The sequence below is a fragment of the Micrasema longulum genome, unplaced genomic scaffold (genome assembly GCF_059751315.1).
Source record: "Micrasema longulum isolate JH-2025_06_02 unplaced genomic scaffold, ASM5975131v1 h1tg001216l, whole genome shotgun sequence".
NCBI lineage: Eukaryota > Metazoa > Arthropoda > Insecta > Trichoptera > Brachycentridae > Micrasema > Micrasema longulum.
Genome location: NW_028278403.1, coordinates 1 through 72089, shown reverse-complemented (window position 1 = coordinate 72089; position 72089 = coordinate 1). Strand labels below are relative to the sequence as shown.

The window sequence follows — 72089 nt, the reverse complement described above, 5'->3', positions numbered from 1 at the left end:
TCGTCATAACAATCAAGGCCAAACATGTCGCGTTCTTCTAGTGACGTATTAAAAAAATAAACATAAAAAAAAATTATGCATTAAAACATTTTTCCACAATATCCAAATTGATTTTGAAAATACAATTAATTATTCTAAATCCATTTCAAATACTTTTATCGGTATTCGTAGTATGTGATATTTCCATGGGGAAATAACAATAACGACAATAGTGTCGACAAGTTTTGTTAATTACAAACGGCAGGTAACGTTTTGTAATTTAGGGATTCATATTGATAGTAAATTTAACGTCTGTATTTTTCCTACGGTTTTGTTAACGTCTAGTTTAAAACATTTTAAATCAAAATTTTCCTTCACAATAAAATGTTTTCTATTGATAATTTCACATTTAAAAACAAAAAAACAATTTTACTTTCGTTCACGTACTTTTTTTTTCGAAGCAGCATTGTTTAAATTTTTTTCATTATTGTCATTACACAGTTTTATGTTTTCTGTAAAAATGTGTTATCCCACCTTTTTTGTAAAAACTTTCTAAAAAAAAAATACACTTAAAAATTTTATCACACTTTTTGTTCTATTAAGTGCTTTTTATATATTAAACTTCACAGCCAAGCTAAATTATTAATCATATTTCTCAAAAATGCACCTGATGTTATCAATTCAAATATCTAAGTTAAAAAATGTTTTTGAATAACATTTTATTTGTGTATGTCTACTTACAGAAGAATATCATTTCTTTACCTTGAGTTTTATCTCTGAATACGAGCACTAACCACGAAGCATCATATTTAAGTTAATGAAACTACAATGTTTATAATTTATCTATATATTATGATTCAAATGTATATTTGGCTTAGAGCCATTTTAAACGCAAAATCACGCCAACATGTAGTAAACATGAAAACGTGAGCTTTAGAATAAGATTTTTAATTTTCTTTTGAATTGGGACCACAGCACTTAAAACCCCTATTCAAACATGAAAACTTTCCTTAGGTGCTCGAGAATAGTTTTTGCGCTTGTTTGAAAATCGTGTTTTTCTATAATCTGTCTTAACATTTAATAGAGAAATATTTTTGACATATTCACTGACATCAAACTCACACACATTCACCGTCACCCTAACTAAACCTTACTCCCATACCCACGCACCCTCACACACATACACTCCCACTCATAATTATGTTTAGTATTTTTTTTTTGCTTCCTTTTTATAATTTTACCGGATTTTTTTTATCGTGGTTTCGTGGAACACTTAATTGGCTTTATTTTTTATTTCTAATACAAGAGTTTTTGAAAAAAATTTAAACCGTTTTGAAGCAAAACAACGCAAGCGAGCGGCAGAATATGTAGTATGAAATTTTGTCTTTCTGAAAACTTTCCGGTAACCACTTTAAGCTCATTCTGCCGCTAGGGGCTTTGTCAGTGCCCAGGCCTTGGTAGAGGGGTTGCTCTGGGCTAATCTGATCTGGACGCCCTACTAGTTAAAGAACTCTGTAATGCTAGAGATGGTTCAGAAGAAAATTCTGAGGTATCTTTACTTAAAAGACTACGGATACTATCCGTGTTAAACCCGTCAGACTTCACACTCAGAATACTTGGCTACAGTAGTTTGTAGAAAAAAAGAAGTGCTTATTTGCTTATGTATTTTTTCTGATTGATCCATGGTATTACAATCAATTTAGGTGCAATGGAGAGTGCTTTCCTTTATGTGATTTTTCTCAATGACTACCTTGGACATAGGTGGCTTAAGCTGAATTAGTTTCCTGCTTGCAGAACCAGCTTGCCAATGGTAATGCCAGTAGGAAGAGTAAATGTTTTTACTCAACCATATTTCTTTGGATATTGTAACGATCACATTATGACCGCCATAGACAATATAATCAGACGACCAATCTTCGGATTTTTTTTTCTATCCCGAATGCCTATCTACGAATCGGCGAATCTAAGGTTTTCTGTCATTGACAGGATATAGACCAAATTTATCCGCTTGCTGGTAGAATTTTCAAAACAAGGACTGCCTTTTGGCGAAAGTGATTTTTATTTATTTTATGTAGCAAGATCTACTGTCTTTAAACTTCCCATCAATCTTTGATTGAAATTTACTGAGCCTTTTTTATTGTATTTTTGTATTTTATATATATATTTTATTTATATATTTTAATTAATACACATTTTCGAACTCGAATATATATTTCGATCATCATTTCAATGTAAAATTGTAACACGAACCGCGTTGGTGTGATAGTCCGATTGATTCATTTTGAAGAGATCATGATTGGAAATCTTTATCAAAATCTTAAATCAAATGGAACCGTTTTAATCTTCTGATGTCATCAGAGAAGCTGCTGACGTTGAGGTTATGGCTTGGTGCTGGAGTATCCGTTGAAGGACCTTATACAGACTCCACCAGATGACCCAGTACTTCAACGAGGAAACTCAAAATCATTGAAAAAGCTGGCCCAGATAACATTTTTTAAGATTTCATCTTCGACGCGTCGCCGTGTTGTTTTAATTGTCACCTGTTTTCGTTAAATTTGCAATTTCTAAAATTCTAAACATGTATACTGCCGTCATAAGAAAGAAGGACGTTTCTACATAAAACGAAAAACGGAGAAAATAAATATTTTGTAATTTGGAGATTGAAAATTCGCTGTGTGAAAAATACTACAAAAATTAAGTATATAATAGGGTATTTTCATAAACTGGGGATATGATTTTTAATGTATTCAGTATTTAAAGAATATTTTTACGATTGGAACCATATTACTATCAAAATCTGAAACGAATGTTTTCATTTATAATTTCCTATTTAAAGTTTGATAGAAATAAAACGGCCCGTAACTGGCTAAAAGGGTTGATGACGTCACGCGTGACTTATATATCCTACGTTCACTCAAATCCTATACTGAGATACTCCGACGCGGGCGGCTTGTGGCTTTTTACTTATTAAAGTTAAATTTCGTCTTTTCCTTTGTTTTTTTTTGTTTTCATTTATAAACATCCATGGCATTATGACTGAAATTGGTTTTTTACAAGAGAAATCCGATAACTTGCCCAAAATAGATATAATCATGATGGGTATTTTTTTCTCATCCTATACAAACTTTTAAAGTTCTGAGTATAGAAATGTAAAGGCCGTAAGATAAGCAAATATATAATGTTTGCTTCCAGAATGTATTCATTTAAATATTCGTATTATTTGCATGTACTATAAATATATTGTTTCGCGTACATTTAATGCAAAAGGGAAGTAACGTGACTTTGACACAACATAATCCATAAAATACCAATGCTTGTAAACATCTCTGTTGCTCGAGTGCGTGTTAATCCCTTTTTTTATTAAATGTGATTTACTTATCAATATATCAGCTAGGGTAAATTACGGAGACAATGCCATAGGTTAATATATAAATAAAAAACATAAATAATAATACATTCATACTAATTAACATTTAATGCAGTTTTTGCACGTGTTCAAAAAATTCATTTAGATTTACGTTAAATTAATTTATTGATATATTATTTTTAATTGTTTTTAGTTCATTAAGGAGATTATTATATTTTTTTACAAATTTGAAGACAAGGCTATTTTGATAATGAGTTGTGTGAAATTAAGGAATTTTAATATTATTTTGGTATCTGAGTGACTTATTCATCTCAGATTCTTTTTTTTTTCTTCTTTATAATTTTTTTTTCAAATTCTTTTGCTTATTTTTTGCCGTGTTATGTATGCCTTGAATGTATTTTTTGAGTGTACGCAAACGTATTAAATAAATAAATATAAATTATCACCAACGATGAGAGTATACGCCTAACTACTAACAAAATGTTTGTTAAAGTAAATGTAAAAGGATGCGTTTGTAGATAATCTTTTGTTGTGAATTCGGTCGGAAGGCTTGTGTTATCTCTGTTACAGCTAGTGAATCCGTATTTTTGGTCGGAAATTCAAAAATTTGCCGGCACTCGTAGTACTACTTTTCGTTCATTGTGTTATTTATTTTCAACTTTTTTTCCGAATACAATCTCTGGTTTAATAGACACAACAACAATGATGCAGAGCACATTGAGGAAAGAAATATTTCTATTTTATTTTGCAAAACGCCCAAGGGGCATTTACAAAAAACAATTCAGGTAAGTACAAACATAGCAATAATTTTAAAAATAATTTTTAAAAAAACAACATAATATTTTTTTTTTTTTAAAGACGTGTAAAAGTAAATATGTTTTGTTCGAGGATTCATGTGGTGCATAGGTCACATGGAATGGAGGGGATTTGATTTGGTAAAAGGTTTTAATGGTCTCTTGCTTTACTTGGCTCATCTAGTCGGTGAATGGGAAAGTTCAGGTGGGTGCTTCGCCCCCGGAACTTCTTCGTCACAACTTACGAAAATGTGCATACTTGTAGCTGAACATATTTAGAAAAAAATTTTACACGTATTATGTTTTTCATACAGAAAACTTAATTTCACTTTATAGATAAAATTGCAATTTAATGTTAATATCCCGTTGGAATATGGGCCCTGAAATACAAAACTTTAAAAAAATCATAGGGCTGATAATACAATACATAATTTTATTGTTGGTTTAGTGGAGAAGTCTATTAACGAATGTTTTTTTTTTTTAATCATTGAACTTTTTCGTAAATGAGATGCCGATATATCCTTTGTTTAATACGAAGGTAATAATTTGAAAATCGTTTTATACGTGAAAATATAAAAGAAGGTATAAATTAAAATCGATACTGAATTACAAAAACGTGTGTACTTGTATGAAAATGCTATTTTTAATGGATGTGCCACTGATTTAAAAAATACTCTTTTAAATAGGAAACTAAAGAAAAAATCAATCAAACAATTTTTATATCCTGTCAACAGTAATTATAATAATACTCATAATCTCTTATCAACTATAGGGTGCCTGGAAGAATGACTAGACAAGTGCCACCGCTTTGTAGCAACAATTTTCGGACAGTGTATACTTGAAATGCCGTATTAAACAGACTTCGTGAACTCGGCAATAAATATTCCGACGTATCTGATATATTTAGTGAAGGGTATTTTTCTTATAGAACAAACCTTTTGAACTTTTTCAAAGATGGTGAATGGTAATTATATTTATTTATTCATGCATTTCAAAATAAATACAGTTTTTTGTCACTTTACCCAGCTGTAGGAAACAGTACTTATGATTTTCTTGTTGTATTACTGTAGAATGTTTTTTTATTTAATTTTGTTTTTACATTTATTCTTGAATTGTTCAAACTTTCTACTGAATATGCTGTATAATTTTTAGGTTAATTTTTTGGTTTAATTTTTTTTATAAATCTTGGGTATAAAGAAATTTCTGTTTTAAAAAATATATATATATATGAAGACCTGTAATAAAATAGGGCTTAAATACCAAAAAATAAAAAATGACGTTGAGTATGAGGAAATGTTCTATATGCCTATGCCAATAACACAAATTAGAACTTATGTACCAGAAAAAAATATTTTATATCAATCTGAAGTCATGTATATGGGATGGAGCCTAAGTACAATACCCATTAACGCATATAAGGGCCTACGTGATTAATCGCAGCGCTAAGCATTTCATACAAAATGGCTGGACGCGAGACTTGTGACCCGGATACGCCTTTTACAATAAAGCGGAAAAGAAGTGGTTTTAATAAGTTAAGTGAAAATAAAAAGTTAAAAGCCCAAGGGAAACAATATTGTTCTACTAAAAATGTGATTGTACCAGCAATAAGTTCTCCGAATACTTCGGTAAGCCGATTTGTTTTTAAAAATCTGTTTTGATAAATTTTTGACAAGTTTTAACTAGCGTTCAGAATCTAGGGATGTGCAAACGATGTCTGAGGTGCTCAGGGGTCAAAGCACGTAGCCTGGGAGGAGAAATCACGTGTGAACACGATCACCAAATAGTGAGTGATATTTTCTGCCATTTTTTAAATGAAGAACCGGCTGTCAAAATGTTTATGTTTGTATGGGGAATTCGAAATAATTGTCGGCGAATTTCGTTTTCGAATTGCACGGCGTCTGATATTTCAATTATTTTAGTTTGGAAAAATATCGGCTTAAAATACAATCTTTGAGTGAATCGCTAAAGTTTTAAGAATAGCGGTGTATTTTATGTTCCTTCGCATGATACTGCATAATTTATTCTGAGATTTTAAAAGGATTTTTCTATATTTATAGCTAAGTGCTAAATTGACCCCGTTATACCAAATTTTACAAATTTTATTCAAACGTTTTAACTAAAATTCATGTACAATTTAGTATGTATTTCATAAATAATTTAGAAGATTAATAGCTTTACAGCTTAATTTAAAAGAAACATTGGGCATTTTCCTAATTACTCCTGCGAGATTATCAGATAGGTGGGTGAATATTTATTTTTTGGCAAGAAAGCGATAAAAATACGGCTTTTCGAAATGTCAAAAGTGAAATACATATTCACCCAGGTAAATATTTTGTAGTATTGCTTGTATGTTAACCTTAGAAAGTGGCATTTAGGGTTATTTTTGACAGTCCTCCGTAAAGTTGACTTTTTTTTCAGTTCACTTGCAAGTGCCAGAATGACTGTAAAAGTCTTCTTTATGATCAAAAACTGCAGTTGCATAAATAATTTTACGAAGCTGGTGACTGGTTGAAGCAAAGTGCATATTTAATGGGATTATTCCATATTTCAAACATTAAAAGACGGAGAAATGGGAAATACAAAAACCCATCAGAAAGCAAAAGGCAGTGTACTGTTTATTACACTGTCCCTAATGACAATGGTCAAGTAGTCAATGTCTGTCGTGCCACTTTTATTTATATATTTGTAGTAAGTATTAAGGTATTCGAGCCCTACTAATAGAGAAAAAAACGCGGAGAGACTATCCTCACCGAAAAAGGGGTAATAAGAAAAAATATCGAAAATTCGATCATGAAGACGAAAACCAAGTCATCGGGCATGTTAAATTGTTTCCACGACAAGAAAGCCACTATTCACGAGCTAAGATAAGTAATAAATTAATTAAATTTAAAAATAAATAAATTAATTGGCGATATAAAACCTTTAAACTACGCCAATTAGATTACCAAAGCCGGATCACGGACGAAAAAAAAAAGATTTACTCAACATGATCGAGTATATGTCTTCTGAAGAACACAAAAATTTCTACAAAAATCTTTTCTAGTAGAGAGTTATGATAGATATATTTTTCCATTGATTAATAATTATTATTTTTAATTTACATACCTACATTATAAACGATGTATTTTTTTGTTCAAAATTATTAGTTTTACGCATCCTTGAATTAAAAATCAGACATTTTAATGGATGTTGGTGATAGGCCCTATTTTATGTTTTTACGCTAGGCACTTAGGCCTGACTAATGAAATAGCAGTTGGTCTTAAGGCCTTCTCAATTACTTTGTTATTTTATACCCTTTTAAAATAATATTTTACTATATAATTTTCACTAAACTTATTTCTTACACATTTGTACACATTTTAAAGAATTAAAAAATATATGCTGTATACCAAAAAAACTGAGTTTATCTTTAAACCCTTGTAACTTTTTTTCACTTTTCTGGTGCTTAGGCCCAATTTTATTACAGGTCTTCATATATTAAGCCAAATATGTTAGTATTATATTTTTTTGTAAAAGGCAGATTAGCGGTTTATTTTAATAAAATAAAATACAATAAAATGGTAGTAAATGGAGAATAATTATTTTTGTAAATACTATATCCACAAATGTATCAAAATTTTTACAGAATAATATAAAATGTGCTTTTTACACAAATAACAATATTGTTAAACTATTGCTTAGTAATAAAAAGAAACCTAGTTTATTAAATAATTCAGGTGTTAATCAATTAAAATGAAATTCTTGTCCTTCAGTTTATGTAGGAAGAACAATTTTGATATTTTGATAGAACATATGAGGTGTCTTTGCAATACTAATTTCTCCGAGCTCGCAAACCAATTGAAATCAGGACTTTAATTAAAATACAGGAGTTCAAACCTTACATACAAATAATAATGGTTTAAAAGTAACTAATATGGAAATATTCCACATTAGGTAAGCTTTAAAAAATAATGTTCCTTTGATCACGAATCAAACAACCTTTTAAATATAGTCCTTTATACGATGGTTCACTGTAATAGTCACCCTAAACCTATTTAGCTCGACCCCTCCCTCAATCCTCTCTACCTTTTTAAAACTATTTCTCAAACAACAAATAATATTTTCATATTTTAATCAGTGCATGTTTGTTCTAATCAGTGCACCTGCTTATTAAAATGCATGTCATGTTGGTTTTATATTAATGTGCAACAATTATGGTGAAGGTGTATAGTAGGTTTTGCATGTTGGTGTAATTGGTGTCCTGACGAAGAGACGGGTACGTCTCGAAACCGGTAAACAGAAAAGTTAATAAGTGGTTATATACAAATAATTAATAACATTTAGTATTTCAAATAAAAAAATATTTTAATAATATGTATGTATATGGTAAAAATTATTTCTGTATGAATTTTCAAAAACATTTTTTTTGTGTCAAGCACAGCTTCTTGTTGCATTTTGAACACAATATCATAGTTTCATCAAAACCATACATATCAAAATAATTATCTGTTGACATAACTTATCATTATTTGTTCATACATTTACTTAATAAAATCAATAAAAAAATATTCTTTGTTTAATTGAGTTCATTGATAGGATAAGTAGGCGACAGATAAGTGGTTTTAATTAATGTATCGTATTATAGATAATATCGTATTATTATATGGGAAAAAACATTTATAAAGAAAAAAAAACTATTTTAAAATTATAATATACATCTTTTCTTTTTGTGCCATATCAGGTCTGCCATCTGTCCTTCAGGAACTTCTTAATAAAATTGACGAAGCTGGTAGAGTAATGATCTTGAACATCAATGTGGCCAAAACAAAGATGATAGTGTTTAGCCGAAACCTTCACAATAATGCTGTATTGCGAATAAATGGTCAAACAATAGAGAGAGTGACAAACTTTAAATACCTCGGCAGTCAAATCACTTCTGATCTGGATCCGGATACGGAAATTAGATGCAGAATAGAAATAGCACGATCAGCATTCAATGGCATGAAATCATTCTTCTGCAGTGATAGTCTTAATTTAAAACTGAGACAGAGGATGGTCAAGTGCTATGTGTGGTCAATACTTCTCTACGGGGTTGAAACATGGACTCTCAAGGTGAACTCCATAATATACATATATTTTATTATTTATATATTTATTAATTTACTTATTTATTTATTTATTTATTTATGAATGTATTTATTTGTTTATTAGTTAATAATCCATTTTTACAAGTTATATAGATGAATATTACAATTTAAGAATAGTAAAAAACATTGAAAAATAATAAAAGAAGCATCGAAAAACATAAAGGACATTAAAACAAAATCTAGACTAATAATATGTTGTTGTTTGCCCTACTTAATATTAAAAGTAGTGAAAATATATCAATATTACTGTTTAAATTTTTTTATGATATAAACATAGTCTAATTTTTCGTGGGAAACATTTCTATGGGCTGATTTCTGGAAGTGTAAAATACATGTCTGTATTTATATGTGTATATAAATATATATAAAACATGTAAAAGCCTTAAATGCGTTTAAATAAATAAATAAAATAAGTAAATAAATCAAATAATCCGAATACACTGAAAGAGATCAGTTTGTGTGTTCCCAATAATTATACTAGAGCAAGATCTCATGCACCGTTTTACACACCCTAAAGCCGTGAAAATGCAAGTCAAAATTCACCCATTAATAGGGAAATTCTCTTGCTAAATTCGGCTTCTGCGGATAATATGGATCTATTTTACTGTACATATCGGCAGCTAAGCAGCTATTTGCTTTCTATTCATTAGCTTCTAACTTCAGTCTGCATAACGTAATGAATTAAACAGCCCGTAAAGTAATACAGACTACAATTTGTCAAATAAATAAATACAATTTTCTTAATACATTTTACTTTAAAAAATAAACGGTTTGCGATAACAACAAACAAAGGCGTAGTTATGCATTATTTTTAATAGTAATAAAGTCGAGAAGTTTTCAATGATCTTCTTGCATGTGAAGACAATCTTTTAGAGATGTGACTTCCTTGTATATTTTTGTGTCATCAGCAAATATTTTATATTCGGAAAATTTAAAGATGTTTTCCTTATCATTAATATAAAGGATATGCAATAATGGGGCCCATATGAAATGCAGTTTTAGGATCCTGCGGGGGAAGATTTTTGAATCATAGTTTTGTTAGCAAGCAATTTCTGAATTACATCGACCTGTACTGGTCGATTAACTAGAGCTGTCGCGTTCGGAAAACTTACACAAAAGCATTCAAAATCTACAAGATGGTTGATTTTAAAAAGGTTATATTAAATTTCAACCTAATGTGCCTTTTTTCTTTGAAATCCGTATTTGATAAGAGAGTTATGTGTATGAAAAAAAATACATTAGCTTAAGAAAATGTAATATATTAATTTATTTTTACGCAAGTACATTTTATATTTGTAATAATAATTTGGGTTCATAATTTTTGACGAACTAAATCATAAAAAGGTTAGTTTTCTGCCGCCATTATTGGCAGATTTTTTTCGGGAGCTACATGTTATTAAATAAATATAGTAAAATTTCTTAACAGATTTTTTTTTTGCTCTAATACAAAGGGGATTTTTAAAAAAACATCGAAAATTTTACTTAAATTGAATATAAAAGTTTTTTAAATCAATATTCTGTACATTAAAAATGTGATCAATATGTTTCTTTTTCGGGTGATACCGTGTGTGTTGGATTTGTTTCGACGTTTTGGCTACCATTGCAGGAGCCATCTTCAGGGTAAACCAACTCAGTTATTTTTCTGGTGCTGCTGTTTGCTGCAAATTAAGAAATGCCGTTTTTGTGATTGACACCTTTTTCCGGAGGTGATTAATACAGTTTTTTAATGAAAGTGGTCTGGCTGTTTTTAGCAGATGACCTTAATGTACCCGATAACATCAATATCTCATTTTTCAAAATTGTGGACTGGGTGCTTTCTGCATAACTACGTTCAATTATACGAATGAAAGTGAGGCAAAAACCACAATAATATCTGTTTTAGTGTATAAGAAAGAACACGAGAATAGAACTTATAACAAGGAAGACAGACACGCTGTTCTGTGGCCGGTGTTTGTGCGAAAAGTACAAAACAAAAGAAGAAAATCGTTTAATTAGTCGGTTAATGGCAGTAAGCGGGAGTGCACGCTAGTTATAGGACCAGTGTAATTATGATTTTAAATTTATTTTGCTATAAAAGGCCTAAAATATATTATGCTTTTTTTTAATTATAGAAAAGGAATTATTTAACGGTATGTCTCTATGTTTTTTTTTAAATATCTAAGCTTCAGAATATTCTGTCTTTTGTGTTACATCATCGCGTGTAAAAGAATTTTGTAGTCCAGCCTTTTCCTGGTCTTGTCCCTTTCCCCTTCTCTATGATTACCGAATGGAGCTTCTCGCTACTATCCGTGGCCCTGTTATAGGTCCTGTCGGATATACAGATCTGGTGGCTTCTAAAAAGAATTTCAAGGCTTTTAAAAAGTTTTGTAATCATTTCGGCGAATTGATCATGTCCAATCAATTTAATCCCAGTCAGTGAAGAATTCACTTCCCTCTCTTCTCAATCCAATGAATTACATATTATGTACTTCTGGATTACTTTCTTTCAGCACAAAGATGCTAAGGCTACCAGATTTCAGAGAGCTCCTTCGGGCAGCTTTTCTCGTTTGACAACGAGCAAATTTTCCGTGTATGTGGGCACCGCCAAGGAGACTTATGTCCTCAGATGCGGTGTGCGGTATGTGGTGGGTAAGCAAGTCCAGCCTTTTAAGAGGTAAACATGAGTAAATTATCAAAAAGTAATATTACGGATTATTGGTGCGCAGTATATCAGAAAATGCAAAAATTATTACGCTACTTTACTCGCATATCTATAATCTCCGGATTTGTACCGAGGACTGCCAATAGATAAGATATTGATACAAATATACAAATAATATTATATTGATACAGCGATATCAAAGTGCACCTGTCCCTCCATATTTGAATCAAATTGGTTTCTTTATTTATGGAGGAAAACGTTTGTTATTCTTTTATATTAATAATATTATGTTTGATTTTAGTTGATATCGTCTGAAATAGATTGGTTTACAGCACAGCTCTGCATTTCCTCTGCCATTCCGGTCTGTATTGTCAGGCCCTCTTTAGCTCTTCGCTTAATTCCTTGTATAAACTAATAAACAATAAAAATTATTCCTCTTATCTACTTGACAGACTTCCATTCCGTGTGCCATCTAGACCGACAAGACAAATTCTGTTGTTTCGCACTGACATCGCGTAACTATTTAAAACATTCTACAATATCTAGAATACGCGAGCAATATTACTATAGATTTGTAGGGTCTATAGTCACACGTGTTTAATTAGTTCACCTGAAGTGACTAATGACCGACGATGCAATGTCATCATTTTCTATCGAACCCAATACAATTTGTACTACAAATCTAGCAATATTGCACATAAAGACGGGATCGTCGCACTGCAGTACATTCACATCGTCCTTACAATGAAGAAATGAACTACAAAGGAATATGGTATATAAAGAGACCACAGGACGCAGCCAACATCAGTCAGTTCAGTTCACGTCAGACCAGCTCGACGACATCACACAATTCCAGCAAGTAGTTCAAGTGCAGTTACTTCAACCCATCATCGCCGCTACGCTCGTGCTACACAACCAAGTTCGGTATCTTATTCGCCATGTAATAAATAAACATCAAACAGCAATCTCGTGTCTTCTCTGTCAATCTCTAACTGGGGTAGGAACTCCAACTAACACCCAGCAACTACTTTAGCCTACAGATTTACCGAGATTGATATTTTTCATGACAATGGACGTAAATTTAAGTCAAAAGCCGTATTAATATTGAGATAAGCGTATATTTAATAAATTATCATTATACATCTTCTTCATTTGAGTATGGTGATTATCCGTGGCTCTCTCTTGGGCATGCTTGGGACCAACAGTTTGCAACTTAGAAGGGGTGGGTTCACACTGGCCCATTTTTCCAGGCTAAACAGGTTTAATAGAAAACAGCCATTTTAAAGAGTATCAATAGGGTTTTTTCACAAGTCGGGAAAAACTCTAAAAATATCATATTTATTTTGCGCGAATTTTTACAATTCTAATGAGATAACTATCAATGTTTAACGTATCAGCTTGTGTAGATTATTATTTCGGGTTAAAAATAAACACATACAAAACGGCTCCTAGTTGGCATCATGTCATTTTGACGTCACGCGTTACTGAGCTTCTAATAAACATTGCGTATAAGTTTGACGCCAAAACGTCATACGTGCCGTTTTTCCCATAGAGCGCATAACGCCCTTTTTTAGGTAATTCAAAATATGCATATTTTAAAACATTGTAGAAAATTTATCCGACGTTCCACGAAAAAAAAATAATACGGCTATCATCGTAATTTTTTGCCTATTGAAAATCCGTAAAGACCCTATTTGTATGTTCCTGGTGGTTATCTCCGACAGCATCAGAACAGACTGATTTACCTCCCGGCTTCCAGAACCAACCTGCCTATGGATAGGCCGATTGGAAGAGCAGTCAGGCTGCTGAACATAATCACTTTGGAGATCGACATCTTTCACATCAGTGAAACTATGTTTAAGAGGCAAATACTCTTGCTATTCGAGAGTATTACACCTCAATAATGTCGAACCATTGCTCAAGGGTTTCTGGTTTGATATTGTGTCCCAATATAACGCCTTAAATATTTTGTTATTTTTAATACTATTTTGGTCAAATATCCACTTACGTAATCCACTTATATGGTTAAATGTACATTTTGCCGTTTTGCAGGGCGAAGTCGATCATGCCACATACAAGAGAACACGAAAAGAGATTTTCAGGAAAACGTTAAAACAAAATTACGAGAAGTCATGGCAGGAAAAATGGGTATTAACAATACTACCAAAATTTTGCAGTTCCGTAAACAACATTAAATTATCAATATTTAAAAATAAAAAAAAACAGCAAATCGTATGGGGAATAACAAGCTCAGTCTACTGAATATGAGAGTTAGTATTATAGTAGCTGGTCTAGTTAAATGTAGTGAGTGGGTATTTCCTTTAACAAGATTTTCCTTATTCTTGGTGTTGCAATTGTCAAACGTAGTACCTAGCTGCTAACAATCATTTCACTGTGACTAGATTATTTTGTTGTAGTTAATAACCTTTAAATAAGCCATACTACATACATGATTATGGGATTTATCTTTTGGTGACTTACCAGTTGTATGCATAAGTATTTTCCGATTTCACTAAGAGATGGCGCCACCGAACAGTACGCAGTGTATGAATTCGACACTACGTCAGTTTGTTTGTCTAACATTATCCTACAAACACACACAAGTTGAGTCCGCCGAAAAATAGCGTCTGTGTTGTATCCGTCAGTGATCATGTCGACGTTTGTGCCTGAAAAAGAATATTTGCGGCACGCATTGCTTTTCTTATTTAATCAAAAGAAAATGGCTGTGGAAAGTCTTTGTTTGTCGGTAGAAACATATGGTGGACACGCTTCATTGATCAAAACACGTGAGACATGGTTACGACAATTTAAACGTAGTGATTTCAATGTGACAGACAGTGCGCGCTCTGGTAGACCACAAAAGTGCGAAGACAAGCAATTGCAGGCGTTACTGGATGATGATCCAACTCAAACTTAAAATCAATCAGCAAAAGCATTCAATGTGTCATAAGAAACAATCAGCAAGCGTGTACGAGCAATGAGGAAGATCAATGAACTCGGTAAATGGGTCCCACACGATTTGAATGAACGGCAAATGGAAAATCGCAAAGCCACTTGTAAAATGCTGCTTCAACGCTACGAAAGAAAATCATTTCAAGCCTCAATGATATTCATTTTATTTATTCAGATATGTCAGACTTTCATCTAATACAATTTATAGTAATAATATTCATGTTTTTCTTATATTGATCTTTCGGAAATTAAATTCATTTGAACATTTTTCATTAAAAAAAATAAACAAATACAAAAATAAATATCTTTTGAATTATTCAATTTTAGTTTTTACACCCTGTTAAGCGGTTAACGTCGTATTTTCCAAGAAAACTCGAAGGTAACAAAATCACCTTATTCACGGTGGTAAAATTAAGGCTAAAATTTTCTATAACTGAAAAACAATCGAATAATTCAACGGGTATAATTTATTTATTTTTTAAATTTTTATTTAAGCATTTAACAGGTTTAAAGAAAGGAAAACCATGTATCGACTCCACCTCGCATTAGTCTTGCAACGTTAAAAAATACATCATTAAAATCGAAATGTTATATCTTTAGCCACAGACATAACATGCTTTTATTTTGATTTGTTTGATAAATAAGAAAGAGAAGGAATAAAAAATAAGTACTAATTATTAATTTTCCGTTTCACAATACTTAGATTATATTCAAAATAACTGTAATTTGGTATGCGATAATGTTGATTTTATTATTAATTTTATTTATTAATTCACTATATAATTCATAACTATTTATTAATTGACATTAATTAAAGACCTACATATGTAGAGTTGGGACGAATAATAAAGTACAACTTATATAAAATACGTGCAAAGGTTTTCACGGTCACTGTTATCAATATGTTTCTTTTTGGGGCGATACCGTGTGTTGGATTTGTTCCGACGTTTCGGCTACCATTGCAGGAGCCATCTTCGGGGTAAACTGTGTATTTTATACAATGACTTGATCAATGACTCACACACTTGCAATGATTTCACCTGAAATATAGAGCAACGACCGATGAAGCAAGTCATCATTTTATATTGAATACAAAACTAAATGTTGTGCAAAACTGACAGTATTGCACATAAAACATCCATCTTGATGAGACATGAAAATCAAAGAGACGTGGCCTATAAAGAGACCACAGGGTGTGGTAACGTCAGGCAGCCCAAGCAAGTCAGCTCAACGCAGTCACCCAGTTCCAGAATGCAGTTTAAGTGCAGCCAGTTCAACTCATCATAGCTATTACTCTCCTGTTTCGAAAAAGGTTCATATATTTATTCGACCTCGTGGTGTAATGATCAGCGCGTTTGCCTACCATGCAAGAGGTCTCGGGTTCGACTCCCGACATGGTTGATAAAAAATATTTATTTAAAAGGGTGTTTTCACACTTGAATATTTCATAATCCCTGGACTGGTATCTGAACCGTAAGACTGATCATCTTACCTTCATGTTACAAAATTGATCGAGATTCGCTGCAATTGGTGTACTAATCCAGAACCCTATGTACCATTAGGTGCGGAAAAGGAATGATAATAAATGCACTTTGGAACACCAACATCGTATTCAGTCAATCTTCAACTGGGGTTGGAGCTCCAACCAACAACAGCCAGCAAAATCCTAAATGCGTTTTTAAAGTCGTTGCTTTTACTTTGTTCCAAGTGACAGAATTCATCGAAACGGCAGTGCACAGATGTATACAGAACACTACAAAGAAAAATAACATAAACAAGAAAGTAGCAAATACGTACCTCTGATGAGTCCACAGGATAGGTGAAACTTTCACAAATTAAGGAAAAAACTACAAACGGTAAAATTAAAGTTAACGAAACACTACGTAAATAATTGAACTTCAAATATTTACACTCTTTCTTTCGTTTTTTATTGAATTTCCTTTTTAGCACGTTTTTCACAGTTCTATAAAATAACATAATTGGCTCTTCCACTAGTTGTTTTAAGATATTTAACTTTAAAAGCTCCATGGTTGTTTTCTTGACTTATTCGTTTGTCTACTTGGGTTTTCAATTTGTTGCTAACTACGTTCATCTTTTATGATGCTGCCATTGTTGTCTGAAGATTTTGTGTATTTGATAAGCCTCTCCCTCTGAGCAACATCGCTCCTTCCTGGAATCAAACATATTAAATTAGTTTATTTTAATATTATGTATTTACTGAATATAATCTAAACCATTTAAATACTTTTGAATAGTCGAAATTATTTTACTTATCAATATGTTTATGAATTAATTTAAGTTTTTTTTTTACCTATTAACAACCGAGTGTTTAAACACTGCGCTAATAAAATTGTTTTAAATAGAAATGTACATTGTACATATTACTATAAATAAGGATAAAAAATGTGTCAACATATTGTTGATTCGACTAACTGGTAAGTATAAAAATATATTTTCAGACGCCTCGCATTTCCTAGTTGGGGAAATAGTTCAGCCAGATGAACCTCACCCACCAATAAAGTTTTCAGCTCTTTTACTTCTTAAAAGTCAACAGATGGAAGATTTGAGAAAATGTGGATGTTTAAACATAAGCGGAATGTTGTATGTTACACAGTGTGTAAAGTGGCCACTCGGACCAGCTGATGATAGATCATAACTCTTGTAAATGCCTAGACTTCCATATTCCCTTCTCAAAAATGTTTGACTGTTAACAAGTGTAAATTAACAGAAGGCGCCATATTGAAATATATAAAGACGTTAAGTTTGTCATGTGAGGCAGCCTGGCGCCAATAATCTTACAATATAACAACGCTCGTCCACACAACTTGGCCGGGTGATTTTTGGTGGAACAGGATCAACCTAATGGTTGAGAGGTAGGAGCAGGTCGTAAACATCAACGGCTAATATTTGATTGATTAATTTATTGTTATTATGATTGTTTTTGTTTAAATAAAGCTCTTTAAAAAAGGCGCTTCGAGCTTATTCCTTAACCTAAATATATGATTCTGAAGCTTAAGAATTGTTCTTTTTGCCCGATCTTGCTTTTTATTTTTGGTCGTGTTCTACAAGCATGTGTACATTACTCTTTAGCCTTCCCTCGTAAATTTGTATTGTCCACAACATGATAATTAATTAATTAAGTTAAAAGTATCGCCCAATACATATCTGATTTCTACATATTTTTCAGCCTTGACCCGATAATTCTAAATCGATTTAGAATGTACTGAATTTTCCTGTTTCACGCCATGGGGCTTATCCTACAAATTAAGACGGATTAGTATCAAAACAAGGACAGAGAATCGTTAACATCTAGGATAATTTAGACATCTAGGATTTTGAAATATTTATGACCTGCCATTGGCCAGCTTATGCCATCAATTACAAAATGCATAGCTCTAAGAAATGAATCTTTTAAAACTAACATACTCGTATGTTTATTACATTTTAGATAAGGTAATATGGAGATCTAGGCGTTTACAAATTTAATGACCCGTAGCTGGCTTGTTTAAGTGGACATTTTACACGCTGTAATAGCATTCACCATTCTGCCTTTGTTTAAACATCCGTATGCCTTCAATTCTTCCACCTGTTGATTTTTGTGAAGTTAAAAATCTGACAACTTTATTGTTCTATTAAAAAGTTATTTCCTCCTATTTAAAAAGTTATTTTTTCTGTGTCCAAGTAGATGACGAATACAGTTCTGCTTGTAAAATAAAACCACAACTCTGAACGGCTGTTTTCGACCTAATAGCTGTTCTCAGGTAAAAATCCTAATTAAGGTGAATCGAGTGAAGATAAGTCCGCATCGTTGAGTAGTGATCGTCGTGTTCGCCTACCATTCTTGAAGTCCTGGATCCGGTATATTTATTTTAACGTCTTTGATAGAGGATAAGAGATGATTCCACACTCGAATCGCATGGAGAGTGTATAAGAAAAATTTAGACACATTCAAAGATTTTCCATTTTAGTTCATAAAGTTTTTAAAATATTTATTTACTTACATAATTACGTTTGTATACACTTTGTAATATGTACATGTTTTTAATTCAACGTAGTAAAATTTATCACTAGAATTTCTTATCAAAAGAATTGAGTTTACAATAAGATAAAAAAATATGATAAAATAATCAACTTACGTTTCACGTGCCTAATATTTAAAACATAGGTGTGTGTAAGCACAACCTTTTTATGGTTTTCGAAGAATTTTTTTTAAATTGGTATTCTTTCGTTTGCAAAAGTCACATAATTTTTGGTTGCGCCACATGTACTATGTTGATTGAACATGTTACATATTTACTAGGTTGCTATGTTAAACTCAATTGCTATCTACTTAGCCCTAATGAAAATGTTGTAATTATCCTACTGTGGGTACAATCTTTTTCTCTCCGGCCCAATAAGAATTGAACTGAACTGTCGACCAATGCCTATGTGATTAGATATTCCCAGCGCAATCGCTGACAATTTATTTTAGCGATCAATAACTCATTACAATCTACTGTGTCGTGTGAATGAATATCAAGAAACTGACAAGTGCCGATCTAGCCACAAGATCAGAGAGAGCCTGCCGCGATAGAAATTTGAACAATAAGGTGCCAAGAAAGGTGGGTAATTGCATTCATTTGTATTAAGGCTCGGTGGCAAAGTAAATTGAGTAAAATGACACAAAGCAACGTCGAAATCCCGCAAACCAGCAAAAACGCAATATTCGAGCGTCCATCTGCTATTTGGTGAGTGGTGCGATTAGTTTTAATAATGTCATTTGAATCTTTAGAAACAACTGTGTGTGACAGTATTTAAGTAGTACATATTTCTGCATGATTTTTTAATTAAACAAAATATCAAAAAAGAGGCAAGCTCTTTTTTTATTATTTATTTATTTACCTTTTTGCACATAATGTTATTTGTACATTGGCGGGCTTATTGCCAAATGGCAATTTCTTCCAACCAACCGATAAAATATTTTTTTTTTTTTTATAATTCAAGTTACAGAACATATTCAGTAGAAAAAAAAATTAATAAGCTAAAGATATATTAAAATAGAAATAAACGTAATTAATTACCTTAAATCAAAACTATTACTCAATAGGAAAAGGGAAAAAAAGAGGAAAGAGGAAAGAGGAAAGAGGAAAGAGGAAAGAGGAAAGAGGAAAGAGGAAAGAGGAAAGAGGAAAGAGGAAAGAGGAAAGAGGAAAGAGGAAAGAGGAAAGAGGAAAGAGGAAAGAGGAAAGAGGAAAGAGGAAAGAGGAAAGAGGAAAGAGGAAAGAGGAAAGAGGAAAGAGGAAAGAGGAAAGAGGAAAGAGGAAAGAGGAAAGAGGAAAGAGGAAAGAGGAAAGAGGAAAGAGGAAAGAGGAAAGAGGAAAGAGGAAAGAGGAAAGAGGAAAGAGGAAAGAGGAAAGAGGAAAGAGGAAAGAGGAAAGAGGAAAGAGGAAAGAGGAAAGAGGAAAGAGGAAAGAGGAAAGAGGAAAGAGGAAAGAGGAAAGAGGAAAGAGGAAAGAGAAAAGAGAAAAGAGGAAAGGAGGAAAGGAGGAAAGATTAAGGAAGAGAAAGGAGAGGAAGAGAGCTCTTATGCTTGGTGTGGTATTATCTATAGTATTATCTCTTAAAAAACTGTGTTAAATGAACCCTTTGCGCACAGTGATGTAACATTGATATTTGAAATTTGAAATCATTCAATCATTCATTCAAAATCATTCAGATATTTGAAAAAAAATGAAGACATGAAGACACTGTTTAATCATTCCTTTTCCATAATTAATGCACATAAACATATAATTTAGCCCTGTTATAGCAAAATTTATTAAAAATCATAAATACGCCGCTCATATTGCGTCCCCCAGCACTGTCATCAACTGACTGAAGACTGAATCTGAATCAACACCCGCCAAAGAACAGTGTCTCTGTCTTTCTTGTTATGAGTTTTACCTTCATGCTCTTTCTTATACAGATCTGTTGCTGAATTAGCGGACATTCATTCTTCGCGTAGCAAGGATAAATATTTTTTATACCCAGCATAGTTATACAAATTTTACTTTCCAAATACGGTGTGAAAATTTTAAGATTACAAAATTTACGAGTTATTAATTTTAAAAAATAAGAGAGATATATCAAGTCTTGTGACCGATATTGACTAGTGTGACATCACAACACAAGAGTTATAATATACAAAATACAAATAGGGTGTGTTTGTCTGTATATTTGTCGGTCACAGCATTTCCTCCGAAACGCCAAATCGCAGCGACGTAAAATTTAGACACGTCATTTAAGGTAAAATTTCCAGGTCAACTGCTATATTTTCGAGTCAAACTTGCCTCGACTTCTACTCGATTTAGAAACAATTTATTTAAACGGTAAGTCGTTGAGGCGTGAAATTTGGAACGAATATGTAAAACACTCTTTCTAGATTAACCGCGCTGTTTTTTAATCAAGATTTTCTCGGCTGCCGTCGTTATTATTTATTTCTATTATAAAATTTAACTTTTTAACGGTCAGTCATAGCGACGTGAAATTTAGAACCAGCCTTTAAAATGCAATAATTAGATTGACGGTACTATTTTTCAGCCAAGATTTTTCCGGCCATCCTTTCCGACAAATTAACTAACATAACTTTCTAACGGTTAGTAATAAAGACGTGAAATTTAGAATGTTCATGTTTTTACCCTGCTCGGTACAAATTTATTTATTTTTAACTGTAGATTGTAGGCTGAAATTTAAAATCAACACTTGAAATGATTTTTTTATATTTTTGAAATAAATAAAAATATTTCCTCTTTCAGATCTGAATAAATTTCTGTGGATATACATCATATTTTGTAGATATTCTGTAAATTACATATCCGCGTTAATAAATCTTTAATTTTGTGTTTATTTGAGACTTACTTTTATCAGACTACAGCCTTAAATACGAAGCTGAGTTTTGTAGATTTGCAATATTCGCTCGCATCTAACGATGTTTTTTTTTACATGTGAAATACATGCGAGCTTTATTTAAGGCGCGTGCGTCAATTTCGGGGTGAATAGAGGCTTATTACATTCCCAGAACACAAGTAGAACGTACCTTGGTAGATTTATAAAGCAAAGCAACAGGTATAATTAGGGATGAAAATGTTCAAAAGTAAAAAATTCGACCTATGAAAGGCATTCTCACAATAAAAAATTCACGGTTCTTTATAATAAAATATTTCATCTGTTTTCTGTGATTAAAATTATGCCGTTTTGTGTAGAATGTCCACCACGTGGTATTGTGGTAAACGCGTTTGCCGTTACTAATAATAATTGTGATCTCATAATTTACTCAAATATTTCAATTTAGCTAGTCGTAAATAACCGTATGTGAAATCTGGAACTCAGTTATAGTAAAGCAATGTTTGACATCGGGTCTTTGATCCGTAAAACTACTAGTAATGACTTAGGACTGAGGATATAGAGATTTTGGTGTTATGTATGTTTTCTCTGAATTTTTTTGTTTTTTTAAGACTAAAAAAGCACACATAATGATAAAACTGTAATTATTTTTTAATATTATTATTAAATACATAATTAAATGCCTTAGAACAGGGAAGCTATCCCTAGTTAGGCAGTTTAGATGAACCAACAGCAAAAATAAAAAAAAATGTAAGTTTACTTTTACTACTTAATTAATTTGGTGTATAAATAATTACTTGTAAATTGCTGTAATAAATATGTAAAAAATAAATAAATATAAATAAAAATAAATGCATATTACTCGTATGTTGTGTAGTGGAGTCTGTTTCGTGTGGTTCTGATAATTGTATAGAATTATTATTTACCAAATATTTTGTTGCAAGGTAGCGCGTATAAAACAAACGATTTTAACTTGCGTATTTTGTCTGGAGTTCTATTTACAACTTAATCGACATATAATTAAATAAAATATGACGAATGAATACCGTACAATATTGTTTTAACCTATCCGTGGAAATTGGAACAATTATAGCTGAGAAAGCACGTCGGTTTGAAGGCAACCGGAATCAATGGTGGTCGGCGAGTGTCTGTCTTAGGTTTCCGGTCGTTAGTGCCGTGTTGCGTCTCTGTGTTGGCAAGCCTGGCACCTGGAGTTTGATGTGTCCAGTGTTGCAAGGGCCCACTTAAGTATCTCAGAAAAGGTTATGCCTAGAGAGAAAGCCGTTTTACATTTTTTTAAAAGCCTAAATGTTTTTAAGGGGAAATCCATAGTACATATATTATTTTTTTATTAATTTATTTCACAGTTTTAAAATGTACAGAGGATCTTTGTTTCAGGTCCCGACTAGCTTGTGTTTAGGCAGGACCTTCATTTTTAATTAAATGATGCGTAAATAATCTAAATCATTACTAATAATATCGAAAAATAAAAAATAAAAAATAAATACAAAATAGAAAACTTGTCGATACTAATAAAAATTGAAGCATATTAACTAGAAAATATACCATTTTTAATTAAAAAAAGAAACTTTAATGTTAAAACTAATAATAATAAGAAAATTAAATCAGACATTTTTAGTCACAAAAATAATTTCCAGGTCTACTCCTGATTCACCTGCACACATTTTATTCATAAACATTGTTCAAACAGACGCCTTACATGTTAAAAACCTTAGCGCCCAATACTATAAAATGCCTCTGAAAAAAGGTAGTTCCAGATTTGAGAATTGAAATACCCCAAAGTTAATGCTTATTGCACATCTTGTTTTAATATTTTGTTGAGTTCTATTTTATACTTAATACCAGAGATTTCTTGGAACCTTTCTAATATAAAGGTGTCTTACGGTTTGTAAAATTGTTGTTTCAAATAAAGTATGTGAGGGGTAGGTGAGTGTATATACGAGTAAGTAGAACCAACGCCTAGAAATGAGTGGGGTTTATTTTATAATATTTAAATTTTATTTTGTGGTGTAAACACCATTCTAAGTCAGATGATCCAATTGCAGTGGTGGATTACAGCACGAATGCCCAAGTTAGTGGTTATATAATTATTGCGTACTCAGCGGAAATCGAACCTGGACCTCCCGTGAGTATGACAACCGTCTTAACTAAAAGAATTTATTTGTAAATTCTTTCAATTTTTGTCTAAATTTATTGATTATAAATCTATAAAGGTCTTGATAAGTATTGATTAATCTCAAATGTAAGTGTAGGCACTTGCAACACTGGACACATCAAACTCCAGGTGCCAGGCCTGCCAACATAGAAACGCAAAACGGCGCTAACGACCGGAAATCTCAAACAGCCTCTCTCCGACCACGGTTGACTTCGGTTGCCTTCAAAATGACATGCTTTCTCACTTATAATGTTTTACGTTAAACTGTTCCAATTTTCACGGCTAGGTTCAAACAAGTATTATTTGGTATTCATTCGTCGTATTTCATTTAATTATATGTCTATTAGGTTGTTCATAAAACTCCAGACAAAATAAAATGTAAGTGATTTTTATTAATTTTTTATTTATAAATCATATAACACAAAGTACTTTACAAGTACAATACGTTGAATTAAATTTTCAGGAGTTACAACAACTCAATTCGGGATATAAATAATATTAACATTTAAAAAATAACACAATATTGAGAACAACAAAGAAACAAAGCAAGTTTAGCACCTTTATAACTCAATGAAGCACAAAAATATATACGCCAATTATTACACAAGCAGATTAATAAATAAAAAAACGCTTTTAAGAATAAAAAGAAGTAGTGAATCTACTAAGGGAGATAAGGCCATTAACATCATATGCCATGCAGATGATGCAGCCATAGTGATGATGAGAACATAACCATCTCAGTTAGTAAACATCTGGATGCCTACGAAATGTCGTATAGTACAATGAACACATGATTATTGGAAACATAATTCGGATAAACAAAACGAGTGTCAGACCAATCATGGGGTATACAATAGAGGCGAGGATAGATAGAGAGAAAATAAAAAATACGAACAACCAGGTAGAAAAACTAAATAGAAAAACCAAATAACTGCTCAGAACGTCAGAGATGACAGTACTAAAGGCAACCGCAGGGAAACCCCAAAGAGGCAGAATCCAGAGTCAAGAAGTTAGACGGAATTACGATATCCAGTGCACAGTAAATATATTATGGAGAGATTACGTCAATAATTCCATTAATGGACAGCTTCAAAATCCCCTATACCATTGCCCATTGCCCGGCCGGTTGCCGTCTGCCCGGAAGACCACCAAGGAGAGGGAAGAGCAGCTGAAACTCAGCAGAAGTCTCAGGAGTTAGCTTTTAGCTGATACCAAATTATTTGATCTTAACCGAGAAGAAGAAGAATAAGCTTTCAGAAAGAATTTTCACTCAGATCTTCTAAGAAAAGGTTTAGGTAGAAGGCCTTGAGAGCCACGCTTTGCAATTTACGCATTTCATTTTCTTTAATTTTGGTCGGAAATTTATTATATGTTGAAATCTTTTATTTTATACACGCCACCTCGCAACAAACTTGGTAAAAAAATATTTCCATACAATTATCATAACCACATTAAAGATATTCTACTACATTATAAGCATCAAATTAATTACAAGAACTTTAACTTCTTTACATTTAATTGAATTCAAAAATTCATAACCTTTATTGTCTTTATTCCCCCTTCGTTATGAAACTTACGTTTCGGGTTTCAATTGTAATCTATGATTTAATATAGAAAAACTGAAAAGGGTTGAAACAAAAGTGTAATCATTGAAGGGAAGGGGAAAGAATCGCGTTCGTTCTTATTCTATTAGTTCCGCAAAGCGACCTAGTGATTGATCGTGAATTATTTCATCTTTATATTTTTATATATAATTCTTCTGTACGTGTGATGTCACTGAATTCTTCCTAAACTGCTAAACTGATTTACGTGCGGTTTTCAACGAAATGTAGATCTTTGCGCCGCGCGTGTTTGTAGATATTAAAATTTTCAATCTAATCTGTAAAAAACAAGTTAGGAGTATAAATGATTTATTTATCGACCTACCAGGGTTACAAAAAATGGAAAGATGTTGTTTTTTGTGTGTAAAAAAAGTTTGTTTTTGAATGTTTACAAAAAAAAAACGTTTTATGGATCCCAATGATTTTTTTTCCTTAAATTTCTTTTTGTTTCTTCGCATTTGTTTCTTTTTACTAGATTTTTGATAATACTATTGTTGCTTGCTATCTCCTGTCTCTGTCCTGCTTAGTTAGTCGAGCGTATAGTGAAACGGTAAAAAAAGGTGACGCGTATGCGGAAAAGAGCGACATACTCAATAGAATTTACAGTAGGCCGATGTAAACAGTCCGTGCCTTTTACTGTACTACGTGTTTTGCTTGCTAAAGTCGACGTGATATGACGTGACGACACTTGCTCCCTCCGCTGGTCATTCCCTTTCCTTTGGGGACGACTTTTTATCTCTGATTTATATTGAGCGTTATCTCTATATAATATATTATATCTCAATGTATGAAGAGCAATGTCTTTACTAAACTGTATCACATTGCATATTTTATTTTTTTGTACACTTTTTGTAATTATTTTCTCTTGTTTGAAAGAAGAAATGAGGGAAGGCTGATCTGGGGTTACTCCGTGTGGATCCGCCGGCGAAAGGATTTTTAAGTCCGAGGAAACGAAAAAAAAAATTCATTTATTTTTTACATTATTTCATTATTGTTGTAATTTTTTTTTGCTTATAGAATGATGCAGAGTGGCTTTTTAAAAAGACGCTTTTTTCCTTCCTTTTTTGACATTGTATTTAGTAATGTATATCGGTAGTCAGATGGCAGAAGGGACCATCTGTATTTTTTTCTGTGTTTTAGTTTTCAAAAGTTTTAATAAATATTTCGGTAAATACACATAGAAAAAAAAAACGAATTATTTGTAGTGGTAATTTGTTATTTAAAAATAACACTTAAATATTTTAGTTGGTGGATCGAAGTCTTAAAATTTAGTCTTATTTCACCTCTCCTAAACATTTTTGAAAATTACAGATGGTCCCTTCTGCCATCTGACTACTAATATATAATTAGCCTATAATTTTGGTTTATTTGAAAATATTATTTTTGTTATAATGGCTGTTGTTTTCTTTTAATAAATAAAATAAATAATAAAAAATCGACATCTTTCGTGTTACTGAAAGGATATCTTCTTTTTACTGTAATTAATTGATATTTTTATTTTACCATGTTTATCACATTTAAATTACATTGCAATATTTGAGTTTGTCCAAATGTTCATAGACAAAATACTGGATTTCACTCCCTCGGGGGTCATTACACTAAAATCAACAGATGGAAGAATTGAAGAAATATGGATGTCAAACATAGGCAAAATGGTGAATGTTACACGGTGTGTAAAGTAGCCACTTAAACCAGCCAACGACAGGTCATAAGCCCTGTAAACACCTTGACTTCCATATTCCCTTATTTAAGGTATTCTCCATCCCTGTTGAAATTTGTTAAATTACATTGCTAATTTTTTTTCGTGTTATGTATGCCTTTAATGTATTTTTGTAACGTACATAAACGTATTAAATAAATCAATTGAAAATAATGAAAAAGACAACTTTTATTGGGACACCTTGTACCTATAATCTGTACCTAAAATAATCGTATGTTTACTTTGAATTTTGATAAACATAAATGAAAAACAGGACTGTGAATTCGTGCCTTAGGGCCCGGCCCATAGGCCATAGAACAGTTTGGAAGGTAGGTAGTTGTTATTTTGGTCGATGACAAAAGAAAATATTGTTACTCGTAAACCGGGTTGGTCTTGTAATTTTTATGAATTCCAGGGCCTCGAATGTAATGGAATGTTAACAGAGATATCTCCGACTGTCTATAAAGAAAAACCGATATTTGTGTACGAAAATGAGTATATTTGCATGAGCATTTAAAGTATCTTCGTCGGTAACCGATAATTGAACATGTTTATTTATTTATTTATTTATTAACGGACATTGTCCATGTATACAATTTATAAGGTTTAAATATTACAATAAAAGAATAGTTTAAAACATTTAAAAAAAAAAAGAAAGAAGCATTGACAAACATAAGGGACATCGAGACAAGATCTGGACTATTTATTTAGTGCTCGTTTAAATCGTTGTAAACTTAAACCAAAAAAGTCCAGATCCTGTCTTGAGTTAACAATACGACAAAGGCGGGTCATTGGAGAACTCAGGCCATAGTTTGTTCTATGCTGATCGATGAACAGTACTTCATTGTTTCTCAATCTACGAGTCGGAATATTGAATTTTACTTGTCCTAGTAATGATGGAACATCGATTATACCATTTAGTATGCCGAACATATATATGGAGTCAATATTAGTTCTACGTTTTTGTAGACTAGAAATATTTAACATTGACTCTATTTCAGCATAAGAATAATTATCTCTCTTATTTAGAAGAAAAAATGTATGCATACAATGTCCATACAGAAAAATTTTATAAATTATAAATTTAAAATACCTGTAGAATCCTTAAATTATGATTTCCTTAGAAATGACATGAGATTACTTGAATTATCTTATCGTAGAGTTATGGCTGATTTGTTATTCTTATTTAAAATAAGGAAATCGATAATTGACAGCCCTGCTCTGCTTGAACTAATAAATACCTGGTAGGTGAACGTAAGGAATTATTTTTTTGCAACAATTCACGGACCAACTTTGAAATGCACTCACGTATACCGAGTTCCCAGGATACATAGGTATGGAAATGGATTAGAACAAATATTCGATATTTTGAATTCAAATTCTGTTCATGAATTAAAACGTATTCTCACTCGTTATTTTTTAGTAAAGTAATGGATTTATTTTAAAATATATTATTAAATTTAACTTTGTTTCCTGGAATACGTGATTTTTCATTTCTTTATTTTAACATATTAGACATAATTTAAACTGTACATTGGTGGATTTATTGCCAAATGGCAACTTCTTCCAACCAACAGATGATGGTGATTTCACTAAATAAAGGTATTATTTAGTTAATTTAAGTTTTTTTTTTATTGTTCAAAAAAACTTTTAAATAATTATAAACTAATAATTTTTATTATCTAGTTATTCTTAACTTTTCAGTGTTATATTTAGAACATAAGATTTTCTCATGGTTATTGTTATCTTTTATTTAGAGATGTTATGTTTCTTTTTTACTTTTTGTTTTTTGCATTACATGTTCCCTATTTTTTTTTATTTACATACAATATTACATTTTTATTATTTTTTAAAACATTTTTTAAATTATTTTTTTTACAGGACTCACCAAGCCAATTAATATGGCTTGTCGGTAAAGATCCTTTACATTAAAACATATGATAACACTACAAAGTTGTATGATAATAATTACTACTAACTTAAATATAAGGAGCAAAAAAAAAAGAACATGTAATTTACGTTTTCAAATAATATTTGGAAAAATGTTTAAAAAAAAGAAATAAATAAGTAAATGATATCGCAATTATAAGATAAAAAATAAATACAAAACCAGAGTACCAAAATTTAAAACAGAAGTGTGTAAACATTTTATAGGCACAGAGCATTTTATTAAAAACATTATTTCTTTACATATCTATATCTATTTCCATACTATGTACTACATGTTTATTGTGCACTGCTGTGATTATTTCTGTAAATTATTATTTTTTGTAAAAGGTCCTTTGAACCGTTGATGTATAAATAAATAAATAAATAAAGTTGAAGACAAATGATAACTCCCCATTGTAATCGGGGCAGCAACTTTCCTTTTAGTAGTATAGGCATTTTCGGGTGATACAAATTTCCTGTTACTGATATGTAATTCATCCGTCCCACACCTATTCGTGTAAATCTTTAAAGTAAAATTGAAACTTTTGTATGAAAAGCAGAATATGAACACAATTTTTCCATCTAAACATATTCAATTATAAGTTACCGACGAAGATACTTTAAATGTTCATGCAAATATACTCATTTTCGCACACAATTATCGGTTTTTCTTTATAGACAGTCGAAGATAACTTTATTGGCTACCCATTGTAATCGGGGCCCAGATACTTAAATAAAAAAAACAGAAAATTAGTCACAGTTTACTAATATTTAATTTACAACAAAATAATTTTTTTTTAATGTCCACACGCCCTTCCATTTGTTTACTTGACCAATTAGCGTTTTTACCCTCTAACAAGTGTCGCCGTCGTCAGACTAATTGGTTTTGAAGTATGACAGAGGGTGAATGCACTAATTGGTCATAAACGAGCATGGAAAAACATCCAATCTACTATATAGGACTTTTTCATTAACTGTTGTATATGAAAATAAATACAATGTGTAATTGAATACCAAATTACCGCATTAACTAAATTAAATTATTGTACTTTAAAGAAGTCGAAATTTAATTAAAAAATGCTTTTTATATGTGGAACTTATTGAAAACACTGAATATTTCGTAACTTTAGGAATATTTATTAAGCTAAAACAGAAAGGATATCATTCTAAAACGTCATTCCCTTTTACGACGTAAAGTTTTTTTTTCTTCACCTAATAAAAAACGTTTGAAAACTGTATTTTATTTTTTCTGAATAAATAAACAAATACTTCAATATTGTTTTGATTATGTCCCTATGTTTGTTGGCAGGCTGGATTTCCTCCTTAGGGAGTTATTCCAATCTAAATTTGTTTTCTTCTCTTATTCCCTTCTCAAAAATGTTTTCCCTCTCTGTTGCAACAAATTTAGATTGAAATAAATACTCATTTATATTTAAAACTTTTTGGTCAAACATTTTAATTAATGTAAATAAATACAAGTATTTAACCACCTACCGGCATTGTACGTCTACCGGTTTCGAGACATATTAAGGACACTCACTGCACCACCATGCAAATACTTAAATACACTATCACCTTTACCGTCGCCATAGTATACACAGTTTTTACGAAAAAATACTTAACTTACATTCTGAGTTAAAGGGGACTTAAAGTTGTTTCACATTTAAAAAGCTTTGAATAATAATTTTCCCCTAATAAATAATCAAATATCTTATCAATATAGCCCACTTCTTGATTTAAAAATCAACCAGTAGTTTAACGTTCAACCACTTAGCGCTTGCCCCTCCTAATCCCTCCCCCACACATTCTGCAACATATGGATAAATATTACAAACGTAATTTTGGTGCATGTTCGGACGTGGTGGTGTTTGCGTCCCCTTTAACTCTGCATGTAATTTATATATTTTTTCGTAAATACTATGTTTACTACGGTGACTGTAAAGGTGATAGTTTATTTTAGAATTTGCATGTTGGTGTAGTGAGTGTCCTGACGAAAAGACGAGTACGTCTCGAACCGGTAAACAGTTAAAGTCGGTAAGTGGTTAAATACTAATATTTACTAACATTAATTAAATAAATACTTAATCATAAACTAAAATCATATTATGTAAATTATAAATATATACATCTCCCTTCCCCTCTTCATTCTCTCTTCAAGCATTCTTGTCCTAATCCCGCCCAATTTACAATAACTTACCGATCTTAAAAAAAAATAAAAAAATCTTTGGTTATTGAAAAATATTTACGAGTACATGAAAATAACATTTTTATTTGAATAAACTTATAGGTATGTATTTGTTTGATAAGTAATATATTTTCTTTACTAACTTTGTATACTTTGTGGAAATCTGTTATTAGTTCTGAGTTTGTTTACTATAAATATGTAAGTAGAACTGTTGATTTCCTAAATAAAATAAGATTAAAATAAAATACCCAGATACGGCAAATAAGTCTACTGGAATTTCTGTAATCAATCAGCAACTATAGTAATTTATCTATCTCATTAAAATTATTGCCCGTCACGTATCTCCGTTTTAATAATTATAATATTGTATTTGAGCAGACATTGAGATATTACAAACAATTCATTGATAAGGAAGCCTAGTAACTAATCAGCATCATCATTCCATATCCACGCCTAATGGTGCACGGGGCTCTGCATTGGTACACCAATCGCAGTGTATCTCGATCATTTTTTTTACGTGAAGGTAAGATATCAGTCTTACGGTGCTGGTAATGTTCTAGTGTAAAAACACCTAATAGTAACTAATAAATAACCTTTAAAAGTAAGTCGCTTCTGAATTCGAAATCTACACAAATGTTTTAATGGAATAAGTTATAACAGCGTTCTAATTTCTACTTTAAAATTTACACAATTATTAATAATCATTATTTCCTTTCCGCACCCAGCAGTGTAATGTAATGTATTTATTTAAATAGTAAATTGTAAAAAAAACTTAAACCACTAGTTTTAACTTACATTATAATCAATACGTAGAAAAATAATTTCAGTTACTATATTTAAATTATTCAATTCAGACGCATTATACATATTTCCTAATTTTGAAATAATTTTTTCGTATTTTCCATTTTTCGTTTGATTGAATTTTTTGAGCAACTTTGTATGCGTCATCTGCATGGTACTGAAGTTAACGCAGGAGTTATTGTTTACTTGATTTAAATTATTGATTGACAATTCTTGATGGGATTCCATATTTACATATTTATTTATTTATTATATATATATACGGCCTAAGTCAATTACAACAGTTACATGAAGAAACATGAATGCAAGAAACTGAACAAAAAGAACATAAAACTATTTAGCAAAGACAAACAAGGGCAAAACAATAATAGTATACAATTTATTAAAAAAAACGAAAGACCAAAAACTTTGAGCTAAACCATGCCAATCCAACTTCATCCCACACTGTTTAGTCGCGAAGAGATCTACGAAAAGCCGGAAGATCTAAATTACTAATTAAAAATACTTGGTACACTTCCACTTATTTTTTAGACCAATTAGCACTTTCGCCCTCTAATGGCGATAGATAAAAAAATAGCGATAGAATTTTAATAAATCAGCGGATAGAATTCAAAAACTCCCCTTTTTAGTCTCCTTAGTTGGACGCTGTACTTTGTAAAAAAACAATAAATATTTCTGTAGAATAGAATCCTCTCTTACAGTACACTGCCAACACATGTTTCAATAATTTGTCCCACTCTGTTCCATTGAAATATTGCATATTGTATCTCTTTCAACTTATTTTTAAATGTACCTACACTTAAGATAATATTTAGTTTTATATAAATTATCCTTACACTGTTTAATGTCTGCCAGTCTGAAGATGCCCATAAGAAGGTGAAAGCGCTAATTGGTCGACAAAATTAGTGGAAGAGTACTAAGTGTTTTTAATAAGTAATTAACATGTGAATATAAGTTATTATATCATCTTTGTTGTTTACCATTTATGCTTGGTATTCTTCAAAACTACTTTTTTAGTAGGCTTTATATTGTCAATTACTTTCATTACTAAACGATATTTTCTATCATTTACTTCGCATATACATGTTGGCCTCGTGGTGTAATGGTCAGCGCGTTTGCCTACCATGCGAGAGGTCTCGGGTTCGATTCCCGACATGGTTGATATGAAATATTTATTTAAAAGGGTGTTTTCACACTAGAATATTTTATAGTCCGTGTAGCTCAATTACAATGAACAATAATGGACATGTTTAAGTTATCGCAGTCATAAGTCAACGCGTGTATAATCTCTAAGTCATCATTCGCGTCGGTTTGTTTTTTGTTTTCTTCGTAAATAAATACAGTTCACTGGCGAAAAATCGGCGTTTACTATAAAAAAGTAGTACAATATATGGCATTTGCAAAATAGTAAGGAGTATCTAATACAAAAGAGTGTAAATTAAATTGCAATTACTATGGCGATTGTTTTTCTTGACAATTGGCTTGCCAACGGCCGGCTAAATGCAATAAATAGCATGATAAATAATAAATAAATAAATAAAAATAGCAGTTTTGGAATATTTTCCATATTTACACCGACGAAATTCAAATATGTGATTTCGCAGCAGGATTATACGTCGCGAAACGTAAATATTTTGACGTTTAATATTAGATGTTCACGGATGTTGCATTGTGATCGCGAATACGATAAACAACCATGGTGAGAAACTGCTATCACGTCGTTTACTAGCACGTCGATAGTTATTTGTGATTGAACTACTGGACTGGTACCTGAAGCGTAAGACTGACCATCTTACCTTCATGTAACAAAATGATCAAGATACGCTTCGATTTGGTGAACCAATACAGTGCCCTATGCACCATTAGGTGCGGAAAGGGAATGATGATGATACATGTTTCATTATTCTAATTTTCTTTTTGATAATCTATACTTATTTTTTTATTTGGTATAATTTTAATTTTGACATCAATCTAGAAATCCAATAAAAACTTAAGGTCATAATTTGGAGAATGACACTTCACTGCATATGTTCCTGTTATAAATGTATTTTTAACTTTTATAACGAGCATCGTGAGTTTTGTACCTTGCAGAACCTTATTTTAAATTATCTTGAAAGAAATTTTACTTTGGATTACGATCATCATATTCCTGTATGCTAACAGCCGCGTATCCTGGAAACATTACTTCATTATTTGCTATTTCTTTAGTTAAACACATTTCACCAAGCATCAATATGCATGGTTTATACTTATACAAATATACTTCCAGTTCTTCGTAACGAGCTAAAACATTTGAATCATTTATGTAAAAATATTTTTGTAACCGTTTTTCTTTCTAAAAAATCTGTTTTTCTTTTCTCTGATTCGATTACCTTTTAATAAACTGCACATTCCTTACTCCAAACCAAATGGCTAATATTGAGTTGTAATTTAAGTCGTTCATTTATTATTCATTTATTTTATTTTTGCACCACAACAGGCCTGGAGGCCCAATTACAGTGGTGAATTACATCACAAAACACCCAGGCTTGAGAAAAATCACATTGAATGTCTGTGTTCTCATCAGGAATCGAACAGCCAAGCGTCTTGACCACTACACCACGGAGGCCGCCATTTTCTTACAGTTTATACACTGCAATTTGTCTGCTTCTTCATTACGATTTTTGATATTATGAGCCTCAGCACATCTATTTTCATTAATAATATTACAAATGTTATTTTGAACTCGCGTTTTCTGTTATTTGTGGATGACTTAAAACTTTTCTTAAAGGTGACAACTTTGGATGATTTTCGTCTTCTCCTAGCAGATATATCTAATTTATGTGAATGGGGAAGGCGTAACAAACTTAGGATTAATGTTTCCAAGTGTTCGGTCACGTCTTTCACTAGGGCCCAAAAAACTCTATTTTTTCGCTTCAAAATGAATGACCAGAATCTGATACGAACATCAAATGTTAAGGATCTGGGCGTTAGATTTGTGAATACCCTGACATTTCATGAACACATAGAGACAATCAATGGTAATGCATTGAAGATGTTGGGATTCGTTCTGCGTACTGCCAGGGTTTTTGAAAATACCCGCGTACTGAGAACTCTTTACAACTCCTTGGTGCGAAGTAGACTCGAGAGTGGCTCGATGATTTGGGGGCCACATGAACTGAAGTACTCTCTTATGATAGAGAAAATTCAAAAGAAGTTTCTGAGATATCCTTGGCTCTATCCGACCGAGTTTCTCCAGGGTATGCTTGGCTACAACAGTTTAGAGACTAGAAGGAATGTGTATTTGACTACACATTTTTATCGATTGTTGCGCGGTATTGTCGATAATCCTGAGATTATGATGAGCATTGGTTTGTATGTTCCTGATAATTACCTAAGACAGCGTCAGCATAGATTGTTTCATATTTCGATATACAGGACCAAACTGCTGATGGGTTATGCCTGTTGGAAGAGCTACCGCTATGCTGAACAACATTGCTTTAGATATTAATCTGTATCATGTATCCGAAGGGGTTTTCCGGAGCAGGATTCTCCTACTACTTTGACAGGAATTTCTTTCATGTATTTTTTTTTCTTTTTTATAATATGTACGTATTATGTTTGTAATGTAGGTATATGTTATATTTAAATAAATGAATTGAATTGAATTGAATCTAGGACACAATAGGGTATTTTTGCATTCACGAGCTTTGCGGTTGAAACCATTTGACACTTGAAGAATCGTAGTATACATAGATAGATGTGGATATACAAGACACCTTTACCAAACTATGTTTATTTTTTCTTTTTGCATAATCGTATTTTAGGTATTTCCGTCAACTTAAAAAAACATGAAATCGATTTAGTCATTTGTTTTATAATTCTTTAACTTACTTTACTGTAATTTGAAATTTTTAGTAACCTTGTATTATTATAATTGGATAATTCATATGAAACTACTCTTGTAAAAATCACCTAAAGGGCGCTGTATAATAAATAAATATCCCAGCCCGTCTTGCAGCTACAGAGCACATGGATTCATGTACATTTATTGTAGACAGAGACGCAATTTTTAGTGACACAATCAGGTACGACCCGTGCCTGGGAGCTTGACCTTGCCTTGAATATCGCTTTTTAAGGAATCATTTTGTATTTGTATTTTCTTTTCAATTTCTTCTGGAGTCCATTTTTTCGTTAGACTTAAAAAAATTATACTTGTCTTTTTACATTTGTCGCCAAATTTTCATTTCACTGCTTCTGGTAAAATAAGACTTTCATTAGGTCATTCGCATGAAATAATTAAAGATCCCTTTTTTAAATTTCTTATCCCTTAAACTCCAATCTCCACTGAATTACTTTTTTATGTCATCCGGTGTAATTACAGTTGATTGTTCTTTATTTTTCTTTAAATAACCACCGTACGACTTTTTTTTACTTCATTTCAGAATGCCCTTTTCGCGAATTCGGTGGAAAGGAAAAATCACAGAATTTGTTGGTGCACTAAAATATGGTGTTTCTAATTTAGAGGCTTTTCAGCAAAAAGAAAAACAAGGAATTTATGAATATACACCAAAACACCTAGACTAATTGAGATCTTTGTTGCATTTTTTCAGGTAACGCGCGGGAATCGATCGACGCAACGCAAGTTTCACAGCTGGCCGTCCAACCAACTGCACTACGGCGCCTGTTTAAGTTTTAACATTAAAAAAAAAACAATAAGGGTGTTTTTGTGAAATAAAGAACAAATATGTTAATATACTTTTCCTACACTTAAAAATGTATCATGCAAAATGATATTTATTTTATTTTATTTTTATATTTTTTTCCCTGAAAAACAACAGCAATACAAAAAAATGTACACAACATTATAAAAAAATATAAAATAAAGCCAAATCAGTTTTCTACAGAAATACAATTATAAAAATCCAGTTCAATTAGATATTAATTCATAGAAGTGTATGTGTGCGAGTTTTTTTGTGTGAGGATGCGTGTGTAAAAAAGTGGAGTATGGTTATGGTAGGTATGTGAATATGTATGTGAGTGTATATGGGTGGTAAGTGTGTGTTTTATATGAGTGAATAGAAACAACTTAAATTTACAATGTAAAAAAAATATTTTTTTATAAAGAAACATATTTTTTTTTCATATAATAGTTTTTTTAAGTTTTGTTTTAAAAGTGAGTTTACTGCAGTTAAATGTGTCTATGTTATTGAAAAATACATTATAATTACGCGTCAAGCGAATCAGAGGAGAGTTCTGTGCATAGTTGGTGCGAACTGTAGATACATGGAAAAGAGATAGATTCGTGTGACGGGTGCGGTAGCCAGGTACATTAAGGGCCAACTCAGAAACCAGAACAGGACTATCAAGACGTCCATGAAGAATATCATGTACAATCCCCATATCTAATACCAAACGACGACCCTCAAGACTAAGTATATTATGTTTATGACAAGAAGTTTTATAGTTAAGGTCCGTAAATCTGGATCATCTGGATATGTTTTCATCTTTATTTATTTGCACGATGGTGATAACCTGAACACTGCTTGCTAAAAATCACAATTAAGTTATTGCGATCGACCGGAATTTACCACGAAACCACCATGCCTGAGGCAAACGACTAAGCCATCACACCACGAAGTCGTCACTATCAAAGTATTTTTAAAAATTACAATTTATTATGTCATTTGATTATTTCGGTTTGACGGATTAATCTTCAGGACTAATAATAAATAAGCCACCGGTAAAGAAGCGAATATTTTGTTTAAAAATATGGATGAATATAGAAGGAATATGGAAACCTATACATTTACAGGGGTTATAACATGTCATGGGCTGGTTTAAGTGGCCGCTTTACACACTGTTTAACATTCGCCATTATGCCGATGTTTAAACATCCCCATTTCCTCAAATCTTCCATCTGTTGACATTTCCCTTGTCCCTAACATGCAAACAATGAAAGGGGTTCAGAGCGACAGTGAAAAGGACAGAAGTTGTAAATGTAAATATTTGTTGGTGGTTTTTACATACTGAATTTGGTTAGTAGAGGAAGAAATATAACTAATTCGTAATGCGAAAGAAATTGTTTGTTTGTATAAGTGAATCCGAAGAAATACATTTAGTCTATAAAACTGGTTTGGGTATGTGGTGAATGATTTCAATGTTTACTTTTTTGAAAGAACTGAAACCTTCATTGATGCGGGTGAGATTCATCTCGCTGTCAAAAATGTTTTCCCTCTGTAGCAATAAATTTCAATCTACATAATTCCCTAGAAGTTAAATCCAGCCTTGTCTACAAATAATTGAACCAAAAATTTCACGGGTACGTCTCGAAACCGGTAGACATAGTATGTAGAAAGGTCGGTAAGTGATTTTATACAAATATTAAATAACATTAAGCAAAAGTTTAATTTTAAATCTCAATTTTAATTAAATAATTACATTTACTTACAAAGTCCAGCAAATCGAGGAATGAAACCACATTTCGCAAATTAAGGCACATATTTTTTACACCTTTTTTTAATTCCGTCAGTCAAATTTCACGTTTTGATGAAAACTTCATAACTAACACGAATAAAATATATAAACACAATTGACCGTCGGAAAAATTCTCGTCCCAAACGTGCTATGAAAAAAAGATGAAGTCATAATTAAAAATTATATTACGCAATTGTTTGTATACGTTTTATTATTATTACATTGTTTATATTTTTTATTGTTTTTTTATCAAAGCATTTTTCTCTTTTGTTCTAGATCGTAACTGTCCGTTTACGTCTTTTCGTTTTATTTTATTTCCGTTGTAAATAAAGACGTGATTCGTAAACGATGCTCAACGCGCGTAGAGACGTCTCGTCGTCTCGACGTCCCGGCGTCTACTAAAGTATATACCTACGCTTTTTGAAAGCCTTATCAACGAGTCTTAAGAGGATATACTATACGGTGTGTGAGTAGGTAAATATGTATAGTAGGTACATTACAATATTTTGAATTTTTAAAAATGTTTTTAGACAAAAGGCCCCAGTCTTAACCTTAGAGTATTTTTCGTTATCGCGATATGTTAACTAACTTTTTGTGCGTTGGATCAATATTGTAATGAACTAAAAACTATTAAAAATAATATATTATTAAATAAATTAAAAGTTAATATAAAGAAAATTTTTGAACACGTGTAAAAACCACATTAAATTTTAATTAGTATTAATGTATAATTGGTTTTTGTTTTTTTCTTTATATATCCCATGTTTTTATTTTTCTTTCTCATGTACTCGTATTTAAAATTATATAAACTCCTATAAATAAACAACTAAAACAATTTAAGTTGTGAGCAACTAGATAAACTTGAACGACTTCAGAATACATGCATAAGGTACATTTTTGGTCTTAGGAAACATGACCACATTTCTGATTATCGTAGGCAACTGAAATGGCTTAAAATTAGACAGCGGAGAGACTATCACTCCCTCTCACTTCTGTTGAATGTACATCATAGTCCGAACGCTCCTATATATCTGCGTGAAAAATTTCAACGCTTATCAGTTTATGGTTTACCTTTTCGTTCTAATTCTTAAGGCACACTCTTAATACCCATCCACAATTCCTCTTTCTTCTCTAACTTATATAGTGTTCATGCGGCTTGACTGTGGAATCATCTCCCACCCACCATCAAAGATGTTACTACAGTATCTCTGTTTAAACCACGTCTAAAGAAACATCTCCTTTCTTTTCCTTAATCTCTTCTCCTTTCCTTTTTCCTCTTTTTCCTTTTTCCCATTGAGTAATAGTTTTGATTTATGGTAATTTGTTACGTTTATTTCTATTTTTATATATCTTTAGTTTTTTAATCTTTTTTTTTCTATTGAATATGTTCTGTAACTTGAATTATAAAAATAAAACTTTTATTTTATTGATTGGTTGGAAGAAATTGCCATTTGGTAATAAGCCCGCCAATGTACAAATAACGTTATGTACAAAAAGTTAAATAAAAAAAAAAATAATAATAAAACAGTGTAAGTCACTCTCCAAGGACAACAGTTAGTCTCTTTTTTTGGAGAGTTACAGTGATAACATTTACTAGATGTGTAAAAGTAGATATGTTTAGAATTTTACAAAAACATGTACTTTTTATGAAATTAATTAATTTAAAAAATTTAAAAATAAAAAATTGTACTAACAGTTACTTTGTTTCAATAATTTTCGTTTTGCAAATGTCATTAATTGATGTTGAATTAAGTAGTACCCGTATGTTAAAACCCAATGGAGCTCTCTCATGCTGTCTGTCAACAGTAAAATTTGGCGGTGAAGGTCTTAACTAAAAATATTGTAATAAAACCAACTGGTCCACGAAGAACATTAAATATTGATAAAATGTTTTTAGGCTTTGCCTACGTATGTGAAATAATTCGATCACAAGAATAAAAGTTTCAGCTCTTTAACTGCACTAAAATCAATGGATGGTAGTATCGAAGAAATATGGATGTTTAAACTTAAGCGAAATGGTGAATGTTACACAGTGTGTAAAGTGGCCACTTAAACCAGCCCATGACAGGTTATTAGCCCTGTATATGTCGAGGCTTCCATATTCCTTCTTTATTCTTCCATATTTTTAAACAAAATATTTGTTTTCTTACCGTGGCTTATTTGTTATTTGTCCTGAAGATGCATCCGTCAAACGGAAATAATATGATACATTGTACTTTTAAAAAATACTTTGATATTGACGATTTCGTGGTGTAATGGCTAAGTCGTTTGCCTTACGCATGGTGGTTTCGGGGTCAATTACGGTCGATCCCAATAACCGAATTGTGATTTTTGGCAAGCCTGTAGCTCAATGACTATAAACGTGCTAATATTTTGGCAAGCCTGTAGCTCAATGACTATAAACGTGCTAATAAACTACGTGATAACAATTTCTCACCATGGTTGTTAATCGTAATCACTATCACAATGGAATATCCGTGAAAGCCTAATATTAAATGTCAAAATATTTACGTTTCACAACGTATAATCCTGCTGCGCAATCACATATTGGAATTTCACCGGTGTAAATATAAAAAATATTCCAAAACAGCTATTTTTATGTATTTATTTATTATTTATCATGCTATTTATTGCATTTAGCCGGCGGCTGGCAAGCCGAATCTCATGAAAAGCAGTCGCCATAGTAATTGTAATATAATTTTCACTTTTTTGTATGAGATACTCTTTACTATTTTGCAAATGCAATAAAATGTTATTACTATTTCATTTTATTTTTACATCTGAGCATGTTTTTCATTCTTTATTTCAATTCTTAATTTTTAATTACTCTTACAAATTTTCTTCATTTTTAATATTATTTCCATTTGTAAATACTCACTACAAACTACAAACCTTAAAATATCTTTTATTCACTTAAATTTTAATTTTTAAACAACTTTCATTTATGTTTTCTTTTTCCTTCTCTTTTTTATGCTTTCATAATTAACCTTACATATAATTGCTTTTTAATATGGAAACTTCACTGGTCCATTAGAATTAAGTCTAATTGTGTAAAATATTAAACTTTGTAACTGTACTGTATGTTTCCTGAATAAAAGAAAAAAAAAATAAAAAAATACTGTATTATTTTTTATAGTAAACGCTGATTTTTCGCCAATGAACTGTATTTTTGTACGAGGAAAACAAAAAAAAAACCGAAACGAGCGTTGACTTATGACTGTGATAACTTAAACATGTTCATTATTTTTAATTTGTTTCAACAGAGAGGGAAAGCATTTTTGAGAAGGGAATATGGAAGTCTAGGCATTTATAGGGCTTATGACCTGTTATTGGTTGGTTTAAGTGGCCACTTTACACACTGTGTAACATTCACCATTCTGCCCATGTTTGAACATCCACATTTCCTCAACTATTCCATCTGTTGACTTTTGTGAAGTAAAATAGCTGAAACCTTTATCACGTGGGGGAGATTCATCCGGCTGAACCAAATCATCTACTAGGCAACGCCTGAAAACAATTTTCCAATTTTTATACTTCTTCTTTTACCAGGTAGTAATTCAACAATGTTTGATCATGTCCAAATGCTTGCAGACTGGCTGGATTTCCTCCCTAGGGAGTTGCTCGTATTTTTAATTTATTTCAACAGAGAGGGAAAACATTTTTGAGAAGGGGATATGGAAGTTTAGGCATTTACACGGCTTATGACCTGTCCAGGGCTTAGTAAGGTCCAGGTAGTAATTCAACAATGTTTGATCATGTCCAAATGCTTGCAGACTGGCTGGATTTCCTCCTTAGGGAGTTGCTCATATTTTTAATTTATTTCAACAGAGAGGGAAAACATTTTTGAGAAGGGGATATGGAAGTTTAGGCATTTACACGGCTTATGACCTGTCCAGGGCTTAGTAAGGTCCAGGTAGTAATTCAACAATGTTTGATCATGTCCAAATGCTTGCAGACTGGCTGGATTTCCTCCCTAGGGAGTTATTCATATTTAAACTTATTTCAACAGAGTGAGAAAGCATTTTTGAGAAGGGGATATGGAAGTTTAGGCATTTACAGGGCTTATGACCTGTCCAGGGCTTATGACTTCCATATTCCCTTCTCAAAAATGTTTTCCCTTTCTGTTGAAATAAATTAAAAATATGAGCAACTCCCTAGGGAGGAAATCCAGCCAGTCTGCAAGCATTTGGACATTATCAAACAATGTTCATTATTGTTCATTGCGATCGCTCAAATGCTTAGCATGTTTTTAGCACGTCGATAGTTATTTGTGATTGAGCTACTGAGTGTTCAGTTTATCATTATTTGGCTGAATGAATTATTTGTCTAGTAGAAGAGTGGTAACGATTCTGGTTTTCCAGATCGGACTTGTTTCTTCCAGTTTACTTAGAAACTCATGGACTAACATACCCCATCGCCATCAGAATTGGGAAAATATGATTAAGGGTGACAGACAAATTGACTGTATATACTTAGGTTGCTCTGACGGCGATCGGGGGATTGAAAACAGTAAATTTAAATTAAAAAAATAAAAATACACGAATTCTTCGAAAAAAAAAATTGACCCTTCAATACAGCTAAAAAAATGTTTTTGCAATGTGCGGATCGGAAAAGAGGCCACAAGATTTTTAAAACGGTTTCAGGTAAATGGGGGGAGCTTTCAATGTTCAGTTTACCATCATCGTGCAAATAAATAAAGATGACAACATGTAATTTTGTATCATATATTTTTAAGTGTCTCTCTCGCAAATACCTCCCCGATAATGTGCGAAAAAGATAACTGTACGTCGGACTAAATTTGCCTAACTGAAATCGACGTTTCGCTATCTCATTTTTTGCACCCCAAAACTGAACCGCTTTGGTTGTTTTTTTGAGAAAAGTATCAAAATTAATTTTCGGTGTCGGTACTTTATCATCTAAACCTCGGTTTAACTAGGACGATATAAAGTTTTTTTCTTACTTCAAATACTCATTGAAAAATGATCAGAACTTTTTAAGAGGTAAATCGACATACATCTTGACAAAGAAACTTGTTGTACACAAGTTAATGTAATGTTTTCAAGAAGTTTTTCGAAAAAAAATCGTTTAGGGACAAGTTTGTAACAATATTTATTTATGTACATATTTGCACTTAAAAAAATATGTACAAAAACTGAACAAATACACGGTTTATTAAAGTTAACAACTTAATCGAAAAAAAAAACTACAAACTAATTTCTTTAATTCAGAGCTAGAAAAGTATGAAAATTACATATGTTTTATGTATTATATATTATGTTATAATAACAATGATAATCTTAATTTGTCATTTTAGGAAGAAAAAAAACATCTTTATACATGACGTTCTTTAAACTCTGTCACATCCGAAACCACGATGATCAGTACAGGCAAGAAGACATATTAGCATATTTAAAAAAATATTTAGAACGAAGATTTTTTTTAAAAATAAAATATTTAAAAAAAACAAATGGTTGCTTACTTCTGCTGGAGAGTAGCGAGGGGGGCGCGGACGTACGGTTGACAGTGTATCAGACTCCCCCCCCCTCCTGGTTTCTCTCCTGCAGAAGTTTTTTTTGTTTTTTATTTTTTTTTAAAGATTTTAGTTGTTCTAAAAATTTATTTTAATGTGCCAAAATGTCTTTTTGCTCATACTGATCATCGTGGTTTCGGATGTGACGGAGTTTAAAGAACACCTGTGTATAAAAAAAAAATATGAATACAATTTGTATATTAAAAAATATTTATACAATATCCCTAAGAGTAGAATACAATATGTTTAATATAAAAACAAAATAAAAAACCGCTCTGTCAAAAAAACTTTAATAAATGAAATACTTAATAAATAAAGAAAAAATAATACAATGCAATATTAACAAATTACAACAGGGATGGAGAAAACCTTAAATATGGGAATATGGAAGTCTAGGCATTTACAGGGCTTATGACCTGTCATTGGCTGGTTCAAGTGGCCACTTTACACACTGTGTAACATTCACCATTTTGCCTATGATTGAACATCCATATGTCTTCAATGCTTCCATTTGTCTACGAACATTTGGACAAGCTCAAATATTGTAACAATGCAATATATCAAAATAAAATAACTTTGTGTTTCTTTTTATGTAACCCTGAAGAAGGGTTTTTATGTAACCCGGAAAGGCATGGTGTTTTTGCCGAAACTAGTTGGTTATTAAATTATAAAAAAGTAAGTGTTACATTTAAAAAAAAAGGTATTTCATTTTGGTACATTAAATAATAATGTTCCACAAAGTTAGTGTTTCTAACAACAAAAAAAACATGTTCTGAGTATGTTCAGATGTTTGTAGACCGGCTGAATTTCCTCCCTAGGGGGTTAATTTGATCTAAATTTGTTGCAACAGAGAGAGAAAATATTTATTAAAAGGGAACATGGAAGTCTAAAGGTTTCAGCTCTTTTATTTCACAAAAGTCAACAGATGGAAGACTTGAGTAAATGTGGATGTTTAAACAATGGCAGAATGGTGAATGTTACACAGTGTATAAATTGGCCTGTTAAACTAGCCAATGACAGGCCGCAAGCCCTGTAAATGCCTAGACTTCCATATTCCCATCTCAAAAATGTTTTCCCTTTCTGTTGCAACAAATTTAGATCTAAAGAATTTTCTAAGGAGATCCAGCCAATCTGCAAACATTTGGACATACTTAAAACATCGTTTAATGTTTTATATTATTTATCTTATCTTTTGTATTCATGTTGTCACACCTTTAAGTCAATATTTTACATCAAAACAAAGCAGATAGATGCACAATGTACCGACGCGACATGTCTTATTATCAGGAATACATTAGTATAATAATTATATTTAGAGTTTCTAAACAGGTGATAAATTAGTAAATTTGGCATTCATGGGAGTAGATTAACCTTAAATTTTTGAAGGGAAAGCAAACAGAAGATAACGGACGAACTGCGCACAAAATCAAGCCACGAATTGAAAAGGGAACATTAAATCATATCTTCCCTTGTAAATCATTGCAGAAATATCGCGAATATTACCTTTACTTGCCCCATTTCTTGTCTTCTGAACTGAATTGATACAAGCCGATCTTTGTTTGATTTTAGATAACTTTTAACCAAACCACAAAGGTACTTTATTTATAAAGTAACCCGTTGTTCAACGTTGATCTGAACTAAGTAATGTTTTTGGCTTCGTAACCGTCGATTTAAGCAAGTTTAACCACCAAAACATCCATTTGCAAAACAGTGGGGGTATTTCCATAGAAGCCCATAATCTAGGCTTGCCTAATCAATTTCAAATCAAAATTACCGAATCTGGTCCTAACGAATAAACATAATTAGTCTCGTTGTTTAAAATTTCGCATTTGTAAAGTCGTCATTCTTATCTCGAATGACTTTAGGGCACGCATCTTACCCAAAACCCGAACAACATAAAACCCATGTGCGCGGACGCTATGACAGCATGTTTAGTCATCTCGCTCTCTTGTGTGGGATTCTTGTGTGGCTTTCTCGTCGCAAGAAAAATTATAAACGTAGCGTTGCAAACGTGAGATACAAACATAAGCAACAAATGTTGGTCACATACTGTATATAGGACTTATAAGCCAGCTTTTTTTAAGTGAAGTTAGTTGCATGCGATAAAACAGATCTAACGAATTTCACGATGGTTCATTTTGTTCTTATTTTATTCTCTCTTTGTTACGGGGTTTTGATAATTCAACAAGGTTATTTTTCGCAAAACCCCATTCTGATAATTTACTTGAAGTTTTGTGCACACGTAATTAAAATGAGTTCGGAGATTGCCAATGATGTCCCATGTCCAGGTTTTAAGTGTATAAAAGAATCAAGAAATGGCAAGCTAAACACACCAAATTTTATTATACAGTAAGAAATTATTTCGTCTCGAAGACCAGCTACTAATTTACGAATTTCACAAACTATAAAAGATCTGGGAGCGAAGTATGGACTTGGAAAAACAGGAATGAAAGTAAGCTGAATGCTGTCGAAATGCGATCTCTCAGGCGAATGTGTGGTAAAACTATGTACGATAGATGCACAAATGTTGAGATCCGTACATTATGTAAGGCTGAGACAAGCATTATCGACAAAATCAAGAAAGGAGCTCTGCGCTGGTTTGGACATGTAGAACGAATGGACAGCGATAGAACGGCTAAGAATATTTACAATGCGAATGTTGATGGATGCAGAAATAGAGGAAGACCGAGAAAGACATGGCATGACCAAATCCAACAAATACTTAAAGATGGACATGTCAAAAGTCGGAATAATCGGCGCGCGTGCATGAGAAGATGTATGAATGTAGAGGAAGCGAGATCTGTGTGCAAAGATAGAGTGTTGTGGCGTTATATCCTCTCTGCCTACCCTTACGGGGAAACGGCGTGATGGTTTGTTTGTTTGTTTGTTTATAAAAGGAAATAAAATCGTTGGATTGTCTCTCTCTAATGACAAAAATGTGTGGAATTCGTCCTTTTATGATGATTTAAATAATATAACGAACGCTAAAAATAGACATCCAAATACACAGATGTATTTTGACGCTGTTATTAGTTTCCACAATAGAGAATAGAAACTTCCCTATCTTGGCAACTATCTGAGGAGATTCTAAGACACAATTTAAAAGTAGATAATCTAAGTGTTTATTAAGTGGAGATGAGTCCGCTTCGTAATGCAGCAGTTGCTGTTTAAAGAAAAAAAGTATATATATTAAATTATTTTAACTAAATTGACAAACTTTTTTTTCTATGTAATCCATAAAATAATTTTTAGAAAATTCACTTAAAGCACTGTCATATTTTTTCAATTTTTTATGGTTTAACATTAATTATATTATTTTTACTTGCCTATCTACAATTTGCAAAAACGTATCTTTTTCCATATCCTATATGATTGCGAATTATGTGGATATGCATTAAAATACTGTCACAACTTCAAAATGCTTTTTACCCACAACATCCTTGAGGTCCCGTGTTTGACTTTCGACAGCGGACGTGAAATAATCAGAAATTTCAGCCCTACTGAAAATTTCACATAAAATGTATTCTTACGCTTGGTCAAAACCAGAGCATTAAATTGTAACACGAAGTTTCTTGAAATTTTTTTAAAAAGTAATAAAAAATATTTTTATAAAAACAAACTACTTGGCATGACATCACTAGTTCAACTAATGATAAACGAGTTGAGATTGATTTCCGGTTTATGGTAGGTCAACTGACGCATCATCAGAACTCATCGAGAAGAAGGGAAAAAGAACTTGAGTCACACGCGAAGTAATTTAAAAAATCTTCTTCTTTAGCCTTATTCTCTCCACTGCACTGCTGGATCTGCTGCCTCTTCCAAACGTCTCCATTCTTTCTTACCACCCGCTTTCATCATGTTTGTTATGTTATGTTTTACCGGCTATCGAGGCAATGTCAACGGCGCATCTTTTCTGTGGCCTTCCGACACTTTTTTTGTTTGCCCAAGGTCTCCACTTTATTATGCTGGGTGCTTTATTATTTTGCCTCGCTAAGTGTCCTGCTCACTGCCATTTTCATTTTGCTGCACGCCATATGATATCCACGACTAATTTCAGCATTTCTAATTCTGCCTCTTAAACACATCCCGAGCATCTGTCTTTTCATAGATCATTGCGTGCATTTTAGTTTCTGGCTACTCTTCTGTGTCACAGACATGGTTTCTAGTCCGTATATTGTCACTGGCGATGTACACGATTCATAGACTTGTCTATTCAAGCGTACAGGGACTTGTTTATTTTCAAAAATATATTTTAGTATGCCGAAAGCAGCTCAACTTCTTCTCTTTTCTTCTTGGCAACTCCGCCGTCTAGTTATCTTTACCAAGTTTGACTTTGTGTCCTAGATACATGTATTCATAAACCACTTTGATATTATGATTATTGATGAAAATTAATTAGTTTCTATTTAAAATTAAACACTTTGTAATTTTTACCACATAAGAGTTTAATATATTATAACACAACTAATTTCGGGTATTCTGAATTACCCATAATCAGGGGTAAATATAAACTAAACTGAAGTATATACACAGATTAGTAATTAGGTACTGATAGGGTCGGGTGGAAGGGACAAGGCAATGTGTGGTGAAGTGGGGGAAGTTTCCCTAACTATGGGGAATATTGATAGCAGGGGTTAAGAATTTTGGAAAATTATATTATTAATTAATTTTTTTTTGTATTTCTAATATTTTCTAAGTTATTCATTATTAAACCTTTATGTGTGACAGAATGTAAAAGTTAAATTTTATGGGAATGAAAATAATGATTTGTATCCATAATATGGTTTGCAAATTCAGATAAACTAGTGCTAGAAAGTCCGCGAAGTTTGGCCAATATATTTATTGTTACAATCCCCACACGTAATTTCATACACACCGCTTTTTTCTAAAAGTTCTATTTTCGATTTATAGTTATCTAGTATTTTCCCCAAATTGCAGTTTGTATAGAACGCTGGTTGGATATTGGGGGGTAAGAATTTAGTAATATTTAAAGATATTGAGATAGTGAATAGAATTTTCTTCCAGGATTTATTTTCAGCTTTTATTTTTTTACTAACAGAATACAAGTATTTTTCGATGATGGGTAATTCAGAATACCTGAAATTAGTTGTGTTTTAATAAATTAAACTCTTATGTGATAGAAATTACAAAGTGTTTCATTTTAAATAAATTCAATATGTTTTTCCGCAAAGTAAATGCTGAAACAATAAATAAAAAAATATATATTGCTGTTAATATTATATTATTGTTAACTTAAAAAATAAATAAAAAATCATTTCGCCAATAATACGACATATCAACATTTTTTGTTTTTTTTTGACATAGTTTAATAGTAAAAAAAATTGAAAAAAACGCTGAAATTCCTCATTGTTTTTAACGTGTTTTTAGGGACACTGCAATTATTTGCTGTTCCTGGACTTTTTTTCAAACGCTAGGCCGATCGTGATCATTCTTGTAACAGGGGTGCAGTTATGAACTTTCTTTATCCTCTAGAGCAGTGGTGTTTTGAAGTCATGGACCCAATCAAATATAAAAACATACTGTGCACTAATATTCAAAGCGTTTTTTGGGTTAACCTATTTATGTGAACAGGTTTTCTCCCAATTAAAAAAAATAAAAAACAAATACAGAAACATGTTTACCGGCGACCATGTAAAAAAACAGCATGATTTTGGCACGCACATCAGAGCAACCGGATTTTAGGAAGTTATCCGAAAATGTAAATAGTAAAATATCAAATATCTGCATGTAAAACAAATGTGCTTTATTATGAAATTTCTTTTGTTTGACCTAACTGTAAAAATTTATTTTGTTCATAATATTAATTCTATTCATAAATATCAGTTTGTAGAATACCTAATGTAGGAAGAGTAAAACGAGCCTTGAGCAGTTAAGATTGAAGTAAAACTAGGCGGTGCCCGCGAAGATGGCAATGGTTTCAAAGTAGCTCTTGGTGCAAATTCGGTTGGACACCACTGCCCTAGAGAGTGGTTAATTTGGGGATATGTATTATTTCCATACGACTAATTTTTGCTTCAAACATGGCCACACTGATGATTTAACGTCAAAAAATATGAACACGTGAAATCAATCATGATGATTTTCATTTATAACATTATTGCGAACTTAAGCATTACCCAAAACACGTAATTAGGGTGAATTGAGCAAGCCGTGTTAGTTATATTTCCGTTTTTGAAGCAGTTTTCTACACCATTTGACGTTTAATCATCAGCGTGGCCATTAAATGATATGAAGCAAAGTATTGTCGCATTAAAAAAAAAAAATCTTTAAATTAATCACTCTTTAGATGGTAGAGAAGATGCAGCACTCTACCGCAGATGATGGATTTATTCAGCCAGATTAATCTCACCCGCATTATAAAGGTTTCAGCTCCTTTACTTCACAAAAGTCAACAGATGGAAGAGTTGAGGAAATTTGGATGTTCAAACATGGGCAGAATGGCGAATGTTACACAGTGTGTAAATTGGCCACTTAAACCAGCCAATGACAGGTCATAAGCCCTGCAAATGCCTAGACTTCTATATTCTCTTCTCAAAAATGATTTCCCTCTATGTTGCAATAAGTTTATATGTTTAAATATGAATAACTCCCTAGGGAGGAAATCCAGCCAGTCTGCAAGCATTTGGACATACTCAAACATTGTTGGATAAAAAAATAAGCTTAAAATAAAGTAAATAAGAAACCATATCTTATTATTAATGGAATGTTATATTTTATAATAAAGGAAACGATTCTATAGATGGCAGCGTCTGTCAGATGTCTTTAGGTACTATCTGAGGAAACAATTTCCGGTTGAAAAAATATAATTGGCATGTTCTTTATACTCCAATACACGGTGTTCCAAGGCCAGACCATGAGCCTTCAGAGAAACATCCCTCGTGGTAAACTATAAAAAATCGTAATATTGTTTTGAAACTCGTTTTTTACGTTTTTTTTTATTAAGAAAATGGAGTAAATCTCAAATTTCTCGAACTAGTTTCCCTTTCACAAACACCCACCCCTTCCCAACAAAAAAACAGAATACAAAACGCATTTGACCAAGAAAGCGATACGCGCCTGACGCGGACAAGGGAAGCGGCTGGGTAGGGGAGGGGGGTGGGGGTTTGTGGGAGGCATACTTGTCCTAGAAATTAAGGATTCACTCAATTTTCAAATTGTAAGAAATAAAATAAAAAGATTAGTAGTATGAGTTTCTGGAAAAAAATAATGGGATTTTTTTTGAAGTTGAAGATTGTTTCTCTGAAGTTTCGCGGTCTGGCCCGAAATACCGTGGATATTCGATTATGCAGTGGATGGAAAAATGGGAAAAATGACAACCATCAACACTGGCGTATAATAGTCACAATATTTATATACAGCGAAACTGTCCAAACCCTTAATGGATATTTTACCCACCAAGTCTTATCTATGCTAAACCTTTAAAAAATAAATATCCATTTGATTTCGGTAAATTTGGTACATTAAAGAGGAAAGTAAATTTAAGCTAATAATTATGCTGAGCGGTTCGACTTGTTCCACACTACTCCTGCTGCTATCAAATTAGCTGTCCTATCCATCGAATGGCCATCCCCTCAATTCTCCCCTTTTTAATGTGTTTCTCTATTCATCTTCACTTTATTTCCTTTTTCTTTAGAATGAATTACATGTTAAGTGTAATAGTTATGATTTTATTTTTTGTTATTTTCTATACTTCATGTACTTTTAACTGTATATTGTAAAAGCCCTCAGGGCGTTTATTAAATAAATAATAAATATATTATATTAATTCCTTGGGATTTTTGTAACTTGCATGCTATGGATAATAAAATTATTAGAAGATTACTGGCCCAGTCATTTTTTGGTTTGTATGTTGTCTATGTGAGTGTTGCTAGTAAAGGATTACTGGCCCAGTTACATTTTGGTTCATATATTGTCTATGCGAGTGTTGCTAGTAGAGGATTACTGGCCCAGTTAAATTATAGTTCATATGTTGTTTATGTGAGTGTTGCTAGTAGAGGATTACTAGCCCAGTTACGTTATGGTTCATATGTTGTCTATGTGAGTATTGCTCGTAGAAGATTACTGGCCCAGTTACATTTTGGTTTGTATGTTGTTTATGTGAGTGCTGCTAGTAGACGATTACTGGCCCAGTCATTTTTTGGTTTGTATGTTATCTATGCGAGTTTTGCTGGTAAAGTATTACCGGCCCAGTTATATTTTGGTTTGTTTGCGTCTATTTGAGTGTTGCAAGTAATTTGTTATTGTTCCAAAAACAATTAAATAAATAACATTACCTACTTCATTCATTTAAACCCTTTTGATGGACTAATACTTCAAAATATTAATGGATTGATTCAGTTCATATTTAAGGCGGGTATCTCTGGATCAATGGGTGGGTCTGAGGTTGAAACCCCACTTATTTACAAAAAGTCAGCAGATGTAGGAATTGAAGAATATGGATGTTCAAACGTAGGCAAAATGGTGTAAATGTGAATTTTCTAGACCCGAGTACCCACGGCCCATTGTTTTGCAGGAAACTGTAGCTAACTTCGTGACTGATTAACCCAGAATAATGGTCCGGGCAGCTCTTTAAGCGGCACAGTGTTATTATAAAAAAAGCTATCCAATGACATATTTAAAGTTCTGTAAATGCCTAGAATCTCATATACCTTTCTCAAAAACGTTCTCCATCTGTGTTGAAATATCATCACTTCCCTATCCGCACCAAGTGGGGCAAAGTGAACTGTATTGGCACTCTAATTACAGCATATTTGGGTCATTTTTGTTACATCGAAGGTAAGGTGATCAGTCTTACTCTTCAGGTGCATCAACATTAAAATATTGCAATGCAGAACAACCTTTGGAACCACTATTTCATGTCCACTCTGCCATAAATAAACTCAGGACCTCAAGAATGGTGTCGACCACCAATTTTTCCTTTCAGGGGTTTACCTGGGAATACCATCAAGCATACTCACTCATCGAAGCTGTTATTAACACTAATATTATCATTTGCATTCATCAACCGCCCGGACACAGACAATTGGAATATTATACATATAAAAAATATAACCTAAGAATATGAAGAAGACAAATTGTACATAAAAAAACACATTTATTTTTTAATTTATTACAATCAGTAGTTATTATAATTCCCGTTGTCATTGTTGTAGTAATTAGGCGGCGGCGGAGGGCCTCGCGGGGGCATGGGGGGTCTTCCGGGACCGAAGCCGTGGTGGGGCGGGGGGCCTCTCCACGGAGGCGGGGGACCTCTGGCCCCTGGGGGCGGCGGGGGGCCGAAGGGGCCGAACGGGGGACCCGGGGGGCCGAACCCGGGCCCGCCGGGCCACATCATCCGTGGAGGCGGCGGCGGCGGCAGCGGCGGGTTGCCGTGCCCCTGTGGCGGCGGCGGCGGGCCCATGCCCATGCTGGGCGGGGGACCCATGGGCGGCGGGCCCGGGGGCAGGCTCATAGGCGGCAGCGGTGGCGGCGGGATGCCGGCGGGGAAGGGGCTCGGGCTCGGGGGCGGCAGCGGCGGCCCGGGGGTGGAGGGCGGCGGGGGGGGCACCATCATGCCCATCGGAGGGGGCGGCATCGGCATGCTCATGGACACGGTAGGAGGAGCATCGGCAAACAGCTGATGAGGACGATCTGCATGAGAAAGAGGGTTCTGCGACGCTAATAATCTGAAAGAAGTATTTCATAATTGATTACCTTATTCATCATCATCACCATCATTCTTTTTCCACACCATAGGGCACTGCATTGATACACCAATCGCAGCGCATCTTGATCATTTTTTTTACATGAGGGTGAGATGATCAGTCTTACGCTTCAGATACCAGTCCAAGGACTATGAAATATTCTAGCGTAAAAACCACCTTCAGAATAAATATTTCATATAAACCATGTCGGAAATCCAACCTGAGACCTCCTGCATGGTAGGCAAACATGCTAACCATTACACCACGAGGCCGACAAGATCAATAGATTACACTATTAACTGTAATTACTGATATCTATGTGGGACTTCAAGGTGAATCATACATATCCAATGTGCAAACAATAGATTGTCAAAACATTTAAATAACTAATAACAAACTGCAGATACGAGCAGATATAAAATCGCTGAGAAACAGTCATGCTCCAGCACACAAGGGATTAGTGTCAATGGCTGCTATTCCCGAAGTTTGGTTTGAATTGGTTGAACACCCCCCATATTCACCTGATCTAGCTCTCGGTGACTACCAGCTATTTCCAAAATGACAAGAAATTTCTGAACAACCATAAAATTGAAACATTTTGAAGGGGGGACTAATCTAGTCACCCACGTCCTTCATTCCTGACGATACGAAGTTGTTTGCCAACCCAATAATAAACCACTAGCAAATCTGACCTCATTCAAATTTATTATTATTATTTAGAGAAAGACTTAACATTGAACCCCGAGAAATGCACCGTCCTACACATTGACCCTAGAAATCTGGAATCAATATATATTGTGAGTGGAAATCGAGTACAAGCAGTGACTTTACAAAGAGATCTTGGAGTTGTGATAACTTGAGATCTTAAATGGGAATCGCATATTATCAAAATTATTGTTAACCATATTTATTCCCTTTTATACCTAAGAAGGAAAACATTCTCACACATTACCCATGACTTGTTCCTCAAAATTTACAAAACATGTGTTCGTCTACTCCTGTAGTATGCCTGCCAAATCTAGAGTACCTTTTTTTAAAAAGACAAAGAATTGTTGGAGAAAGTTCAGAAAAGGGCAACTAAAACGGTACTTTCTCTAAGGCAGTGGTCAGCAAACTACGGCTCTTTAGCCACTTGAGTGCGGCTCAGCGCAAGTTACAAGTTTTGTTCAAATTATTTCGTCTACCGGTTCTACAGAAGAACTTCTAGGACTATTGCCTTTTGAATTATTGAGGATATTGCAAATACTGTCATCGAATGCATGGAGAAGCATCATATTAAACTTGATGAAATTATTTCAATTTCAACATATGGAGCTAAAATTATAACTGAAGTGAGAACAGTTTGTTTTCTATTTTTGAAGCAAAAATTAATCACGGGATGCTTTTTTACCATTGCATCATTCATCAAGAGGTGAAAAATTTCAAATGTTATGGATTTGGTGATCAAGATTGTCAACACAATTGTCGTTAAATCTCCTTTACATCGCTAATTTCAAGAATGTTTACTTAATAACAAAGAGTAAATACGGAGATCTTCACTGCATAATAAGGTTCGTTGGCTTTGAAGAGGAAACAGTTAAATGAAAAGAAATTTGGCTCTCAAAATAAATATTAATCGTCGTAATGCTGATCTTTGGCTCTTTTGACTAATGAGTTTGCCGACCACTGCTCTAAGGAACAAAACATATGAAGACTGTTTAAGGGAGTTTAATTTGAATTCACTGGAAGATCAGAGGCAGCGAGGTGACTTGATTAAAACATTCAAAATCTTAACAGAGCAACATAATGTACCGAACTTGAAATCAATGTTTACTATGAATAATAACCGCCATCTCAAGTCATTCATTGAAATTAAACACTACCTCCTCCTCATCCAACCCCGGGAAGAACTTAATGACAAACTGAATTTTGGAGCAATGGAATAACCTCTCCAAGAAAATGATTGATGCACACTCGGTTAATGAGTTCAAAAACTGCCTGGACGCACACATAAATTTATAACGTTTTCTTTTCATGCTTTCTACTTTTTAAACACAATGCATTTGATGTACACGCATCAGCTTAATAACTGCAAGTGTATAAAATAATAATAATAACAGTGAGGTCGGTGGCTGTGTAGATTAGTGATTTGCAGGGCTGGACAAATGTTCTGCTAGGAAGCTATAGGAATGTTAGAGCATTACTAGAAGTGCATAAAAGTCCAGGGGAATTGTCAAAAAAATAAGACACAAATACATAGTGAAATTTAAACAAAGGAGAAAAACATTTTTGACAAGGGAATATGGAAGTGTAGACATTAACAGGGCTTATGACCTGTCGTTGGCTGGTTTAAGTGACCAATTCCCTTCTCAAAAATATGTTTCCTGTCGCAATAAGGTATGTTGATGTCCGTCAATAGTCCGGCTACTGTCAAAAGATTTTTCCGTGGTTTCCACTTCAATTAGCAAATGCATAGAGTTCCTTAACAAGACCACAGCCGACTACCCCACCAGATCATCCCACAATAGTTGGAGCGGTTATACGAGACATGAAAGCCCCAGCTCTGGCGTCTTTAAGCAAACTGAGTGCACGGTTACCAATGAAAAGATTACCAAGGGTAATATTTTTTAATGTCCCTAGGGAAATAACTGACAACTATTTTCTTCAAAATGCTCTCTCGGATATTTCCCAACAAACTGACGTTGAGGTAGCTAGCCTGATTGAAGGATGTCGACTAAGTCATCTAGCAGGTCCTCGTACAGGCTCCACTTGCCACCGAGTGTATGAAGTACCCGCCGCTGTAAGACATCAACTCGTTACTCAAGAAAGAGTTTATGTTGACTGGACTGTTTGCCGTGTACGCGACTTCTTGGGGCTCACAATCTGTTCAAAGTGTCAAATGATCGGACACTCCTTTAAGTTCTGTAAAGAAGCAAATCGATGTTCCCACTGCGCCACAGAAGGACACAGTCGTGTTGATTGTCCTAAAAATAATGACATTCCGATTTGCGCTACATGCACAAAATTTAATCGACCTGCAAATCACCCGACTGGAGATAAAGACTGTCCAGCATACAAAGCGGCCTTACTAAGGGACTTAGCCACAATCGACTATGGCTGTTAAATTTGGACAGCTGAACGTTGGACGTGCCAAAGCCGCTACCGCTGAAGTGAGAGAACTTGCGGTTACTTATAAACTGGATTTAATTATTTTACAAGAACCATATGCATTTGGTGGGGCTACTAAAGGACTCGGTCCAAATACGCGTTTTGCTGAATGCATTTCCCCGCTGAATCCTCCATTAGCTTCGATTATATTTTTCAATCCACAAATATCATATTTATTTTTAAACCATCTGTCATCACAAACATTTTCTGTTGTCGAAATATCCTTTCGAGACATATCTTTTTATGTTATATCAGCATACTTTAAATACAGTGACCCAATTGAACCCTATCTGGACCAGTTAGAGAAAATTTTAATGGCCTTATCAGGGAAATCTATAATTTTCGGTGCCGATGTCAATGCAGAGTCAGCCATTTGGAGCCCTAGAGTTGGCATGGACCTTAAGTCAAAGCGAGGAGAAGTTTGTGAGGATTTCATATCCCGATTCGACCTAAGTGTTTTAAATGATCCGTCTTGTCCTCCTACTTTCTCTTTTGTTATGGGATTTTCATATATTGACATTACTCTGGTATCTGGAAATCTTCGCTCAAAGTTCTCCAATTGGACTGTGCATGATGGAGTATCTTGCAGTGATCACAACCTAATCACTTTTGATTATTGTGACGTTTCTAATTCTTTTACAACACCAATCCCATCGCGTTTTCGATCAAAAACTGAAAACTGGTCAAACTTCGACGCTCAGTTCACGAATCAAATGGATCGAATAGCTAGAATGGACATTGGAGTTCAGGAAGTGGCGTCTTGTATAACTCAAGCGATAATTGATTGTGCAGATAATGCGCTAGGACGAACTTCCCTTCCTCCTTTGACTCGCCACAAATGGTGGAATCCCAATCTTTCGGCATTAAAAACACTTTCAAATCGTGCACGAAGAGCTCTCGGTAGGGGTCGCCGAACTGGTTGTAATCCTTTAACATTGTCTTTACTACATGCTAATTTTAGAATGGCAGACAATCAATACAAAACTGCAATAGATAAAGCCAAAAGACTATGTTGGCGCCACCTAGTAAATCAACTTTCAAAATCTGATCCCTGGGGTGCTCTATACAAATTTATTTCCTCTAATAAATTGCAAGATAAGCCCATTACTGGTATTAAACATCCTTTGACCGGTGTCATTACACTCACTGCAGTAGACACGGCTTCAGCTCTGCTTGATGCACTTATCCCTTCTGATGACATAGCTTCAGATTCTCTTCATCATGCACAGATTAGAGAACATGCATTAACAATTCCGCTCACTTCATCGTCACTACCTATCTCTTCATTAGAAGTTGGAAAAATCGTCTCCAATCTCAATCTAAATAAAGCATCTGGTCTAGATCGAATTGATCCCGCGCTTGTAAAAAGGTGCTGGTCCTTGGCCCCATTTGAACTCCTTACCATGTTTAATATTTGCCTTTCCGAAGGTGTCTTCCCAGATTGCTGGAAAACAGGATTGATGAAAATTATTCCTAAGCGCTGCGATCGGCCAAGTACTGATCCTAAAGCGTACAGACCAATCACCCTTTTGCCTATTCTGGGAAAAATACTGGAACGGCTAATATGTAACAGACTTGAGTCTCACTTAAATGTAACTCAACCGATAAACGCTAAGCAATTTGGGTTCAGATCCAATATTTCTACTGAAGATGCTATAATTTCGATAAGCAATTTTGTTAATAATTCAAACAAAAAATATGTTCTCATTATTTTACTTGATATCTCAGGTGCCTTTGACCATGCTTGGTGGCCAATGATTCTTTCCAAGCTACGTCTTCGACAAATACCTGCAAACTTGTTTAAAATTATAATAAGCTATTTTTCAAATCGAAACGTTGTGTATCCCGGTGGCAGTTCACTTTTATCCCGTGAGATTTCATGTGGCTGTCCTCAAGGCTCTGTTTTGGGACCACTTTTGTGGAATATATTGTTTGATGATTTTCTCGAACTTCCCCTTCCTTCATCATGTATGATTCAGGCTTTTGCCGATGATGGATGTATTTTGATTGAGGGCAATAGCCGCAGATCTCTGGAGGGTGACGCAGCTAACGCATTAAATAAAGTATCCGATTGGGGTATTCGAAATAAACTAAGTTTTGCTCCTCAAAAAACTCAATTCTCACTTTTAAAAGGTAATTTTGTGTGTCCCCCTTCAATCAAATTTATGGGCACTTCTATTCGAGCGTCAAATTCGGTTTCAAACCTTGGTGTAATCCTTGAAAGAAATTTATCTTACACTTCCCATGCTAGGAAAGCCGTAAATTTGGGAAAGATGGCTTTCCACAAAGTTGCACGCTTGGCCAGAGCCAGCTGGGGATTGTCTTTTGAAACTTCAACGGTCTATTATAAATCCATTTTCCTAGGTATCGTATGCTATGCAGCTGGCTGTTGGGCACACCGATGTGAGTTGCAATATTTCAGGCGAATTATTTTAAGCGGACAAAGGCAACCTCTTCTGGCTCTTTCTAGAGCATATAGGACATGCTCAACGGATGCACTCCCGGTTCTAACGGGCTTGTTTCCTTTAGATCTGGAGGTTCAGCGACGATCTGCAAATTTCCACCTAAAAAGAAGGCGTTCCTCTGTTATTGGCGGCGTCCGTCTACTCCCAACTGAACGAATGTCTCAATCAAATATTAAAAAAATTACTTTAAATGCTCTTCTTAATGCTTGGCAATCGCGATGGGAATCTTCCTCTTCAGGGAGGGTTACCTTTCTTTTTTTTCCTTCGATCCGTCAGCGCCTAGAATCGTCTTGGGTTATCCCCGATCACTGGACTACGCAGTTTTTATCAGGTCATGGTAAATTTAATCAAAAATTATTTGTTTTTAATATTGTTGACTCTCCTTCGTGCTGCTGCGGATATCCTAACCAATCTTCTGAACACATCCAGTGGTCTTGTCCCTTTCCCCTTCTCTATGATTACCGAATGGAGCTTCTCGCTACTATCCGTGGCCCTGTTATAGGTCCTGTCGGATATACAGATCTGGTGGCTTCTAAAAAGAATTTCAAGGCTTTTAAAAAGTTTTGTAATCATTTCGGCGAATTGATCATGTCCAATCAATTTAATCCCAGTCAGTGAAGAATTCACTTCCCTCTCTTCTCAATCCAATGAAGTACATATTATGTACTTCTGGATTACTTTCTTTCAGCACAAAGATGCTAAGGCTACCAGATTTCAGAGAGCTCCTTCGGGCAGCTTTTCTCGTTTGACAACGAGCAAATTTTCCGTGTATGTGGGCACCGCCAAGGAGACTTATGTCCTCAGATGCGGTGTGCGGTATGTGGTGGGTAAGCTGGTTATACGAGACATATCATTTGCGGTGAATATAAGCCTTGTACATAATAATCGAGGTAAAAAATTAGCAGCACCCATTTAATAAAAATTTTAATCTTGATGGCGGTGAAATCCAATCTCGTCTACTAACATTTACACATACTCAAAGTATTGTTGAGAAAGGATACATATTTCCTAGGATAAATAAAATGTTTCTTTTGTACCTTTCTGCGGCAGATCCGTGTCGCTCTCCCTTGACATCCTTCTTAAATGCATAGGAGACGGAAATAGGACGATTACAGAGATACTGGCTATTCATGGCTTCAATGGCGGCATCACTCGCCTCAAAAGAAGCGAAATTTATAAATGCAAAAGCTTTGGAGTTTCCAGTATCTGGATCTCGCATAACCTGTAAAACAATACAAGATTAAAAGATGTATCCTTTCACTAAGGTGGACGGACACTGCGGGGAAATCCCGAGGTAGGAGCCCAATGCGATGAAATGACTTTAATAAATTATAAACGATTTCATTTTAAGTAGAAATTTTCTAACTGTCACTGGACCTCCAGATACAAAGGGGATAAGCCTGTTATAACTGGAAGTGCTTCCATCGAGCATGTCCTTTATGATCTAGCAAAAGCCTGGACAGGTTGCATTTGTGCACTAAAAATAATTTGCTTAACATATTGAAATTCACATCGGTGTTCCCAACACAGCTGCATAGTACACAATGCTTAAGTAAATTGTTTGATAGACTGTTAAAGTTTAAAAACTGAACTGTCCAATGAAAATTTGTGGAAAGCCATCTTTCCCGAGTTTAAAGCGTCCCTAGCATGGGAAGTGTAAGGCAATTTTTTTTCACGAACAACACAGAATCTGAAGCTCGAATAGAAGTTCCCAGAAATTTAACTTAGATCGGAAAATCCCTCTGCATCGCATTTTGGGGAAGATCCACCTGACAAGCGGATACCACAGTGTTGAAAGGGTTTCTTCGTGAATTTGCTTTTTTCCCTCTACTTACCTTCCAAATGTTGAAAATGCTTACATAGCATATTATTTTCTATTAGAAATAATTAAAATTTGTTATAAAAATCGTGGATTGTAAATGAATAATTATTTATATTTTACCAACCATCACTCTGAAAAAACAAACAGTGCGATTTGTACGGGGATCTTAACACGAGTAAAATAATATGTGAATGATAGGTTAATTATGCACTGATATTTGGAGAGGACTTGGGTAAAAAAAACTGTAAAAGAGTCTTATTGAAACATCAACATGAAATATTTTTTGTAAAAAAGGGGATAATATGGAAGGGATAAAATATCCGCTTCTATAGCGGATATAAAGGAATAGTGCGAGTTGGGGAATATCCGACTATGAGATGGCTCAAGATCATCCGGCGATCTGCAATTTCGGTGGGAAGATGAAACTGGCAGTCAGCTTACTCCACTCGATATTGACTAGACCCCGACTGGGACTCTCCTAGTCGGTGAGTCAGCAACTATACCGCATACAACAGTTAGCAGCAAAATCATAACTAAATCAGGCGGATTTTCCGATCTAAGTTCTAATAAAAGGTGGACAATGAAAATTGTGTTTTTAAATAACAAAATTTAATTTGTTACGAATACCCCAATAAGCTTCTTCATTTAATATATGGCACATAAATATTAAAATATTTAACAAGTCTATTTACCTTTGGTGTTTGAAGAATAACTCCAAAAGCCGAGAAGGTGTCATACAAAAGTTTCTCATCGACCTCAGGATCAAGATTACCGATGAAAATATTAGCTCCTACATCCAAATTCTTTTGATGCGCCGAGGCTTTGTTCACTCGTATCGGTTTTCCGTACAGCTTGATCATGTTCATAATTTTTATGGCATAGTCAGCGTCATCTTCACCCAAAAACTCCACGAACCCATAACCTTGATGCATTTGGATAACTCTATCCTTTGGCATGTGAACGTTCACTGCAAAACAAAAATAATATTCATAACCAAAAAAATATTGAAACATTATTTTTATTTCAGAAGGATTTTTTATCTCACCCACGGGTCCGGCTTGAACAAAAAGCTCCCACATAAGACATTCTGTAACTTTGTCGTCCAGACCGCCGACGTAAATAGTTGCATCTAGAAGAAGAAAAAATAAAAATTACTAATCAAACCGTTTGTAATCTTAATTACGAACAAAACATACATGTATAAAGTGAGGTTATGAAAATGCCGAATATGAAAACATGATTATAAACAAAGATAAGAATTTACATTGGTAATTGTTGAGTGATCAAATTTACCTTGATTTCGTTCTGCTATTGGTCCCGCTGCCATGATTTAGCAGCGTTTTAAGGACCTAAATCCGAATCGCCGACAGAAGGAAGACAAATTGAAACGTCAGATTTGGCTTTCAATGTTTTCAGATTATTTTTTTTTTTCAGTTTGGTTTTAGGTTTTGTTTATGGATATTTAGATTTGTGATGTTGGTAAAACGATATTGCTGATTTGAATTGCTAGTACAAAAAATAAATAAGCCGTACTGTGCCGGCTATCCTCTTGTCGTTTCTAATCAGAGATAATATAGAACTATATGTTTCTAATAATTCATAAAGCACTACATTGGCCCACCATCAACTATTACACGAAGGTAAAATTAAAAATGATCAGTCTTATTCTTTAGGTACTAGTCTAGGGACAATGAAATATTGTAGTAAAAAAAACATCTGAACAAGTTTTTTATGTTAATTACTTTTATCTAACCTAACCCAAAAAAATAATCAAATCAACAACATAATTTTGCTTGGAAAATTCTTTTAAATATTTTTGTGGGTTAAGGACATAGGTGTTCAGCATAAACCTTTGTTTAATTATTTATTAGGGTTATCAACATAGTAATACATGTAAAAAAAATAACAAACAAAATCATAGAGAACAAAAGCAATGACAGATAAACATATAAAAATACATATAAACATACATAAATCGGTTTCTTTGGGTGTGTAAATATATCTTAGACATTGGTTATCAAGGTTATTAATTAGTGTGTTAGGACAATACCTCTAGTTCATTTAGTCAGTGTTGGTTAGGGTGTATAAATGTGTGCAAGGATGGGTGGATGGGTGTTAAAATGGAATAAGGATGAACATATGTATGTATTTTATCGCGCAAGTGTCAAAAATAAATTAAATAAACTTCAACGATTTTGTAAGACCGTGACAGAAAAATACTTTTTAAAAGTTTTTGTACTAATCAGCCATCGCTCCTAAAGTTCGCCACAAGACCTCTCAATTTTTTTCTGGGCCTTCTACTACCCCCTGGAAGTCTTCAAATAACACAAAGGAGCGTTATCACCCACTTTAAGGAGTATTGCTTTAGAATATAGATTGAAAAAGGTCTTATCTATTTTGCAATTGTCACCTTGAAGTTGAGCACAATAATTACAATTTGGCAGTTTATTTCATTTTATATCCTTGATATAATATATAATATATATAAAATATAAGACTAAATATAGTGGCTGATTTTTTCAGTACCTGGCTTTTTATGTTATTTACGTGTTCGCAAAATAATGTAAAAACTCTATGGATTATTTCGCTTATTTGCACGATGGATATAGACAATTCGTATTTTACGAGCAGTGTGATTGGGGCCGATTATGTCATGGCGCGTTTTGTGTATACGGCACTCAAATTTTAAAGATAATTTGTGTTAGAACTCGTTGATGAATGATTCAAGATCCTGTTTGTCTTCTACTCTTTATATTTAGTGCGAAATATATCATTTTTAAGTTATTTCAAATGCTGAAAATATTGCAAATGGGCCTTCGCGCGTTCATGGTTTTAGCTTCCAAAGTATGGAGTTGTTTTTGTTATATGTTCAAAAAACAGATAAGAGCTGTAAGTTTGTTCCGCAACATTTATTTACCGTGTAAAAATTATTTTTCTCGCTCTCGTTACGTTTATTTCTCTGAATATTTTCATAACATCACCGCGTGCTTGGTTTTCAGGTAGCTCAACATCAATCTGTCAAATATGAAATCTATCCGCTGTCACCAGTTTCTCGACACAGGCTGAGTAAGTTCTCTTTGAATCTGCTGAAGTAATCAAGATTCCGGTACATTTTATGCAGGATAATGATTTGATCACGTCGGTAATCTATTTCAGATCTGGTGAAGCGGAAAATGTTAGTTTTGGATCTTGACGAAACTCTTATACATTCGCACCATGACGCGATGATCAGACCCACTGTCAAACCGGGCACTCCGGCTGATTTCACCCTGAAAGTTACTATCGACAAACACCCTGTCAGGTTCTTCGTGCATAAAAGGCCGCACGTGGATTATTTCCTTGACACTGTAAGTAATCATAATTATTTATGACATTTTTCACAACAACACCTTCGCCGTGATTACGAAATGCTATAATATCTGTCTAGAAAATTTTGTTCAATTTTATTTGTAGATAAGAATGTCATTGGTATCTAATCTTGTATAATTATTTTCTTCAATAGTTTTTATTTTCGAAGAGTTTTCCAAAGTTATAATCTTCAAATCTTGTTTGGAATATTTGTCTTATAATGCGTTACAATAATAATAAAAATATTTACTAACCATAGTATACACGACACCTCGCCGTGTGTATAGTTGAACTGTAGATAGGGGTGGCTCTGTAGCTGCTGTAGTCCGGCTATCTCGGGTGAGATAAACTTCTCTGGCTGGGTCGGCAGTGATATCCTCCAAAAAGGCAGGCAGCGGAGTCGAAGGCGGAGAGGGCGTAATTCCAATAAAACACGTTTAGTCTTGATTCATACGCAACTTTAATTTACCAAAAACACACAGGTTTTATCTAATCATTTGTACCGTGTTGCGGTCAGACAGGGGTACGGGACAGCATACATAAGCCACATAAGAGAGCGAGAAGGAGTCAGGCTGCCCCGGATTAACTCGTAGAGCGCCCTCTCATTGGCTGGACATTTTTATATTTTATTTCTACATTATAACTTTAAAGTCAAATAACACCCTCGGTATTCATTTCACATAAAAGTTAAGTAGGTAGGCATCATCCCCGTGTCTTAATTAATGCATAAATAACACGGGAAAATATCCTACATACTGATTAAAAAGGTGACACACATTTTAGTGGGATTTAGTGAGGCCTAGTACCTCATAATCCTATACACATTTGTGGCTAGAGTTTCGATATTCTAACGTCTGCCCCACAAGTAACATAATTAACCGTCTTTATTAAAGGGGCAGCTTATTGGATTACAAAATCGAGACTACTAGCCAAAATTAACATAAAACACCAATATATAAGAAGGTCGTAAAAATACTGGTGCCGGTCATTCGTGTAGCCCTAGCGACGACTCAAAAAGCTCCCGCTGTCATCGGGGTCTTACAATTTCTCGGTGCTCAGTCGAGTAATTTTCCCCGTGCAGCAACCACCTCCATCTATGAGCCCGAACAAAGGCCGCCAGGCTTGATGTTGTTTTTAATGATCGGCACTTGCCGCCGCATTCCGCCTTTTTTCGCTATACAAGCGGCGATGTCCGATACACATAGTATGCATTGTTATAACTAAAACAAACGTATGCATGGTTAAATTGTGGTCTTATTGTCTGCAGCAATTTCTTACCTTCTTACCAAAAAAAAAAGTGCTAATAATAGTCGGCCTCTTGATGTAGTCGTCAGCGCGTTTGCCTACCATGCAAGAGGTCTCTGGTTCGATTCCCGACATGGTTGATATGAAATATTTATCCCTGTACTGGCGTCTGAAGCGTAAGACTGATCATCTTATCCAGATTCGCTGCTATTGGTGTATCAATGCATTGCCCGATGCACCATTAGGTGCAGAAAGGGAATGATGATGATGATGAATAATTAAAATTAAAATTATCATTTAATGCACTTAAAATTATTTCATTCCATGTTTCAGAAACAAATTCATCAATACAGCAGTGACATTTATTTATTAAGAATATTTTTGACACGCTTACAAAAAAAACAATTTATTTCCTTTATTTAAAAAAAAGTTTATTAAATATTTTACGGAAATATTTGAACTCTGAATAAACATTTTTTTTCCCAATGGAATTTTTAGTTTACTTTTATGTCTGGTGTTTTGAATGTGACTATTTTCCTGTTTACAAAAATATTTTTGGGTTTTGTTTATAAAATAAGACAAAGTGCCATAATTTAAATACCCATCAATGTTAATGAATTTAATCTAATAAAAATTGGCCTACATGTTGCTAGGTAATCAGTATTTACCATTTTCCCAGTACACCTTTTGTATAAACTATGTAATGTAATAAATCATTATCTTTTCGTAATCCAATTTATTTTTCATCTCAAATTGTAATATTATTTCCTCTTACATCAATCCACGCTGAATTGTGCAAATGACACTGCATTGGTTTCAACCATTGCAGCATATATCATTCAGTTGTCGGGAGCTCTGTGTCCAAGCAAATGAAGAATACAGTTCTATGTGAAATAGAACCAGAACCCTGGACGAGTATTTTTGGCTCGACTGCTTTCAGGGAAAAATCTTGAATAAGGAAATCGAATGGAGATAAGTCCGCCTTGTGTAGTGGTTGGAGCATTCGCCTGCCATTCTTGAAATCCCGGGTTCGATTCCTGGCAGGGTGGACATGAAGTATTGATTTTAAAGGTTGTTTAAGCTGCAACATTTCATTTTTCCTGGGCCGCTATTAGAAACGGTATTTTCATCTATACATATCGAGACACTTACTTTTCTACTCTCTCTATCTACCGAGGAATGATTTACGTTGATTCGTGTTTTCAGGAAGATAAGATTGATAAAAAAAAATGGTTATATTTATTTTTCAAAGTGGCAATACTTCTTTTGAAGTGTTGCCATTGCTGTCATTTTTCAAATATATATTAGTCCTTATTTTAAAAAAATACACATATTATTACATTATAACATAAATAACATAAAGTATTAAAACATAAATTTTGTCCCGATAAACTATTCAATAATAGTTTGTCATCAAGTGCTCAGACATTAGTATTAATTAAAATTGAAATAAAAATAAAAGAGTACAGTCATAATTTTGTCATAAACTTATCAGTTTCAAACATCATATGATTGGACAAATGCGCCGTTAGTACCCCAAATTTTTAAATCCAACGAATAAATGGCGTTGAAACTTTACTCCGCATTCAATGCTAATTTAAAATTAAAGTATTTCTCTTTCGTATTTTAAATAGGCTTCTTTGATTTTTATATGACATTTGACAAGTTTTTACATACCATATAAAAAAAAGACATGTAAAATTGGAGTGCCAATGCAGTGCCCTATGCGCCACTGGGTGCGGATAAGAAAATGATTATGCTATGCATCTTCATTTCTCTCAACATATTACGGGCTACCTTTTGAGTTGTAATGTAATTCTTCTGCTTATGTGGCTTATTTTAGAAGTCCTTACACTTGCCAATATAATTAAAATGATTTGTAAAATAACTAAGCATACAAAATGAGTTTAAATCACACAGGGACAGACTGATAATAATGGCATTATGCCAATGTGTGTGAGGCACATTCTTAAATGTCTACTTCATTACTTTTATTTAGAATTTATTTCAATTTGTCTTTATATTCAACAAAAATATGGCTTAAAGAAATCAGCCACATACAAAAAAAACTGTCTTGTGATAAGATTGGAATCTTTTAGATTGTTAAATATTATAATGATTATTGTTCTTCTTTTCTCTTGGCAAAATTATGACAAATCAATCTTAAAACATATCATTAAGAAATTATTGACTATAAATATTTATGCTAGAGTATGAGAATAAAGTTGTGCTAGAATGGAAACGAACCTTAATACCTATATGCTGAGTTATTCCTTAAAATTAAAGGTGAGTCGAAGTCGGTCCTCACCTCAACTCAAACGTTACATTGCAGAGTCAATTTCTTAAAATTAGAAGGACTCTTCACAAATTTTGAGCTCTAAATCATAGCGCATAGAAATATCATGTCTATGGCACACTTTGTCTATTGAAAGCCGTTCTCTGCACTGAAAAAATGGTAAGTTTGTAAGTTGTCATTAATCATTAGGACCTCGTAAAGGCTTCCTTTTGCCTCAATGATGTCATGCTTAACTCTGCAAGCAAAACTTGAAGACCTCACCTTGAAGGTACCTCATAAATCAACTCAGCATACGGGTCCAAGATACAAATAAAGGACCGTAGCCAAACATGCTATAGTAATTAAATTTTAGTTTTGTACCAAATAAACCTTTGGACCTTTTCCGCATAGGGGTTAGGCAGACAGGATAGAATGCTGCACCTCTCTGTCTCTGCATAGAGACCTTGCTTTTTCTATCTTCATATATCTTTTCATGTACCATGACACTTATGCCATGTTCATCTTCAAGTATTTGTTTAATTTGGTGATGCCACGTTTTCCTCGGTCCTTCTAGTTTTCTGCATCCATCAATATATGCATCATCAATCTTTTAAACTGTTTTTTCTCTTTTTTTTGTTTTATTTCTTTTTTTTAACACTCTTCCTTATTTTGTTGATAATTTATGTTTCAGCAATGCTGAAATCTTGACATTAATGCATCCATTGTAGATAGTTTTACCACAAATTCACCTGGGAGATTGCATATTGACAAACTTGAGTTTACTTTCATCCTTACTTTTCCAATTGGATACTTCGCTTGTACTGTAAAATGAGCACACAGGGTTGATAACCTTACGTCAAGTATTTTTTTGGCAAAAATACAGCCCTGCTTAGAGGAAATTTCTTAACATTCACATTAAAAAATAATGATACTTGGGAATAGACCTAAAAACTGTAGTCAATATGTTTCTTTTTTGGGTGATGCCGTGTGTGTTGGATTTGTTCCGACGTTTCGGCTACCATTGCAGGAGCCATCTTCAGGGTAAACTGTGTAGCTGAAACGTCAGAACAAATCCAACACACTCGGTATCACCCAAAAAAGAAACATATTGATAACAGTGACCGTAAAAACCTTCGCACCTATCTAAAAACTGTATATTGTAAATTCACCAAAACTAGGATCTGAACACCGCCTGCTGACTGTCGGCGATTTTTAATTACTGCTGTAAACCAATACACTACTAGGTGGACTTTTCTCCAGTTGATTTGCCTTTTTAGGATTTTCACCTAAGAGTCAAATCTAAAACACTTGTCCAAGACAGTTCTATCTTAATCTGTATTTTTATCTGCCCAGACAAATTTTAATACCACTTCACTATTAATTCACCCATAAAGATTTACCAAATATCTGTTCTGATCTGATATATTTAATTATCTATGACAGTGGTGGCCAGCATCTTGTATATCATGCGCCAATTTTTTCACATACAAGGTCAGATGCGCCATACAACTCAAACTTTTTTTACGTTATTACGTTCACGTTTGGGGTTGTAAAATAGAGATGGGAATAGGAACTGCTTTGCTTGTGAGAGGAAAATAATGCAATGCTGGCGCATGTGATCGTTCAATGCGCCACGTTTGGCGCATGCGCCACGGTTTGACCGCATCTATAACATTACACATCGCTCATGTATTTTAACATACTTACTTAAATAAATAAGTAATAGTTTACTTGCCTCTGTCACATAAATATAGTACTATAGATATTATAACATTTTTATTTAAAAGTTTTTTTTTTAAAGCAAACCAAAAATTACTCTTCGTTTTATTTGGATGCTTAAAACTTGTTACATTTTATCTTTGCCACATCACTTGTGTACGAGATGCGTTTCCGCCTCGTATAAAGAATTCTTAGACAGTAAATCTCAGCAAGGTGCTGGTATTTCTAATGCGAGTTGCGATAGGTATCGATAGCCCGTAGGTATGAATTTCTTCAGCCAACGTAAAAGCCGCGACCACCTCCACCATCTTGTAAAAATGGACATATTTCAATACATGGTTTTTTAATTCCAGGTTTCACAATGGTATGATCTGGTAGTATTTACAGCCTCCATGGAAATATATGGAGCGGCAGTTGCTGACAAACTTGACAATGGACGGGGAGTACTTAGGCAACGTTTCTACAGGTCAGTATTTTACCATTCAAATAAACCATAGCCTTAAAATAATAACCGTTAATTTGTAGAGTTTACCACAAATCTGATCTCACCGGCTGACTGAAAATATTTTCAAGACATAAAAAACCCATTAACCTACGACAAGAGTAATGAAGAAATTAAACATTTACGTAGTATAGTACTATGTGAGAAGAAAAATACTGAAACATTAAATTTTACAATGTAGATAAGTATTGTGTAGTTTTTTTCTTATTGACTAATTTCAAATTATTATTTACATTGTATTAACTCTCCCTTCCCGATGATGTGTAGCTAGTACACATTGCATCTAATAACTTTAATATCTCCATTAATATAATAAACGATGGGTAGAGATTTTTGGTATTCCTTCGTTATACATTTACGTATCGGTAAAAATGTTTTTTTTATTAAATACGAGTAATTAATGCTTATTGGGAACATAAAAGGTGTTTTGTCAAAAATCTGAGATATCACCAATACAATAGAAAGTTTACCAATGTTGCGTTCGTAGTAAAAAAAATACTAATATAAAATAGTCTTGCACACTCTTTACGTCTCACCCTCGATAAAACGGGTATATTTGGGAGCAAGAGAGTCAATTTTTTTGCTTCACACGCGCGAACAACGAAGTTTCTTGTATTTCTCACTGACGCCCGTTAGCTGTGTTAGTATGTTTTAGTAGATGCCCCGCATTTCGTTGGGGGTGGTTCTTTTGCCACTGAGAGCATGAATTAATGTTTTTAGCAATTAGATTAAAAATATCATAACTTTTGACTTCAACTATAAATAATTGAAGCAATTGCCGATGAATATTACACTTTTACCATTTAACATCTCTCATTTTTTGCATGTGTAGTGACTGCACAGCACCGCAACGCGCGGAAGTTTTTAGGACAGTAAGGGAAAGGTTAACCCTTTGCACTCGAATGCCGCCATAGAGGCAGCATGCTCATTCTGCCGTATTAATTGAGTGCCCAAAAGAAAAAAAATCTTGTTTTTCAACATTTTTAATATATATTGTTTTTTAGTTTTCAGTATTATTAGCAAGGATTGTTTAAGTACAATCAAATACATTAGAACTCCGTTGCAAGGGAAAAAATCCAAGAAAGGGTTTTTTTCTCAATGAGGAACTTCAGCCCTACGGGAAATTGGATACAATAAATGTTTTCTTGTGCGCGGTAAAAATTTGAGCATTCAATTGTACGGCAAAGTTTCTTAAGAATGTACAAAAAAAACAATATTTTTATAAAAACTAATTACTTTGAATGACGTCACTAGTTCATATGAATCGACCAATGATAAGAGAGTTGTGGAAGATTTCCGGTTTGCTTACCGTCAACGGACCAATTGGCAGAACTGATCAAGAATATAAGTGGAAGAGAACCTGGCTTATTTTAATAGTCTATTAACAAATAAAAAAAAACACTGAACTTCCTCATTGGTCTGGATGCTGTGGTGTATTTTTCATAAATTCCTTCTATATCTTCTCTTCCCACCTGCTGATGAGTTTCTAAAATAGAAGCTTAGCGGGTTATTCCTTTTAAAAAATAATAATATGTATTCCAAAGCTTTTAAATTCTTTTGTTTTCTCGGGTAATTTACTGTGCAGTATTTCAAACCAGTCTATTGTAAAATTAATTTTGAAACTGTTTTTCTCCGCATTGGGTAATCTTATCTTTTTTCTTTCTCTGGGTTTATATATTTCTAAATTTTAGTTTAATTGGTTTTAATTGTTTACACAAATGTATTTTTTTAACATGAAATAATATTTTCAACCATCAAAGTATGA

The 72089-nt window shown here is 33.4% G+C and overlaps 3 protein-coding genes across 3 annotated transcripts in view; 1 reads left to right on the top strand and 2 right to left on the bottom strand.

The window, feature by feature from the left end:
* LOC148276455 (uncharacterized) overlaps nt 1-38967 on the bottom strand; it is a gene marked incomplete at its 3' end in the record, with an annotated part of 265755 nt that extends 226788 nt beyond the window's left edge. The window contains exons 1-2 of the mRNA XM_088234232.1: nt 38542-38967; nt 16657-17029 (exon numbers count right to left, since the gene is read on the bottom strand). Of these exons, the coding sequence (XP_088090358.1) occupies nt 16657-16887 (231 nt within the window). The remainder of the gene's footprint in view (nt 1-16656; nt 17030-38541) is intronic.
* A 14228-nt stretch (nt 38968-53195) lies between these two features.
* On the bottom strand, nt 53196-62684 carry Spx (Spliceosomal protein on the X). The gene is made up of 5 exons (XM_088234234.1): nt 62529-62684; nt 62281-62364; nt 61928-62202; nt 60451-60635; nt 53196-53783 (listed from the first exon to the last, which is right to left on the bottom strand). Exons 1-5 carry the CDS (start codon nt 62560-62562, stop codon nt 53234-53236), a joined length of 1128 nt encoding a protein of 375 aa, XP_088090360.1. The 5' UTR covers nt 62563-62684; the 3' UTR covers nt 53196-53233.
* A 1156-nt stretch (nt 62685-63840) lies between these two features.
* LOC148276453 (CTD nuclear envelope phosphatase 1 homolog) lies at nt 63841-70429 on the top strand. The gene is made up of 4 exons (XM_088234230.1): nt 63841-64124; nt 64235-64301; nt 64392-64582; nt 70176-70429. Exons 1-4 carry the CDS (start codon nt 63954-63956, stop codon nt 70317-70319), a joined length of 573 nt encoding a protein of 190 aa, XP_088090356.1. The 5' UTR covers nt 63841-63953; the 3' UTR covers nt 70320-70429.
* Nucleotides 70430-72089: the final 1660 nt, after the last annotated feature.

Excerpts from the sequence above, each read along its gene's own strand:
- LOC148276453 (XM_088234230.1), top strand. The coding sequence starts at position 63,954 with ATGATTCAAGATCCTGTTTGTCTTCTACTCTTTATATTTAGTGCGAAA. Across the intron at positions 64,302-64,391 it reads AGTTTCTCGACACAGGCTGA|ATCTGGTGAAGCGGAAAATG; the intron begins GTAAGTTCTCTT and ends AATCTATTTCAG. Across the intron at positions 64,583-70,175 it reads TGGATTATTTCCTTGACACT|GTTTCACAATGGTATGATCT; the intron begins GTAAGTAATCAT and ends TTTTAATTCCAG.
- Spx (XM_088234234.1), bottom strand. The coding sequence starts at position 62,562 with ATGGCAGCGGGACCAATAGCAGAACGAAATCAAG. Across the intron at positions 60,636-61,927 it reads TTATTCTTCAAACACCAAAG|GTTATGCGAGATCCAGATAC; the intron begins GTAAATAGACTT and ends ATTGTTTTACAG. Across the intron at positions 53,784-60,450 it reads CACGGATCTGCCGCAGAAAG|ATTATTAGCGTCGCAGAACC; the intron begins GTACAAAAGAAA and ends TACTTCTTTCAG.